Here is a 72,089-nt window from a genome sequence, read left to right on the forward strand (position 1 = left end):
GTATGTCAAAGGATCGAAATGCCTTTTTGGGGTACAGAGGATTTCATTTTTGGGATTTATTTTGTCTCCGTCAACTATTGAAATGGACCCGGCCAAGGTACAGGCCATTTATGATTGGGTTCAGCCCACTTCTTTGAAGGCCCTCCAGAAGTTTTTGGGTTTTGCTAATTTTTATCGGAAATTTATAGCAAAATTTTCTAGTATTGCCAAGCCATTGACTGATCTGACTAAGAAGGGTGCTGATGTGTTGAATTGGTCTCCGGAGGCTGTTTCTTCCTTTCAGGAGCTGAAGCGAAGATTCACTTCTGCCCCGGTTTTGCGGCAACCTGATGTCTCACTCCCGTTCCAGGTAGAGGTGGACGCTTCTGAGATTGGTGCAGGAGCTGTTTTGTCCCAAAAGGATCCTGTAACATCTAAAATGAATCCCTGTGCTTTCTTTTCCCGAAAGTTCTCTCCATCTGAACGTAACTATGATGTGGGGAATCGGGAACTGTTAGCCATGAAATGGGCATTTGAGGAGTGGAGACATTGGTTGGAGGGAGCTAAACATCAAGTCGTGGTCCTCACTGACCACAAGAATTTGATTTACCTGGAGTCAGCCAAACGCTTGAACCCTAGACAGGCTAGGTGGGCCTTGTTTTTTACACGTTTTGTTTTTGTGGTCCCTTTTCTTCCTGGCACTAAGAATGTCAAGGCTGACGCTCTCTCTAGGAGCTTCTTTGCTGATTCTCCTGTGGTGACCAAGCCTGCTACCATCTTAGGCGAAGGGGTAGTTCTTTCTGCCATCTCGCCCGATTTGAGACGTGCTCTGGAAGAGTTCCAGGAGGACAAACCTGAGCGTTGTCCCAGTGGAAAGTTGTATGTTCCTGACCAGTGGAAGAAGAGAGTGATGTCTGAAGTTCATTGCTTTGCATTGGCTGGTCATCCAGGTATTTTTGGTACTAGAGATCTGGTGAGTCGGTCTTTTTGGTGGCCCGCCTTGTCTCGTGATGTCAAGAATTTTGTGCAGTCCTGTGGGACTTGCTCCCGTTCTAAACCTTGTTCTCGCTCTAGTGGGTTGTTGATGCCTTTGCCGGTCCCCAGGAGGCCATGGACTCATATTTCAATGGATTTCATCTCTGATATACCTGTCTCTCAGAGAATGACTGTTATTTGGGTGATTTGTGATAGGTTCTCTAAGATGGTTCATCTTGTACCACTCCCTAAGTTGCCATATTCCTCTGAGTTGGTGCCCCTGTTTTTGCAACAGGTGGTTCGCTTGCACGGGATTCCTGAGAACATTGTATCTGACAGAGGAGTTCAATTTGTTTCCAGATTTTGGAGGACTTTCTGTTCCAAGCTGGGAATTCATATGTCCTTCTCCTCTGCTTTTCACCCTCAGACCAATGGGCAGACGGAGAGAACAAACCAGACCTTGGAGTCGTATTTGAGATGTTTTATTTCCGCTGATCAGGATGATTGGGTTTCATTTTTGCCCTTGGCCGAATTTGCTTTAAATAATAGAGCTAGTTCTGCCACTTTGATGTCACCTATTTTTTGTAACTTTGGGTTTCATCCTCGATTTGCTTCCGGGCAGGTGGAGCCTTCTGCCTGCCCAGGTGTTGACACTGTGGTGGAGAGAATGCACCAGATCTGGGACCAAGTGGTGGATAAGTTGTCTCTCTCCCAGGAAAAGGCCCAGCGGTTTTCCAACCGACATAGGACCATTGGTCCCCAATTTAAGGTTGGTGATATGGTTTGGTTATCATCAAAAAACATCGCTATGAACGTGGCTTCTCCTAAGTTTAAACCTAGATTTATTGGACCTTACAAGATTTTGGAGATTATTAATCCGGTCTCTTTTCGTTTGGCTCTTCCTGTCACATTTAAAATCCATAATGTGTTTCATAAGTCCTTGTTGAAGAGGTTTGTTGAACCAGTTGTTCCTGGGGTGGCACCTCCGGACCCTGTATTGGTTGAAGGTAACATGGAATATGAGGTAGAGAAGATACTGGATTCCCGTCTGGCTAGATGGAGACTCCAGTATTTGGTTAAGTGGAAGGGTTATGGTCAGGAGGATAATTCCTGGGTCTCTGCCTCTGATATTCATGCCAAAAGATTGGTGCGTGCCTTTCATCGGGCTCACCCTGATCGCCCTGGTGGCGTGGATGAGGGTTCGGTGACCCCTCCTCAAGGGGGAGGTACTGTTGTGAGTTCATTTTCCCCTTCACCATTGAGGTCTGATGAACTCCCTCTTCTGGTGAAGGAAGGTAGTGAGGCTGATTACCAAGCACCTGAGTAGGATGATGATGACTGGGTAACTGGAATTGCTGACTGGATATAAGGCAGCCGACGCCCTTCTGCCTTGCTGGTGATCTCTCTGAGGGATTCTAGGAGACCAGTCTGATTCTTGCTCCTCAAGCGCTGTTTTCTGCTCTGCTTTTTGCATTTGTGTTTTGGTTTTGTTTTGCCTTGTTTTTCTGGATTTCTGCCATTCCCTGCTGGGGTGAGCTGAATTCCTTTTTGCTCTGTCTTCAGAAAATACCTGTGTACTGATATAGTCTTTTTGAAACCTAGCGCCTTCAGGGCTTTTTTCCCTATCAGTCTGTTGGCTCTTGTTATGATAGGGTTTTGGCGGACTGCAGACAGCAGCTTTTCTATCCTGTCCTATTTAGTTAGCTTGGGCCCCATCATTTGCTCACCCTATCTTTCTGTGTTAGTGTTTTTTCATCTTGCTTCACCGTCATTATATGTTGGGGGCTGCCTATTGCTTTGGGGTCTGCTCTGGGGCAGTTTAGATTTCCCTTTCTGTCTTTAGGCTATTTAGTTCTCCGGCTGTGATCGAGGGGTCTAGGGCACTGTAGGAACCCCCCACGGCTACTGCTAGTTGTTGTTGATAGGTTCAGGGGTCTGCAATCCGATAGCTGCCAACTTCTCTGGTTTTCTGGACTTAGCTAGTATCTCTGTTTTTTCCTCCTACGGTGACTCATTCATAACAGATAGCGCTGTCTGTGAGTACGTGAATGTGGAAGACCCGTTGACCAGAGGAGGCTTTCCCCCTGACAATGCGGAGACGGTGACCCGTTTGCGCAGCCCTGTGCCCGCGGTGACAGGTCAGAGCCCCTGAGTGTGACTGAGAGCCTTATCAGAGGGCACAGCATTGTTCCTAGTTTTAGTATACCGTTAAATTACTTTTACTCTGTAAGTTTAACCCCCCCCCCCCACTGCTTCTCCCTGTGAGGAGATACTGTCCCCTGTAAATAAACCCTTTAACTTTTGGTCTGTCTCTGATCCGTGGTGACATCCTCAGCACCTGCACGTTATTACATAGCAGAGTTGGATCAGATAGAGCAGCAATGACTGGGATAGCAGAGTTGGATCAGCTGGACCAGCAATGACTGGTGTAGCAGAGATGGATCAGCTGAACCAGCAATGACTGATGTAGCAATGTTGGATAAGATGGTACAGCAATGACTGGTGTAGCAGAGATGGATCAGCTGAACCAGCAATGACTGATGTAGCAGAGTTGGATAAAATGGTACAGCAATGATTGGTGTAGCAGAGTTGGATCAGCTGGACCAGCAATGACTGGTGAAGCAGAGCTGGATCATCTGAAACAGCAATGACTGGTGTAGTACAGCTGCATAAGCAGAGCCAGCAATAACTGATGTAGTTCTCTGCTACACAAGTCATCACTGGTCCAGCACTGCCACACAGTCATTTTTACAGATCCGGCTTTAAACAACATATGCCTTCTCTGATTTAGCTCTGCTACAATGGTCATTGCTAATCCAGCTTTGCTACACCGGCAGCCTCTGATCCAGCTTTGCTTCAGCTTCTTTTCTACAGTCACTCCTGCTGTCTGTCCTTTAAGGATCCACCTCACCAGGTGAGACACAGCAGACTACATTACACACCTATTATGTTGCCTTTCTTGGACCAAAGGTGGTAGGGATGTAACATTGGAAATCTCTGGACACATTGGTTTATTCTTTCTTTGCTAGGGGTTTTATATTGCAAGTTCACTAGAAGGCTCAGCTCTCAAATCACGTTCAAACAATAAATTGCAGGTAATAAATGGTTGACAACAGTGCAAAGACGGTGGGTAATCATCACAACTGGAGATTTCAAAGCAATAACAATCTGTAGTAAGATGACAAATCTGAAAATGCCTCATTTCTTAATGCTTTCTGATAATCAGGTCCTCGATACACAAGGTACCATCTCAAGTGAGTGTGGTTCCTCTGCGTTAACTTGGCTTACTGGACAAGCTGTTCTCTTCAGAACCTGCCCATTTGTCTCTCTAAATTAAAATCACCAAATTATGTCAGACTTATGCGTGCTTCAATCCCTAGTTGAAGGGGTCTTCAGACATACTGGGTGGGGGGTGAGAGACCACTAAGCTGCCTTGACTGTCTTGCCTTGAGCACACCTGATCTGTTTCTTTTCACCACCAACACCGCTTCTTCCAGTAGCCTGATCAACTGCTTATATGTAGTGATGAGCGAGTATACTCATTGCTCGGGTGGTCTCCGAGTATTTTGGCATGCTCGGAGATTTAGTTGCATGATTTGCGACTGCTAGACAGCTTGAATACATGTGTGGAATGCCTGTTTGTTAGGGAATTCCCACATGTAGTCAGCCTATCTACAAGTCGTAAATCATGCAGCTGAGACGACGAAAACTAAATCTCCGAGCACGCCAGAATACTCGGAGATCACCCTAGCAAAGATGCTACTTGCCCATCACGACGTGTATGCTGATCGGTAGTCATTTACTAGCCAGTTTGCGCAAGCTTCAGATGCTCACTTAACGATCTGTTCAGGATGCTGAGTCTGTCATTGACCTCACCAGCATAGGTCCTGCCGAAAATGACGGTCTTTTGGGCAGCACGAGAGATAGTTTCACTCGACGAACAAGCGCTTTGCTGGCTCTCTGAGCTATCAAAAGTCTGTTTTCACGGCAAGATTATCTTGAAATGATCATTCTTAGTAACCCTCGTCCACTTTACGGACTCTCACACAGTGCATTGACTGCACACGATAGGAGCACGCAAACTGCATTGTTCTGGTCCTCCCCAAGTCTCTTCATTCTGGAGTCACCTCTCCAGTTATGGCGTCCTCTTCTGTAAGTCACAGAGACAAAGTTTTAAACTTCTGACTTGGGCTTTGAGAGACCTGTTTTTTTATCGATGTTAGTGGTGACTTTATATGTTATAGAGGGGAGGGAGCAATAATTTTATATACAGTATTGTTATATAATGATAAGTCATTACTGAAAATTATAGACCAGGTTACATGATGTGTTCTCCATTAATAAAAGTGCAGGCTGCTGACAGCATTCTCCTAAGTTTCATGGATCAATTGTAGCTCCAAAGTGGTTTAAGGACATTAAAGGTTTAAGAAGTTGGGGTCAAAGTAGCATGATAATTGGACGTTAATGGTTAAGGCAGGAGGTGAGATAGAAGGGACTCAATGAACTGCCCCACTCTTACCAGGAATCATGCTGAAAAGTACAGATGAAATGTACAAGACGAAAGTGAGTCATCCTGTCTTCAGGGTCGGAAGATACCGGGGTTGACAGACAGAAAGCATTAAGATAATGGCAGGTGGATGGAGGGAAGATGCTTGATCTTGAATATTTCGGTCACACTTCACAGCAGGAAAACCTTATCATCAATAAATATTTCACTGCAGCGAAAAGCCAACGGAATGTTTTCTGCACAATTGCATCTGATTTTTGATTCTTCCTTTCGTAATAAAAGTTATTACGTCAATTTGAAAAAATAATCAGAAAGGAAAAAGTAATATTGGCAAGTAAGGCGTCTGAGCTTTTCCAATTTGTGTTTGACTTGAAGTAATATTGAAAGCCTCAGCAGATTATATCCATTATTAATAAAATGCGTATAAAGAAAATATTACATTTCACATTACGCCACTAATTCAATTCTAAGTGGAAATATTCATATTACGGAAGATGTCTTCAACTCCGAGTGGAAGTGCTTACGGTAATGGTAATATCTTTTGCACATTTACATGTTTTTTGTTAGCATTTGCTTGACTTCTTGTTGGTAAAAAAGTGTCTGAACCGTTTTGCTTTTGTCTTGGACTAGTGAACTGACCGAGCTTTGGTTATTCAACCTTTGATGAAGTTTTGATGCTTGCAGGTCAATAATGTGGTGCTGACTTAGTTCTTTAAAAGGGTTGTCCACTAGATGGACAAACCCGTCTCAATCCCTATGGATTGAGAAGTGGTTGTCCGAGTAGTGGACAACTCCTTTAAGTTATCCTTCTTTCTGGGAGATAGGAAAAACAATTCAATCAAAGTGTAGACGATAGTGATGTACAGGTTGAATTTGCAGGAAAAGCATAATGTCAAATGTTAGTAATAACAGGAGTAAGCGGATTGGGGTATATTTTGGTTTCCTTACATATCATAGATCTGGGTAATGATATAATTTTTTTTTACATTGTGATTTTTTTATTTTAGTTTTTAAATTCCCAATTTTATTTATTTTCAAAACTATAACAAAACATTGTAAAGTAATTTATATGTCTGTCTTTTTGAGGCAAGCACAATAGCATGACCCACCACACGTTTGTGCCCACTTCAAAATGGCAGACACTGCCACAAAGTGACTCAATTTGCCTCATTAAAGACATACAAAGCCATCCGCAACCTGTCTCCTCCATACATCTGTGACCTGCACGCAACTTCCGATCCTCACAAGATCTCCTTCTCAACTCCCCTCTTATTTCCTCTTCCCATAATCACATACAAGATTTCTCCTGCGCATCCCCCCTACCCTGGATCTCTCTACCCCAACATGTCAGACTCTCGCTTACCATGGAAACCTTTAAAAGGAACCTAGAGACCTACCTCTTCCGTCAAGCCTACAACTTGCAGTAATGACCAAACTGCTACACGACCAGCTCCACCCTCACCTACTGTATCCTCACCCATACCATGGAAACCTACAAAAGGAACCTGAAGACCTACCTCTTCCGACAAGCCTATAACTTGCAGTAACCACCGATCCACCAAACCGTTGCACGACCAGCTCTACGCTCGCCTACTGTATCCTCACCCATCCCTTGTACATTGTGAGCCTTCGCAGGCAGGGTCCTCTCTCATCCTGTACCAGTCGTGACTTGTATTGTTAAGATTACTGTACTTGTTTATTTTTATTATGTATACCCCTCATCATATGTATAGCGCCATGGAATAAATGGCACTATAATAACAAATAACATTAATAATAATTAGAGTGACTGGCCATAATGAAATTTCCTCCCGAGTCATGTTTTTAAGGGCCCAAATGCAAAGTGAATGTAATGGTGTTTTTCACTACTTTAAGAGTGATTATTAATGGGCCAGAGTGGGGTTGTAAAAAAATATCCTGGAATTAACTCCACGATAAGTGCCACAGCTTCTTTGCACTCGGTACAGTATCCACCGCTGGTCATAGAGCATGTTCATCCAGAGCAATCATCACATGACTAATCAGTGGCCACATCCATCATATGCATCATATGCTGCCTGAGCTGGATTTTTCCTCAGTCAATTAATGGCTACTGATTGGGGGCAGCAGTCACGTTGTTCCAGAGGGATGTTGATTCCTTGATATCGACAGAGAATATAATAGTGAGTATGAAGCACTAATCTGAGAGCCAAATATAGGACTTTTTTATTGCCCCACTATCAGACCATTCACAATAACTAATAAAGTAGAGGAAACCCCTTTAATAGCTTAGTAGTTGCCCCCAGTTTACATAATGAATATTATATATATAGCTTGAAAAGAAATCCCCTTCTGCAGGAAGGCGCTGGCTGTGGCACCTGCGCTGCAGCATAATCGCATATGTACTGTGTATATAATAAATATGTTTCATGCTATCCTGATATTAAAAAAAAATTGAAAACGACACCTGCCTGTACAGTAGCAGCTATCGGTGATCCAATTAGCTGCTACTGTGCATGCGCTGGCGTAGCCATCTTGCTTGAGAAAAAATTTATTTTCCTCCTCCAAGATGGAACCGTCGGCGCCCGTCCAGTAGCAGCTATCGGTGATTGCCAATAGCTGCTATTGCGCAGGTGCCAGCGGCGCCTTTTTGGAGGGGGGACTTTTTTTAACTCTAGCAAGATAGCTAGGAAATTGGAGGATTTTTTTTTCTGTATCACCGATAGCTGTTACTGCACAGGCGGCGTGGGAGCCATTTTAAAATGTATTTTTTTTTTTAATATCAGGATAACCTCAAACATATTAATTATATACACATTACATATGCGATTATGCTGTAGCGCAGATGCCACGGCCGGTGCCTGCCTGCAGAAGTTTTTTTTTCAGTATGTACATATAAAATTCATTATGTAAACTAGGGGCAGGTCAGTGAGGAATCAGTGACATGTCAGAAGCCATGCACATGAATACCCCCCACAGGCCGCCCACAGCCCTGCCTACAGGCCACCCCAGACCATGAGCATATAATTTACTCAAAACTGAAAGTAAAGATTAAACAACATCCACAAGACAAATTTAATCAACCAAGGTATCAATGTAATCAGTATAACTGAGCCGATCTGACACAGTCTGTAGGTTACTGTGCACAATCCTGCTGACAGGGTCCCTTTGAACCAGACAGTTATATCATGCAAAATAGTTAATAAATAACATTTACCACATGTCTACTTTACAACCGAATAATTTATAAAACATCATTTTTTTGTTAGGGAGTTAGAAGGGTTTAAAGTTGATCAAAAAACCCACCTCAAGTGACTCCATTTTGGAAATAATAACCCTTTAGGAATTTGTCTACAGATGTAGTGGCAATTTTCACTCCATGGGTGTTTTCCAGAAACAGGCAACAGTGGATGTTGCTGAGTGAAAATTGCAAACTGCCGTTGTAGTGACCAATATGTTGTAGTGACCAGTACGTTGCAGTCACCAGTACATTATGCCCAGCTCATGCTTCTGCAGACATGCACCTGTAAATTAGGTGGGCTCTTATCACTACAGAAATACTAAACATGTGGGCGCTAAATGTGGTTTAAGCACAATGGAGCTCAAAAGGGAGAAGGGCATTTGGATTTGGGAGAGCAGAATTCACTGGATTTCTTTTAGGAGAGTGAGGAGCCATTTCACTTTTCCAGAGCCTTTTGTGCTACCAGTAAGATGGAAGCCTCCTATATTTCCATTGACAGATGACGAAGTTGAGTGGGGACTTGCTTTTTTGTGGATTGAATTGAATGTTTTATTAGAAACATTTTACATAACATGAATGATGTTTATCCTGTGCTTTACGCTGATCACTTACATCAGGGTTTCGATCTAAATCTCCGAATGACGTGATTCAAATGAAACCCCAAATGGGCCCATTCACTGTTATGATGGAGCAAAGCTACTTTGGACTCCATCTGGCCTCTGTTTTACGGTGTCCTTCTTTTCAGTGGTGCACAAAATTATGGCCGACCGTGCTTTATGCACACTTAAAAAGACGGACACCACTGGCGCAGGGTCCAGATGGCATCCACAGTTCCTCCATGTGCCTCATTATAGGGAATCTTCTGACAGGGTTTCCATCTGAAACTTGTATTTCAAAAATTTACATGGAAAGCCCGGTGAAAGCACTCAGAGCAGAGCGCAGGATAAATGTGCACCGAGCCTTACTGCAATCTTTTGGAGACAGAATGATCAAATCATGTAAAGAACTGGTTTTATTTAAAAAGTGATAAGACAGATTTTTTCTTTGGATGGGGATGATTAATGCAATACCAAATGTATATAATTGTTTATGTTTGGCTGCTGTCACACACTAAAAGATGTTTTCCTGCAAACTTAAGTTTTAAAATCAGCACATTTTGAAAGCTATAATTTTTCTATATTTCTGCCAACAGAGTCATGTGAGGGCTTGTTTAACATCTTTATTGGTAGCATTTTTGGGCATAAAACATTTTTTGATTGCTTTTATTTAGATTTTTGGGAGGCAGAATGAACAAAAACCAGCAATTCAGGATTTTTTTTTTATGCTGTTCACCATATGTTTTTTTTGCCACGTTTATTACAGAGTTCACTAAAGGGGTTAAATAATATGACAATTTTATAGTGCTGATCATTCTGGATGGGGCGATAGCAAATACTTGTATGTGTATTTTTTGTACATAAATACCTATTTATTGGTTCAGTATTTTTTTCATTGTTTTGTTTATTTAATGTTTTTTTTAAACTTATATTTTTTTACCTTTTTACTTGGTCTCACTGTACTTTTATCACTTTGATTTCTGGTTTACGAGTAATGCTTTGCAATGTTAAAGAGCCTTGAAAATGAGAATTGTCTAGGGCAGGGTTCCCCAACTCCAGTCCTCAAGGCCCACCAACAGGTCATGTTTTCAGGATTTCTTTTGTGTTAGGCATCAGGTTCCTGCAGCTGCACAGCAGTCTCCCATTGCCCTCCGACCTCTCCGGGACCTGCACAGCAATCTCAGTGATCCAGACGCCCTGCTCAGACCTGTTCTCTGGGTCTGGTTGTTGCTGCCACCTCTGGACCAGTAATAGTAGCGCAGCCTGCTCTGCAGCAAGCCACTCAAGAGGCTAAGTCCTCTCGCCGAGCTACTGGGCATGCTCACGAGACGATCTCCCAGTGGAGATCGGGAGTCACGTGCTCAGGTCCTTCTCCTGATCTGATTGGTCCATCTCAGAGATCTGTAAGGTCCCGGAAGCGCACAGCTAGAAAAGGCCCGCATAGCCCGCTCGGCTATGCGCTAGTATAGACTCTATTTGCTACCTGTGTGAATGATGACGGATGCATGTGCCTGCGAATGACTCATTAAGACTCCCCTCCCTCTGATATTACGTGTGTGGATAGGGACTTAGTATTAGAGTCAGCGTCAGTCAGTGGCATGATACACGCCACAGTGCATATCTTCACCTAACTAGCGTCTGACAGTGCGCCTCCTCTGGGCACTGACGTATAGCGGCTGAGTCAGTCACCGCGCTGTAATCAGCAGCATCTGTGGGCGTCCGCGGTAGTGACGCCGCACGCACGGTAGGTCTAGACGGACCCTGACCCTCTGCTTTGGGTTCAGCTCCTGTGACCATATACCGTGCGTGCAGTTCTCTGAGACCTGTGAGTCCAACAGGCTCAGTACTTACATTTATGTTCCAAGCGTCTCTGTGGAGATAACAGAGTACGCTCTGTGCATTCCGGGTGACGTTCAACCCGTGTGCGATATACCGCCATATTGTGCGTCTGCCATTATCTAGCAGCGGTGTAACATCTACTGCACGGTGGACCCCGGGCGGCAAACGCACTTATTATAATTTATTTATTAGTGCGTCCCTAACACTTTGTATTGCACAGGTGAAGCAATTATCACCTGAGCAATACAAAGGAAATCCTGAAAGCATAATCTGTTGGTGGGCCTTGAGGACTGGAGTTGGGGAACCCTGGTCTAGGGTACAAAAGCATATTGTGCCAACAGGTCGGGGAAAGGTAAAGTGTAACTATCGATTCAAGAGAACTTGCAGCAGAATGTCTGTATCTGCCTTTAGCTCCTCTCCCCTCATGAGAATTTTCTAAGCACCAACTGTCATCTGCTACCTCAATAATTTGAAATTTGAAAATCTGTCTGCACTGAAGACAGATTTTTGCCTTTGAATTAAGAGGGAAAGATCAATCCGAGAGGAGAATGAAACAGAATTCTCTGATAAGATATATTACAAAATTGATTATTTTCATGTTTACTATTGATTTATGAAAAAAATGAAAATGATGGTTAAACTTTAAGTCTATTTTTGATAAAGACTGTGCAGCTGCTTTTGAAGATGAATCTATCGTGTAATACACAGTCTACAGAAATCTGTACAAATTATAGAAATAACTTAGAGAAGCATCTAACGTGTAGCTTCAGGGTACATGTATTTTCTCATTTTTACACATCTATGGTAGGTATATTATTTCCTTTATCCAGTGTCATTAAAATAAAGTAACTGCCCACATAGTCATTTACCGAAACCACAAATACTAAAGTGATGTGATTTAGTTTCCTGCTATCTTGAAAGTGTGATAATTGGGCACTTTGAAGAAAGCATTCACTCCTGCAATACAAACATTTATTCATTCGCGCCTTTTTTATCTATCTTGAAAATCTTTTTTGAGAAAAGTAATTTTACAGACAATTTCTGTTTCCTTTATATTTTCGGAAATTATGCTGTTTCCTACATTTTTAGCATATAATAAAGATCTTCTCAATGTGCGCCAATAGTCCAGAATTTGAGTTTTATCAGTGTTGACTCTGTGCACGGATGTGTGTATAATGTGGATTTCAGCCTTCAATATAATCATTTGACATTGTGGGAAACTTGGGACCTATGTAAGGGGGTGGCAGGGCCCCTCAGTTGCGTCCTCTTCTCCTTCCTTATGACCCCCCGTGCACTTTATATAAATGTTATATGTTTATTATAGTAATGTGCTTTTGTGATATTACGCTACGTACCGTCATGTGATACACCTGCAATGTATGGTGTAATGTGGGGCGCTTCCCTTTAACTACTGTTGGTAATATGTAAATATTATGTTGAAGTTTATGTGTCACTGTTATAGAGTAGGCTATGAACATAAGGATGAGTGACCTCATGGAGATCAACATCCAACACTGCGGAGACACCATCACATGTTTCTCAACGCAGTGATCTAGAGCAATGCCCCCATCCCTTATGGGAAATATGCAAAAGCATGTAAATCAACAGCCGCGGAGACACCATCACATGTTTCTCAACGCAAGCAATGACTAGCCAGGTCTTTCCCCGGGAAGGAACAACCACGGGAAGGGCAGTCTCCAATGAAGGAAACCACCTATGCCAAAACATGGTATCCATCCACAGACAGCTGTTTCGGGGTATTGCCCCTCATCAGTGTGGAGTAGGAAACTGGCTAGTAGGAGCAATGCCTAGTGAAAGGCTATGAACATAAGGATGAGTGACCTCATGGAGATCAACATCCAACACTGCGGAGACACCATCACATGTTTCTCAACGCAGTGATCTAGAGCAATGCCCCCATCCCTTATGGGAAATATGCAAAAGCATGTAAATCAACAGCTGCGGAGACACCATCACATGTTTCTCAACGCAAGCAATGACTAGCCAGGTCTTTCCCCGGGAAGGAACAACCACGGGAAAGGCAGTCTCCAATGAAGGAAACCACCTATGCCAAAACATGGTATCCATCCACAGACAGCTGTTTCGGGGTATTGCCCCTCATCAGTGTGGAGTAGGGGAAACTCCCTCCCGGGGAAAGACCTGGCTAGTCATTGCTTGCGTTGAGAAACATGTGATGGTGTCTCCGCGGCTGTTGATTTACATGCTTTTGCATATTTCCCATAAGGGATGGGGGCATTGCTCTAGATCACTGCGTTGAGAAACATGTGATGGTGTCTCCGCAGTGTTGGATGTTGATCTCCATGAGGTCACTCATCCTTATGTTCATAGCCTTTCACTAGGCATTGCTCCTACTAGCCAGTTTCCTACTCCACACTGATGAGGGGCAATACCCCGAAACAGCTGTCTGTGGATGGATACCATGTTTTGGCATAGGTGGTTTCCTTCATTGAGACTGCCCTTCCCGTGGTTGTTCCTTCCTGGGGAAAGACCTGGCTAGTCATTGCTTGCGTTGAGAAACATGTGATGGTGTCTCCGCCGCTGTTGATTTACATGTTTTTGCATATTTCCCATAAGGGATGGGGGCATTGCTCTAGATCACTGCGTTGAGAAACATGTGATGGTGTCTCCGCAGTGTTGGATGTTGTTCTCCATGAGGTCACTCATCCTTATGTTCATAGCCTTTCACTAGGCATTGCTCCTACTAGCCAGTTTCCTACTCCACACTGATGAGGGGCAATACCCCGAAACAGCTGTCTGTGGATGGATACCATGTTTTGGCATAGGTGGTTTCCTTCATTGGAGACTGCCCTTCCCGTGGTTGTTCCTTCCCGGGGAAAGACCTGGCTAGTCATTGCTTGCGTTGAGAAACATGTGATGGTGTCTCCGCGGCTGTTGATTTACATGCTTTTGCATATTTCCCATAAGGGATGGGGGCATTGCTCTAGATCACTGCGTTGAGAAACATGTGATGGTGTCTCCGCAGTGTTGGATGTTGATCTCCATGAGGTCACTCATCATTATGTTCATAGCCTTTCACTAGGCATTGCTCCTACTAGCCAGTTTCCTACTCCACACTGAGGAGGGGCAATACTCCGAAACAGCTGTCTGTGGATGGATACCATGTTTTGGCATAGGTGGTTTCCTTCATTGGAGACTGTCCTTCCCGGGGAAAGACCTGGCTAGTCATTGCTTGCGTTGAGAAACATGTGATGGTGTCTCCGCGGCTGTTGATTTACATGCTTTTGCATATTTCCCATAAGGGATGGGGGCATTGCTCTAGATCACTGCTTTGAGAAACATGTGATGGTGTCTCTGCAGTGTTGGATGTTGATCTCCATGAGGTCACTCATCCTTATGTTCATAGCCTTTCACTAGGCATTGCTCCTACTAGCCAGTTTCCTACTCCACACTGATGAGGGGCAATACCCTGAAACAGCTGTCTGTGGATGGATACCATGTTTTGGCATAGGTGGTTTCCTTCATTGGAGACTGCCCTTCCCGTGGTTGTTCCTTCCCGGGGAAAGACCTGGCTAGTCATTGCTTGTGTTGAGAAACATGTGATGGTGTCTCCGCGGCTGTTGATTTACATGCTTTTGCATATTTCCCATAAGGGATGGGGGCATTGCTCTAGATCACTGCGTTGAGAAACATGTGATGGTGTCTCCGCAGTGTTGGATGTTGATCTCCATGAGGTCACTCATCCTTATGTTCATAGCCTTTCACTAGGCATTGCTCCTACTAGCCAGTTTCCTACTCCACACTGATGAGGGGCAATACCCCGAAACAGCTGTCTGTGGATGGATACCATGTTTTGGCATAGGTGGTTTCCTTCATTGGAGACTGCCCTTCCCGTGGTTGTTCCTTCCCGGGGAAAGACCTGGCTAGTCATTGCTTGCGTTGAGAAACATGTGATCGTGTCTCCGCGGCTGTTGATTTACATGTTATAGAGTAGGGACAGACAACAGTTAATATTATGGGCTGGGTCAGCAGCAGAGCGGTAATAGGAAACTGCTGCTGCCAGCTCAGTGAGCCTGGGTATGTTGATCAGAGTGGGAGAAGAGGGTTGCATTGACAATCCAACACAATGGGCAGCACTTTGAACACATTTTATAAGTGGTCATAAACTTGCAAATAACTCATGAAAGAATAAAGTTACATTAAAATCAAGCACACCATTGTTTTTCTTGTGAAATTCTCAATAAGTTGGATGTGTCACATGACCCTCTTCCCATTGGAAAAAATAAAGTTGGATCCAAAATGGCTGACTTCAAAATGGCCGCCATGGTCACCACCCATCTTGAAAAGTTTCCCCCTCCCATATACTAACAGGAAGCTGATATCACCAACCATTCCCATTTTATTTAGGTGTATCCACATTAATGGCCCACCCTGTATATATAGAACCCCAAAGTGCTAGAAGAGCAGAATCTCCCCTTCAAGTGACCCCATTTTGGAAATCATAGTCCTTTGGGAATTTATCTACAGGTATAGTAATGATTTTCTCTGTGTGTGGTTTTCGAGAAAGAAGCAGCAGTGGATGTTGTTGAGTAAAAATTGTAAATTATAGTGCCCGTACAGTTTATTGAACAGTACATTATGCCCAGCCCGTGCTCCTGAAGACAAGCACCCGTAAATTAGGCGGGCTATCCTCGCTACAGAAATGTCAAACATGTGGATGCGAATTGTGATTTAGGCACACTGGGGCTCAGAAGAGAGGGGGAGAATTTGGCTTTGGGAGTGCTGAATTCCCTTGATTTCTTTTGCCGGGTGAGGAGCCATTTCACTTTTCCAGAGCCTTTGGAATGTGGAAGCCCCCTATATTTCCGTTATCAGATGATGGACCTGAGTGGGGACTTCCTTTTTCATGGATAGAGTTGAAGCTTTTATTGGGAACATTTTACAGAACATTTTGGCTCACATTTATCCTGCGCTCTATGCTTGTTAGGTGATATGATGAAAACGCGTAGCTTTTTGCCTAGTTTTTTATTTTTTTTACGATGTTCACTGAAGGGGTTAAGTAGTGTTACAGTTTTACAGTCTGGTCATTACAGATGTGGCGATAGCAAATATGTGTACACTTTTGTTTATTTTTTACGTAAAATTACTTATTTATGGGTACAATATACATATATGTTTTATATAATTTTTTTAATTATTATTTTTTGATTTTTAAAAAATATTTTTGCTTTTTTTTACTTTTTTTTTTTTAACTTTCCTACTTAGTTCCTCCATGGGACTTTCACTTATTGCAGTCTGATTGCTGTTATAAAAAATGGTTTATAAACTGTCAGTGCTGCACTGATATACAAGCTTGTTAGCCCATACTCTGAGCATGGTCTAACAAGCTTGCTAACCTGGTGATCCAGGGGTTGTCTTGATGACTTCGGGTCACCATGGCAATGATTGAGCCCTCGTGATATCATCGTTGGGGCGCCTATTGGAGGGGAGAGCCCACTCCCTCTTCTCTCTGATTACCCAGCGGCGATTGTGTGCGCAAAGCTTCTGGGAACACAAAATCACCAAGACATATTCATAAATCCAAGGTCGGGAAGTCCTTCCCAACCAGGACTTATGGATACATGTAAGAAGGGCTGCCACTAGGAATTTTGGGGCTCCATACTGGCAAAATTTTCAGTACCCCCCTTGAAACTCTGCCCAGGCTCCACCCTTGCCCCGCCTCCACCCCTCAAACATTCCACACTCCCACCACCCTTTCTTGGATAAACTCCACCTCTGCACCATGTCCTCACCAATCACACATTAAGAGTTCCCATCACCAGATCACATACATAGCCACAGCGTCGGACTGGAGCACCTTGGGCCCACCAGAGAAAATCACTCTTGGGGCCCACTATGTAGCTACATAGAAATAAATACAAGACCACCAATTGTGTGGTAAAATGCACTAATATCAGGGTATAATTTGAGGTAGTACACATCTTAATGATGTAGCAGGGGTTGGGGTAGCCCCCTCATAGAATATAAAGTAGCCCCCTCATAGAATATAATGTAGCCTCCCTCATGGAATATAATGCAGCTCCCCGCATAGAATATAATGCAGCCCCCCACAAAATGTAATGCAACCCCCTCATAAGGTATAATGCAGCCCCCCATAAAATATAATGTAGCACCCTCATATGGCATTATGCAGCCCCCCTGATATAGTATAATGCTTCCCCTCCACAGAATATAATGTAGCCCCCTCAGAGTATAATGCAACCCCCTCATAAGGCAGCCCCCCATAGAATATACTGTAGCCCCCTCATATGGAATAATGCAGCTCCCCTCATAAAGTATGATGTAGCCCCCTGATAGTATAATGCAGCCCCCACACAGAATATAATGCACCCCATACCATAATGAATCCCCATAGTATAATGCACCCCATAGTGTATAATGCAGCCCCATAGTATAATGCAGCCCAATACTATAACACACCCCATAGTATAATGCAGCCCCATAACAGTATAATGCAGGCCTATAGCAGTATAATGCAGCCCCATAGTGTATAATGCACCCCCATAGTGGTATAATGCAGCCCCATAGTAGTATTGTGCACTCCATAGCATAATGCAGCCCCATAGCAGTATAGTGCACCTCAATAGTGCATAATGCACCCCCATAGTGTACAATGCAGCCCCATAGTGTATAATGCACCCCATAGCAAAATGCAGCCCCATAGTGTATAAGGCAGCCTCATAGTGTATAATGCATCCCATAGTATAATGCAGCCCCATAGTATATGCAACCCCATAGTAGTATTATGCACCCCATATCATAATGAATCTCCATAGTATAATGCAGCCCCATAGCAGTATAATGCACCCCCATAGTATAATGCAGCCCCATAGCAGTATAATGCAGGCCTATAGCAGTATAATGCAACCCCATAGTGGTATAATGCACCCCAGAGTACAATGCGGCCACATAGTATAATGCAGCCCCATCGTAGTATTATGCACTCCATAGTATAATGCACCCCCATAATGTATAGTGCAGCAACAAAGTGTATAATGTAGCCCCATAGTATAAAGCACCCCCATAGTGTATAATGTATCCCTATAGTTTATAATGCAGCCTCATGGTATAATACACACCCATAGTATAATGCACCCCCATAGTGTTGTCATGATCCATGCTGGATCATGACAGATAAAATGCACTAGTAACCTTTTTTTTCCTTAAGCTGTGGTGCTTAAAGATAGTTTTGCCCCCAGTGGCCATTAGGGTCATTGCACTGTGGTGGTTTCAGTTCTAGTTTTGCCCCGGTGGCCGTTAGGGTCATTGCGCTCTGGTTTCTTTAGTTTAGTGCATGTGATTATAAAGCAGGTGTGATTGCTCTGGCTCTGCTGTAAAAGAGTGTCAGGTGTTGCAATCACTGTTGGTGATAGTGGTCATTTCCAACCATCCTTGGTGGAGGAAGGAGCTAGAGAGAGTTCCTTGCAGCACAGTCAGAGTCCTGGTGTGGAAGGAGTCACAGAGGGGATTTCCTTGCAGCTCTGACAGAGCTTGGTGGCAGCTATTCAGGAGGAAAGCTGCATTCTGGTGGTGGACTCTGTTGCTGGGAGCAAGAGCAACAGAGCAAAGCTAAGTGTTGTTTCCCTGTTTGTATTTTTCCCTGGTGTGTATTAGTACAGCGGTGGGGCCAGTGCCTGCACCACCCTGCTCCCTAGCAAGGGATAGGTGTAGGGTGTGCTAGGGTGACAGATTCCGGCTCGGCGACAGGTGAGGAGCCTGTATAGGGAACGTTAGGAGTGTTAGGGACACTGACCCAGGTGAGTGCAGGAGGTCTCCATGTCCCCGTTCCCTATCGCAGGGCCCACCGTTGTACCTGTTTCCCCTTCCCCCGTGTCTTGTTGTTTCAGTTACCGGCCTGCGGGTCGTGTCACAAAGGACTGGTCCACGTGACAAGTGTATTATGCAACCCCATAGTATAATGCATGCCCATAGTATAAATCCCCCCCATAGTATAATACACCCCATAGTATAATGCACCCCATAGTATAATGCACCTTCATAGTTTAATGTACCCCATAGTATAATGTACCCCCATAGTATAATGCAGCCCCATACCGCAGCTTTACAAAAAATAAAAAAGTTTCTCCTTACCTGGCCAAGATCCAGCGATGTTCTCCACTCCCATAGTGTATAATCCAGCTCCATAGTATAGTGCACCCCATAGTATAATGCAGCCCCATACCGTGGCTGCAAAAAAATAAAAACGTTTCTCCTTGCCTGGCCGAGATCCAGTGATGTTCTCCGCTCAATGCATCTGAGGCCGGTAATTGGATGTTAACTGTTGCCGTGTGGGAGGAATCACCCATACGGCAACAAATTTTACCTGCCCGTGCATCTGAGGATGCATGAGCAGTTACTCAGCCGGCAGAATCCTGCCGCTTGGGCCTGGTGAGCAGAAAAGAGGGGGCGCACTGCAGACCCCATCTGCTTATTGGGCCTCATATGCTAGTAAGGGCAGTAATGCCCTGATGGCGGCCCTGCATATAAGGTCATGAATATTTGTATCACATTAAAGGGTTTACTTGGGAGTAGGATAAAAAGTCTTGGCACCCCAACTCAGCAGCTCTTTGAAGGGGTTGCAAGTGCAAGACACTGACATGTCACCTTCATTGTGGAGATCATCTCACCCCCCTCTTCTGCAAAATGACCCCTACATATTTCTTAGAGTATATCAACAACACTTTCCAATACAAGTTAATGATTGATTTTTGCTCTTCTCCACTTAGAAGTATACATATATAAATAAAATACATAGGTACAGTCTTGGCCGAAAGTTTTGGCACCTTTGAAGTTGTTCCAGAAAATGAAGTATTTCTCTCAGAAAATTATTGCAATTACACATGTTTTGTTATACACATGTTTATTTCCTTTGTGTTTAAAGGAGCAACACAAAAAAGCAGAGAAAAAAGGCAAATTGGACATAATTTTATACAAAACCTCAAAAATGGGCCGGGCAAAATTGTTGGCACCCTCAACTTAATATTTGGTTGCATACCCATTGGAATAAAGAACTGCAATTAATTGCTACCTATAATCATCAACAAGCTTCTTACACCTCTCATCTGGAATACTGGACCACTCTTCTTTTGCAAACTACTCCAGGTCTTTCATGAGTGAAGGCGCCTTCTCCCAACAGCAATTTTAAGATCTCTCCACAGGTGTTCAATAGGAATTTGATCCAGACTAATTTCTGAGCACTTTAGAACTCTACTGTTAGGAACGGCGGAACGCACTAAATATTAAATAATAGGGAGTGCATTCGCCGCCCCGGGGTCCACTGTGCAGTAGGTGTTAAAACCGCTGCTAGACAATGGCAGACGCGCTATATGGCGGTATAATGCGCACAGGTTCAACGTCACCCGATGTGCGCAGAGCGGACTCTGTTAACTCACAGAGGCGCAGTAACATAAACACCGAGCCTGTTAGACTCACAGGTCTCAGCGAAATTACACGCACGGTATCAGGTCACAGGACAGGGTCCAGGACAGGGGACGGTGTCCATCTAGACCTACCGTGCATGCGGCGTCGCTACTGCAGATGCCGGTAAGTGCTGCTGAATGCAGCGCGGCGGCAGACACAGCCACTATGCGATAGTGCCGTGAGAGATGTGACACCACCGGACGCTAGTGTAGAGGTGCGGTGTGCACAGTGGTCTAAGGTTTGCCACTGACTGGCGCTGACTCTTTCTATGGTTCTCTATCCATATGCGTAATATCAGAGGGAGGGGAATCTTAATAAGTCAGTCACCAGAATCATACAGTGCCTTGTGAAAGTATTCGGTCCCCTGGAACTTTTCAATCTTTTCCCACATATCATGCTTCAAACATAAAGATACCAAATGTAAATTTTTGGTGAAGAATCAACAACAAGTGGAACACAATTGTGAAGTTGAACGAAATTTATTGGCTATTTTAAATTTTTGTGGAAAGTCAAAAATTGCAATATTATTCGGCCCCTTTAACGTAATACTTTGTTGCGCCACCTTTTGCTGCGATTACAGCTGCAAGTCACTTGGGGTATATCGCTATCAGTTCTGTACATCGAGAGACTGAAATTCTTGCCCATTCTTCCTAGGCAAACAGCTCGAGCTCAGTGAGGTTTGATGGAGATCATTTGTGAACAGCAGTTTTCAGCTCTTTCCACAGATTCTCGATAGGATTCAGGTCTGGACTTTGACTTGGCCATTCTAACACCTGGATACGTTTATTTGCGAACCATTCCATTGTAGATTGTGTTATGTTTGTGATCATTTTCTTGTTGGAAGAGAAATCTCCGTCCCAGTCTCAGGTCTTTTGCAGACTCCAACAGGTTTTCTTCAAGAATGGTCCTGTATTTGGCTCCATCCATCTTCCCTTCAATTTTAACCATCTTCCCTGTCCTTGCTGAAGAAAAGCAGGCCCAAACCATGATACTGCCACCACCATGTTTGACAGTGGGGATGGTGTGTTCAGGGTGATGAGCTGTGTTGCTTTTACGCCAAACATTTCGTTTGGCATTGTTGCCAAAAAGTTCGATTTTGGTTTCATCTGACCAGAGCACCTTCTTCCACATGTTTGGTGTGTCTCCCAGGTGGCTTGTTGCAAACTTTAAACTACACTTTTTATGGATATCTTTGAGAAATGGCTTTCTTATTGCCACTCTTCCACAAAGGCCAGATTTGTGCAGTGTACAACTGATTGTTGTCCTATGGACAGACTGTCCCATCTCAGCTATAGATCTCTGCAGTTCATCCAGAGTGATCATGGGCCTCTTGGCTGCATCTCTGATCAGTCTTCTCCTTGTTTGAGATGAAAGTTCAGAGGGACGGCCGGGTCTTGGTAGATTTGCGGTGGTATGATGCTCCTTCCATTTCAATATGATCACTTGCACAGTGCTCCTTGGGATGTTTAAAGTTTTGGAAATCAGTTTGTTTCCAAATCTGGCTTTAAACTCCTCCACAACAGTATCACGGACCTGCCTGTTGTGTTCTTTTGTCTTCATGATGCTCTCTGTGCTTCAAACAGAACCCTGAGCCCATCACAGAGCAGGTGCATTTATACGGAGACTTGATTACACACAGGTGGATTATATTTATCATCATTGGTCATTTAGGACAACATTGGATCATTCAGAGACCCACAATGAACTTCTGGAGTGAGTTTGCTGCACTGAAAGTAAAGGGGCCGAATAATATTGCACGCCCCACTTTTCAGTTTTTGACTTTCCACAAAAATTTAAAATAACCAATAAATTTCTTTCAACTTCCCAATTGTGTTCCACTTGTTGATTCTTCACCAAAAATTTACATTTGGTATCTTTATGTTTGAAGCATGATATGTGGGAAAAGGTAGAAAAGTTCCAGGGGGCCGAATACTTTTGCGAGGCACTGTACATCCATCACCATTCACACATCTAGCAAGAAGAGTCTATACTAGCGCATGGCCGAGCGGCTATGTGGGCCTTTTATAGCCGTGCGCTGCCGGGACCTTCCAGATCTCTGAGATGGACCAATCAGATCAGGAGAAGGACCTGAGCATGTGACTCCCGATCTCCAATGGGAGATCGTCTCGTGAGTATGCCCAGTAGCGGGACGAGAGGACTTAGCCTCTCGAGTGGCTTGCTGTAGGGCAGCCTGTGCTGCTATTCCTGACCCAGAGGTGGCAGCAACAACCAGTCCAACGGAGCTGGTCTGAGCAGAGCGTCTGGGATGCCGAGATTGCTGTGCAGGCTCCTGAGCAGTCGCAGGAGAATGGGAGACTACTGGATGCAAGGCTCTAGATTCCCGCTGTGCAGCTGCAGGAACCCGACGCCTAACATCTACAGTGCTTTGTTTCCATGCATTTCTGGAAGCATCTTTGGGGTCATTGTACTGTTGGAAGACCCATGAGCAAGGAGGCAAACCCAGCTTTCTGACACTTGGCACTACATTGTGATCCAAAATCCTTTGGTAATCTTCAAATTTCACACAGTCAAGACACCCAGTGCCAGAGGCAGCAAAACAATCTGAAACATCTTTGAACCTCCACCATATTTGATTGTAGGTACTATGTTCTTTTCTTTGTAGGCCTCTTTCCATTTTTGGTAAACAGTAGAATAGTGTGCTTTACCAAATAGTTTTATCTTGGTCTCATCTATCCACAAGATGCTTTCCCAGAAGGATTTTGGCTTACTCGTGTACATTGTGGCAAATTGCAGTCTAGCTTTTTTATATCTTTGTCAGCTTTGGAATCCTCCTGGGTCTCCTGCCTGTCATGAACTCATTTTCTGCTCCACCAGTTGAGAGTTCCCCTTCCGTTCTCCCTCTGGTGGTGACAGGAGGTAGTGCGGTTGGTTTAAGTGGTAGTGATCTGCCACCTGATGAGGAAGATAACGATTGGATCTCTGGAGTATCAGACTGGATATAAGACAGCCGACGCCCTATCCGAATGCTGGTGATTTAGTCTGCTTCTCAGGTCCTGGACTTCAGCTCTCTTCCAGTCTTCTCAAGTTAAGTTTGCTTTTTGCTAATGTTCACACTTGCGCTTGTTGGTCAATTCAGTTTGTTGTGTAATCAGCCTGCCCCTGCTGGGGCTATGCTGAAATTCCACTCCTATTAATCAGTATTTGCCAATCTGCTTTTTGTCCCTTATTAGATTGGCCTCTTTTTTGCTCTGTCTCAGAAAATTTCAGAGTGCTGATATAGGTTTAGAAGTCTAGTGACTTCAGGGTTAATCTTGCTATCAGAAGTGTTGGACAATATTTTGGTAGGTTGTTTTTGGCAGATTGCAGACAGTGTCTTTCCTTTTCTGTCCTTTTTAGTTAGCCGGGCCCCATCGTTTGCTCAGCCTATTTTCCTGCCTTTGCTTGTATTTTCATCTTGTTTCACTGTCAATACATGTGGGGGGCTGTCTTTCCTTTGGGGTCTGCTCTGGGGCAGTTAGTTTTCCTCTTTTCCTGCTTTAGGCTTATGTAGTTCTCCGGTTGTGACGAGGCGTCTAGGACTAACGTAGGAATGCTCCACGACTGCTGTTAGTTGTGCGGTTAAGATCAGGGATCTGCAATCTGCATAGTTACCAACTTCTCTGGTTTTCTGAGACTTAGCTTGTTGTCTTGTTTTTCCTCCTCGGTTTCCCATTCATAACACCTGCCATAGCATTTCATTTAATTTACATGTTTCATGGGTAGGTCACATTGACACTGATGCCCCCTGAGCTTACAGGACAGCTTGAATTTGTTTGCAACTTGGTTGGGGGTACTTATTCACCATCCTGACTATCCTGCATTGGAATGTTTCATCAATTTTTCTGTCTGTCCACATCTAGGGAGATTAGCTACTGCCCCATGGGTTGTAAACTTCTTGATTATGTTGCACACCATGGAGAAAGGAACACCAAGATCTCTGGAGATGGACTTGCAACCTTGGGATTCTTGATACTGTTCAACAACTTTAGTTCTCAGGTCCTCAGACAGTTTTCTTCTCCTCTTTCTGTTCTCCATGCTTAGTGTCGCACACACAGACACACAATGCAACGATTGAGTCAACTTCTCCCCTTTTTATCTGGTTTCAGGTGTGATTTCTATATTGCCCACACCTGTTCCTTGCCTCAGGTGAGTTTGAACGAACATCACATGCTTGAAACAAAGTTGTTTACCAACAATTTTTGAAAGGCTCCAACAATTTTGTCCAGACCATTTTTGGGGTGTTGTGTGACATTATGTCAAAATTTCCTTTTTTTCTTGTGTTTTTCCAATACATATAAAGGAAATAAACATGTACTTTATATAACAAAACATGTATCATTGCGATACGTTTCTGGGAAAAATAGTTCATTTTGTGGAACAATTTAAAGGATGCCAACACTTTTGGCCATGACTGTACATGAAATAGATGTTTATCTAAAGTCTGTTACATTGTATAATAAATTTTTCATAATTATTCATTAATGCACTAAAAATGTTAATAGCCATGTCAATTATAATTCAAGGGATTGTTTAAATAGGACCTGTCACTTACTCAAAAAAATTTAGTTATGTAAAATTTCCTGAGAACCCCTGACTCTGACGCTCTTTTCCATCTCGTGCTGCGTCATTCCATTGCAAAGATATTGACATTTGTATCTTCTGGACTGCAGTATGTGAAATCTCTACTTGTAGGACAAGTAGGCATTTCTTCAGAATCTTCAGTGGGATGTGTGCTTTCACTCCTCCTTTCCAGAAGCTGCTAATCACAGCTCAGCAGCATCTCAGACTGCTATATCAGCTGCTGAGCTATGAGTGGCAGCATCTGGTTTCAAGAGGTGAGAGAGCACGTCCCCAAAGAGGACTGAGAAGAAACACTTACTGTATTTTCCCTACAAGCAGAGATTTCACATACTGCTCTCCAGTAGAAACAAATGTGAATATCTCTGCAACGGAACGACGCAGCACAAAAAGGAAATGAACATCAGAGTCAGGGGAGCCCAGGGATTTTACTCCTTTTTTAGCAAGTGAAAGATCCTATGATCCTACCAATGCAACATGGCGCTTAGGTCAGATCATTTCACATGCAAATTAGAAACAGATCTTATGTATAATTTGTCGATAAGCTCAATATACACATGTACGTGTAATAGCAAAAGAAGGACAACTTTTTAAACAGCAAAATAAATACAATTTTTACTTTTTTATTTAGGTAAATTTTTCCCCATTAGAATAGAAAGCAATAAAAAACATAACATAACAGAACATCTCTATAGTTATATAGATATATGTGCCTATGAGACTGATATACTGTACATTACACTTTAAAATTGATAGAATTTTGACATTTACAGAAAATGTTTTACTAGCCAAGACCGGGACACACGGCGAGACATTCATTGACTGAGACAGAAGATAAAGGACTTAAATTGTCCTTGAGGTTTTTCTCTGTCTTTAAGAAACACTACAGAAAAAGCACAAACATTTCGAATTATCTCAAAAATTCCTCAATTAATCTCCTTTCGTTTGCTCTTGTAATGTCTCACACTGAAATTAAAACTTCAAAATATAGAAAGAAATCTCTGAGTGTCTGAGGATTTCAGTCATGCCCCACCTCCTCCGTCTCACTGTCCTGTGGGTGGCCGTAAGACAACTGGCTGCAGCAGAATCCTCTCCCCTCTGTGGAGCCATTATGAGCAGTGAGACTAAGGGCCCCGTCAGACATAGCGACTCACCAGCGATCCTGACAACAATATGAACTTGTCAGGATCGATGGTGTGTCGCTACATGATCGCTGGTGAGCTGCCAAAGAGGCAGATCTCAGCAGCGATCAGGACAGCAACAGGCGGGTAACAAGCGCCGCGCAGCGCTTAGAAACCCGATGTTTACCTTGGTAAGTGTGAGATCGCTGTGTGTGACGGGGTTTTAGGAGCGCTCCACCGCAACATGATATAAAGGGTGATTCACTAAACAAATTCAAGGATACCTTTCTTAATAAATTCAATTCACTCCTGAACATTAAATACCAAGAGGAAAAAGCTGTGGAATTATATAAATCACAAGATCAACCAACATGGTAATGGTAAGCAAATGATGAAAAAATTGAATCAACATTTTTAAACCATCTGTAGGGAAGTTGACTGACCTATGGACCTGTCTGCAGCAAGACGGTAAATGCAAAATGTAAAAGTACTTGACATGGACTGCTGTATATGTATGTGGGGAGACAGCTAGAGACAATGGAGGAAGGTAAAGTACTGGGTTTGGCCACTAGGGGGAGACCAAGGACAGCAGAAAAAGGAGACGGTGCAGTACTAAAGTTTGGCCACAAGATGGAGGCAGGGAGTAGTGAGGAAAGGACTAACAACAGCTAATGCTTAAGAAACTGCAGAGTCATGGTGGGCGGAGTTACAGGAGCTCTAGAGGGGGAATTCCCAGGGAGGGGAACATAAGAAGGCAGGGAGAGAGTTCCAGAAGCCAGCCAGTTCAGAAGGAGAAGCTCAGAAGAAGAGGAGACGAGTAGGGAGAGACGGACAGAGACGAAATTCCGGGAGGGACTGAGGAGAGAGACGGTCAGGGGGTGGCCCTGACAGGAGAGCCGCAGGACAGAGAAAGCCCGGGGGTACCAGACGGACGGACCAGGACAGGGGAAGCACTGCGGCCGCGGGCCTAATGGCAGCCACAGTGAAAGAACCACGAGTGATGTCACTGTAAGAGGAAAGAGAAGAAAAGTGAAAGGTACCCGGGCCTGTGCGTAGAAACTGTCGTGCTGCTGTGTGGTGCTGTGGTCGTCGAGAGGACGGACAATAAAGAGGACCTGTTGAGCACACATCAGTTTCTGTTTCCAGTCAGTTCGCCGGCGAAAAAGGGACCACCCCCCCAGTTGGCACACATACCTACACATCTCCCAGATGTGCTTGATGGGAGACAAGTCCAGGGATGCTGCAGGTCATGCAGGCTGTTCACAGTAGCACAAGCAACATGTGACCTAGAGTTGTGTTGAAAAATTGTTCCTGCGTCACTTTGGAGAAATGGCCCAACCACTGGTTCATTGATCCATTCTGTATTGCAATTGAAATACCAAGCCTAAGGCGTCAAGCTATGTCTTCACATATCATCAGCAGGTGTTTGCACCACATTGGGCTACAAGCCAGACATCCAATTATGGATGTTCAACTGACCTTACACCACCACTTTCACAAACTAAAAAGGGGAAGAGCAAGACAGCAAAGGAGACTGGGATGGATGTCTACCTTCTTGAATTATGAGTCCCACGTTTGTCTTAGATGTAATGAGCGCATGAAATTGGTCTGGAAACCACATGGGCAATGCCATGAAGTGGACTTCACAAAGGAACATCCCACCAATCCTGCTCCTGGGGTTGCACCTCTCAAGTCTTCATTTCATGAACACTAACAGCTTGGCATTATATCGGTCTTGGAATTAGTACAGCCATTTCTCAAAAGTGTTTTAGGAGCCATTTTTCAACACAAGGCCAGGTTGCATGTTGTTCGCGTTACTGTGAGCAGCCTGCATGGACTAAGGATACTTCCATGGCCTTCAGCATCTTCAGACCTGTCTCTACATTGGTGACATCATTGGTCGACAATTGCAAAGGGAGCTGCCAGCAGCTGATCTTGATAATTTCCCTGCCCAAATGCATTTGGCAGAACATTCCTCAGACAACCATTCCTCACTGACAGTAGCAAAGGCTGTAAGTGTGGGAATTCCTATATACGTGGCCTCATATTTGATACTGAATAAATAGAGATTTTTTGAAAATTTTGTTTACAGTTTTTCCTCATTTGCATACCATTAACATGTCTATCAATCCTGCGATTTCCATAATTCCACAACTTTTCCATTTTGATGTTGCAATTTCAATTTTGAAGAATTTATAATTTTACAGGTTAAGGATTCTAGATTCTGTGATGGGATGTTGATCCAGAGAACTAGTCTGATTTCCAGATGTGGAGTCGGAAAGGAATTTTTCCTCTGATATGGAGCAATTAGTATCTGCCTCATGAGGTTTTTACCTTCCACAAGATCCACATTTTATTCACGTGATGGACTTGTGTCTTCTTTAACCTTAAAACTATGAAGCAACAGGAAAAACATATTGGCTATTCTATGGCTAATCTGATCACCAACCAAAGATTAAACTGATCAACAGGAAATTATTCCCTGTGCACTCTTAAAAAAAAAACATTAATCAATAAGTGTGTACACCCCTTTAGGAATGAATAAGTAGGTATTACCAAATTACCCAAGGGCTAAATAGACCCTAATTAAGGGATGCATTAAAAAGCTACTTTTATTGTTAAACTAAAAAGTGATAGTTAAATTTAAAATTACACCAGTTGGTCTGTGTTATTTTTATGATATTCAATGTCTAGGACCTGTATAGGTCATTAATTAATCTGATTACATTGCTCCATCTGTGCTATCTCCCCTATGACTGTAGTTCATAGATTAGAATTGTTAGTTTGCTAGGATATACACAGATTTTCCTAGTGCTGCCTAACAACGTAGAGCAACCCCAACAAGTTTCGCTATGACTGGCTTCCTCAGGGGGCTGAGGCTATAAGCCAGTCATGGCATCTGTTAATTAGGCCCTCTTAAAAAAGGCTCCTAAAGTTATGTCTAAGAATATTATGTCTTCCTTCAATCATCAACCATTACAATGGGGATGGGATTCATAAAGATTTATGTCTTATTCATTAAACTTGGCCAAAGGTTTGCTGGAGTAAGATTCAATAAATTCATATTAAGAAGAATGCCTCTTCATGTATTTGGTGTGTGCAGAATAAAAAACTCTACTCCAGCTCTGAACTAGAGTAGATTTCTGCTTTACTTTACAGCAATTTCTGTCTTCGCTTATAATAAATGTATTGGGCCACAGTTAATTCTAAAACTTTCATAATATACCAATCGCTTTAAAAAAAAAAGGGGGGACAGTGTTGGCGTAAAAATGGCAAAAGTCGCATCAATCCTGCAAAAAAAAAAAATTGCAACTTTTATTCACCAGGTTTATGGTGTAAAACGTTAATGAATTCTGCAATTTTGTAAGCTGCGAAATCATTGACTTTCATTCTAGGTAGTCCGTCGGGGTGGACTAGACAACCCAACACATTGTGGACGAGCACTGGCCACATGGTCACCACTGGGACCAAAGTGACTTGATTGAGTAAAAGATGGAGCTGAAATGCAATACCAGATACAGAAATGGATAAAAATGTCGATGTCCTCTTTGATAATAAGAGTAATAATACAAATTTTTGTGACTACCCTTCTACTGGTTACCTTTGAGGTGGATTACATTGTGTTGGAAGAACGCAGCCTACACCTGGAGGAACATAATTACACCAGTACACTTATTAGATAGGACTTCAAATAGCACAATTTTTTGGTCAGTATCAGATAATCTCCAGACTTCCGCCATACAGAGGTACAGAATCTCATGCTTTATCTTGAATCAAATAGGGTTGGAGGAATAGTAGTGGACGGTAAGTGTTCAAGAGCATGACAGTCGTCAACGAAGAAGACCAAGTCCTGCAGAACAGACAAAAATAATATTACCTATTCATTGCATGGTAAATTAATTTATAATTGTATAGAAAATGTGATTATTCATTATTTATGACATTTATTGAGGGCTAATTCCATTCTTATCTTTGCTCGTAATCATGATGCAATACTCAAAATACTAAAATAGAATTGAGAATATAAACATCTGGTTAGAATAAATGGGAGCCTTCTGCCCAATGTCCATATGTCCTAATAGGTTTTGAGGCTTTCTAAGGCTTCTTTCATACTAAGTTATCAACTCAATTACGCAGTTTAAAAAAAGGCATGAATGTGCAGCATATATTTATTCCCCCAAAATATAGTGTTCTGAAGCTCCACTCCTCATTTCTTTGAGGAGTTTCAGAAAAATATATGCCCTCCCTTACGCTTTCACAAATTTTGTTAATATCTCCAATGTTTCACGATTTGAATTTGAATATTCTCAAGCAGGATCATATGAAACAAACAATGACAGTCATTGTTTTCCATTGTGGGTATGGCTTCAGAAACGTATTGTGGCACCTGTTATTATTGGGCAAAGTTTTGGTTGTACTTAGATGAATGGATAATTGTACAAAACTTGGATGTACCTGGTCCTCCAAAACAGCTCTCCTGCTGGATGGGATCCTGAGTAGAGATGAGCAGACATGTGGATGTTCGGTTTCGTCGGGTTCAACCAAACTTTAGGCCAAAGTTGAATTCGGGTAGCAGTGCTATACCCGAATTTGAACTAGAACCCGAACCGCACAGAAGTCATCATGGACCTGAACTTTCCTGCTGTAAAATGGTCTCTCTCTTTTCTCGGAACTCTGAACAGTACAAAGGATTTCCGGTAGAAGTCCGTGTTCGGAGTTCAGCACCAGACACTAGATGACCAGTATGAACCCTGAATTTTACAGTTCGGGTTCGCGCATCTCTAATACTGAGTGCAGGGCCAGTCTCTCCTAAAAAGAAATGCACACCCCCAGTGAACACACCCATTTGTACTGAAGAGAATTTAACTCATTATGTGCTAATACTTTGATTGCTAATATCTTTGCAAAATTAAAAACAAACAAAAATAGTTTTCTTCCGCTCTGCATTGTCTGCATAGTTCAACCATTCTACATGAAAAATTTGGCGAAAGGTCAAGAAGAAAAGTAATAAGACATATTCTGTGTCTGGAAGTTCCATGTAGAGTATACCTATGCTTAGTGTTCACGATTGGAGATTATCGAATCCGTCAAGATTCATATTCGCAAAATTGCACGGATTTTACCTGGAAATATGATTTGCAGTAACTTAGTTTGGTGTAAAGTGGTTATCCCTTATTATGCTCTTGAGTCTCACCAGACTCCAGAACATAATAAATGTGAGATAGGGAGTTTTTCTCACGGTGCAAGCAGGGATCTCACAGAGGTTACGGCAGTTCTGACGGCTGGGAACACAGCCTCAGTGACCAGAGGCATCCTCGATGACGTCACCACCGGTCTCTGAGACTGCACTTGCAGCAGTTCATTCACCAGTGGTTCTCAGCCTGGACGGTCGCATCTTGGCACCATCCAGGTTGAAAACTTATTTTCCCCCAGACATGGATTACAGCGTGGGACAGAGCGATAGACAGGTATGGTATATTGGTTTTTTTGTTATATTACAGGAGAACGAGGGCTTCGGTGGAATAGGCGTTAGGTGAGTTTAACTGTGCTTGCTATTTTTAACCCCTTCACCCCCAAGGGTGGTTTGCACGTTCATGACCGGGCCAATTTTTACAATTCTGACCACTGTACCTTTATGAGGTCATAACTCTGGAACGCTTCCATGGATCCTGATGATTCTGACATTGTTTTCTCGTGACATATTGTACTTCATGTTAGTGGTAAAATTTCATTCAAATAACTTGCGTTTATTTGTGAGAAAAACGGAAATTTGGCGAAAATTTTGAAAATTTTGCAATTTTCCAACTTTGAATTTTTATGCCCTTAAATCACAGAGATATGGCACACAAAAAACTTGATAACTAACATTTCCCACATGTTTACTTTAGATCAGCACAATTTTGGAACCAAAATATTTTTTTGTTAGGAAGTTATAAGGGTTAAAAGTTGACCAGCGATTTCTCATTTTTACAACACCATTTTATTTTTAGGACCACATCACATTTGAAGCCACTTTGAGGGGTCTATATGATAGAAAATACCCAAAATTGACACCATTCTAAAAACTGCACCCCTTAAAGTGCTCAAAACCACATTCAAGAAGTTTATTAACCCTTTAGGTGCATCACAGGAATTTTTTTGAATATTTAAAAAAAATGAACATCTAACTTTTTTTCATAAAAAAAATACTTCAGGTTCAATTTTTTTTATTTTACCAAGGGTAACAGGAGAAATTGGACTGCAAAAGTTATTGTGCAATTTGTCCTGAGTACGAAGATACCTGATATGTGGGGGGGACCACTGTTTCGGTGCATGGCAGAGCTCAGAATGGAAGGAGCGCCGTTTTACTTTTTCAATGCAAAATTGGCTGGAATTCAGATTGGACGCCATGTCACGTTTGGAGAGTCCCTGATGTACCTAAACAGTGGAAACCCCCTACAAGTGACCCCATTTTGGAAACTAGACCCCCCAAGGAACTTATCTAGATATGTGGTGAGAACTTTGAACCCACAAGGGCTTTACAGAAGTTTATAACGTACAGCGGTACAATTAAAAAATCATATTTTTTCCACAAAAATGATCTTTTCACCCCAATTTGTATTTTCCCAAGGGTAACAGGACCCTAAAAGTTATTGTGCAATTTGTCCTGAGTACGCTGATACCCCACATGTGGGGGTAAACCACTATTTGGGCGCATGGCAGAGCTCGGAAGGGAAGCAGCGCCATTTGACGTTTTTGGCTGGAATTGAGATCGGACACCATGTCGCGTTTGGAAAACCCCTGATGTACCAAAACAGTGGAAACCCCCCACAAATGACACCATTTTGGAAACTAGACCCCCTAAGGAACTTATCTAGATGTGTGGTGAGAACTTTGAACCCCCATGGGCTTCACAGAAGTTTATAACATAAAGCCATACAATTAAAAAATCATATTTTTTCCACAAAAATGATCTTTTCACCCTCAATTCTTATTTTTCCAAGGGTAACAGGACCATAAAAGTTATTGTGCAATTTGTCCTGAGTACGCTGATACCCCACATGTGGGGGTAAACCACTATTTGGGCGCATGGCAGAGCTCGGAAGGGAAGCAGCGCCATTTGACGTTTTTGGCTGGAATTGAGATCGGACACCATGTCGCGTTTGGAAAACTCCTGATGTACCAAAACAGTGGAAACCCCCCACAAATGACACCATTTTGTAAACTAGACCCCCCAAGGAACTTATCTAGATGTGTGGTGAGCACTTTGAACCCCCCAGTGCTTCACAGAAGTTTATAACGCCCGGGCGTGAAAATAAAAAATTCGTATTTTTTCCACAAACATGATCTTTTAGTCACCATTTTTTTATTTTCCCAAGGGTACCAGGAGAAATTGGACCCCAAAAGTTGTTGTCCAATTTGTCCTGAGTATGCTGATACCCCATATGTGGGAGAAAACTACTGTATGGGCACACGTCGGGGCTCGGAAGGGAAGTAGTGACGTTTTGAATTGCAGACTTTGATGGAATGGTCTGCGGGTGTCATGTTGCCTTTGGAGAGCCCCTAATGTACCTAAACAGTGGAAACCCCCCACAAATGACCCCATTTTGAAAACTAGACCCACTAAGGAACTTATCTAGATGTGAGGTGAGCACTTTGAACCCCCAAGGGCTTCACAGAAGTTTATAATGCCAGGGCATGAAAATAAAAAAATTGTATTTTTTCCAGAAACATGATCAATTAGTCCCCAATTTTTTCATTTTCCCAAGGGTAACAGGATAAATTGGACCCCAAAAGTTGTTGTCCAATTTGGCCTGAGTACGCTGACACCCCATATGTGGGAGAAAACTACTGTATGGACACACGTCGGGGCTCGGAAGGGAAGCAGTGACGTTTTGGAATGCAGACTTTGATGGAATGGTCTGCGGGTGTCATGTGCGTTTGGAGAGCCCCTGATGTACCTAAACTATTGAAACTCCCCACAAGTGACCCCATTTTGGACACTAGACCCCCCACGGAACTTATCTAGATGTGTAGTGAGCACTTTGAACCCCCAAGTGCTTCTCAGAAGTTTATAACACTCGGACGTGAAAATAAAAAAATAATTTTTTTCCACAAAAATGATATTTTTGCCCCCAATTTTTTATTTTCCTAAGGGTAACAGGAGAAATTGAACCCCAAAAATTGTTTTGCAATTTGTCCTGAGTAGGCTGATACCCTACATGTGGGGGTAAAACACTGTTTGGGCGCATGGCAGAGCTTGGAAGGGAAGGAGCACCATTTGACTTTTTCAACTCAGAATTGGCTGGAATTGAGATCAGACGCCATGTTGCATTTGGAGAGCCCCTGATGTGCCCAAACAGTGGAATCCCCCCAATTATAACTCCAACCCTAACCCCAACACACCCCTAATCTGAGCCCTAACCCTAGCCCTAACCCTAGCCCTAACCCTAGCCCTAGCCCTAACCCTAGCCCTAACCCTAATGGGAAAATGGAGATAAATACGTTTTTTTTAATTTTATTATTTTTCCCTAACTAAGGAGGTGATATCGGGGGGTTTGATTTACTATTTATGGCGGTTTTTATGTTTGGCGGCTGTAGCACGCTAAAAGACGCTTTTTATTGTAAAAATAGTTTTTGCATCACCACATATTGAGAGCTATAATTTTTCCGTATTTTGACCCACCGAGTCATGTTAGGTCATATTTTTTGCGGGACGAGTTGACGCTTTTATTGGTACCATTTTCGGGCACATGACATTTTTTGATCGCTTTTTATTCCTATTTTTGGGACACAGAATGAACAAAAACCAGCGTTTCATGAATTTCTTTTGGGGGGGTGCGTTTACACCGTTCCGCGTGCGGTAAAATTGATAAAGCGGTTTTATTCTTCGGGTCAGTACGGTTACAGCGATACCTCATTTAGGTCGTTTTTTTATGTTTTTGTCGGTTTTATGCAATGAAAACTATTTTATATAAAAAATAATTATTTTTGCATCGCTTTATTCTGCGAGCTATAACTTTTTTATTTTTTCGCTGATGATGCTGTGTCGCAGCTCGTTTTTTGCGGGACAAGATGACATTTTCAGCGGTACCATGGATATTTATATGCGTCTTTTTGATTGCGCGTTATTACACTTTTTGTTTGGCGGTATGATAATAAATCATTATTTTTTGCTTTGTTTTTTATTTTTATTTTTTAAGGGGTTCGCTAAAGGGGTTAACTAATGGGACAGTTTTATAGGGCGGGTCATTACGGACGCGGCGATACCTAATATGTGTACTTTTATTGTTTTTTTTTATTATTTCCAAAAAATGGATTTATTGGGGGAATATTTTTTTTTTTTTCTAATTTATTTGGCGATTTTTTTTTAATTATTTTAACACTTTTTTTTATTTTTTTTTTTACTTTATTAAATAGTCCCAGGTGGGACATCACTGTCCTGTGACAGATCGCTGATCTGTCACATCACAGATCACTGTGACAGATCAGCGATCTGACACAGGCACTGCAGAAGGCTTCCTCATGCCTGCGCTTTGCAGGCACTGAGGAAGCCAGCTTCCTCAGGCCCCCGAAGGCCCCCGTCGCCATCTTGGATTCGGGGGCCTGGAGGAAAGGAGCCCCGCGCAGCAGAGCTGCACATTGCGCTGCCGTGGGGGGCTCAGGGAAGCAAGGAGGGAGCCCCCTCCCTGCCGATGCTTCCCTTTAACCCCCGGTACACCGCGATCATGTTTGATCACGGTGTGCAAGGGGTTAACGTGTCGGGGGCGGTCCGTGACCACCCCTGACACATTGTGCCGGGTGTCAGCTGTGATAATCAGCTGACACCCGGCCGCGATCAGCGGCGCTCACCACGTGGGCGCCACTGATCGCGCCGACGTACTATCCCGTCCATGGGCATAGGGGCCCAGGTCCCATGGACGGGATAGTAAGTCGGATGGCAGAAAGGGGTTAAATAAAAAAGTAAAAGTGTGTTTTGTTTAATTTCTAATAAAAGGATTTTATTCTGGCTATGTCTTTATCTACCATATAATATAGGATGAGTAATGGATAGGTGTTTTATAGACGCCTCTCCATTACTAAGCCGTGGGCTTGATGTCACCGGACAATACAAAGGTGACATCAACCCCACAAATATGAACCCTACTTGCCACCGCTACACGGCAAGTGGGAAGAGCCAGGCAAAGTGCCAGAATTGGCACATCTAATAGAAGTGCCTTTTCTGGGTGGCTGTGGGTTGCTATTTTTAGGCTGGGGGGGCAATATCTATGGCCCTTTACCAGCCTGAGAATCCTAGCCCCCCAGCTGTCTGCTTTAGCAAAGTTGGTTGTCAAAAATGGGGGGACCCCATGTCGTTTTTTTTTTTTTAGTTATTTATTTAAATAATTTAAAAATACGGCATGGGGACCCTTCTATTCTTGATAACCAGCCTTGCTGAAGCTGACAGCTAAGGGTTGGAGCCCCCAGCTATGAGCTTTGCCTAGCTGGTTATCAAAAACACAGGGGAACCCATGCCAATTTTTTTTTAAATTATTTATTTACAGCACAGGAGCTGCTAATGAATACACCCATCAGCCATTCCTGCTCTCGCTGTTATTAGCGGCAGCAGGTGCTGGATAATGGGAGCTGTAGTCCTATCCACTGACACCAGTGATCAGAGGTAAACTTTATACCAACAATCACAGCTGAATGCTCATGCTGTATTTTGACAGCGTGGGAACCGCGGCTCTCTGACCGGTGGAGATGATTTCACCTCCGATCAGAAGCAGTGTTTGCCGCTCTGTCATGCTCAAGTAAGCCGCAGCAGAAGTAAGGAGGAGGACGTCATCGCTAGAAGATGGGAGGCGCCGGACTGGACCGCGACACCCATCGGACCGGACCAGACCCCCAGGTGAGTATAATCGAACTTATCTTTCAGGTTACAATGGGGGCTTATCTGCAGCATTACAGAATGCTGAAGATAAGCCCCTGATGGTGGTGGCTGCATCTCATAGGTCAAAACTAAGGTGACAGATTACCTTTAACCTCTTAAGTCACTTGACGCCTTGGCCAAAAATTCCTTTATTTGGGAGAAAAATAAAGAAAAATGAAATTCTCCGCGATTTTTGGGGGTTTTGTTTTTTTACAGTCACTGTGCAGTAAATATGTTATATTAACGTTATTACATGGGTCAGTGTGATTAAAGCAATACAAAATGTCCATAGTTTTGGTTTTACTACTTTCACATAATAATAACTCTTAAATTAGCTTTAGGTCAGTCTTTAAAGGAAATCCATCAGCAGGTTTTTGCTATATAATCTGACAGCAGCATGATATAGGGGCAGTGTTAAATATTAATAATACGTTAATTTCGTATAAGACTCAGTTCTGTACATTGCTTTAGCTGACACGACATAGGCTATTTTTGTAAGCTTGGCTCATGGTACAGGACAACTCCATATATACCGAGATCACGTGCTTTAAGAGACGTATATAATTCATGGCTCACTGTAGAGGTGGCTCTCACTCCTTCCCTATCACCATGAAACACATTTGAGGATGTCATCTCTGCACGGCCATAGCTGAACAGCTGGTATGTAACTTTGCTATTTGAGAAGCCGAACAGAGCCAGACGCCATTTTACCATTTGCCATCCCAGAGAAAGAAGGTGACAAGCTTTTGCTATGAACTAATGGACAATCTCTCACCTATTTTTATGTTTTTCTGTAATAATCTTTTCTTTGATGGAAGAATCCAAATAAACCACTATATTTTTATCTGGTAACTAGTCCTGAGTATTTTACAAGGTTACGCATTATTTTACAGGCAGAGAGCCTGATTCCTGTGATGTGTCACTTAGTTTACTGGATGTAGCAGTTGTGACACAATCACTGTTATCTCTTTTGCAGATCTAGCAGTTCTCTGAATGCTGAGCCCTGTATAACCCTGCCCACACCAGTGATTGGCAGCTTTCTGTTTACATTATATATCAGTGGTCAGGGCGGGGCTATAGAGAGCAGGAGGACTACATGGCATGAGACACCTAGTCTTATTGTGATAATCTCCTGCTGATAAAACACTGATTTTAATGAAACAGTAAAAGACAGGCTAGTAAGTGATACATAGCTGGAATCTGGGTTTCAGCTCCTTCATCATTCTGCTGTCAGATTACATAGAAAAAAACTTGCTGGAATATTGCCTTTAAGACAAATGACTTTTTATATTCTTTTCAATTTAGGAGAAAAGTGACAATTTTTTATGATTTTGAGCATTCGTAATAAATGATACATTTTGGACTTTTATTTTAGATTTTTTAGTTATTGGATATGAAAAGAGGGGCGATTTCCTTTTTTTTCTCTGAGTAACTTTTTTTAAGCTCTTTTTTTCCTCTTTTTTTGATGATAAAAAAGTGACAACTTGAACAATAAACTGCAATCCTTAAGAATAGAATAAGCGTTTTGTAATTTTCCCAATCTCTCTGCCTGTAGCTCCCCACCTTTCTCTGACCACTTAGATGCAGATTCTTTACATTGTATAGAAAATATACATCTCATTCTCCAGTCCTTATAAATAATGAAAAAGAAATCCATCACTATTCCCACAAGGGTAAAATCAGTTTATTTAGACGAGATGTTCAAGGCTCCATTTTGGCCGTGTATGGAAGAGACGCTGCTTTAGGGACAAGACGTCAGCACCTGTTCGGGGACCAACCCTTCCTTAAGCACTGTGCTCCATGCATTATTTATGAGGATTGGAGGATGATATCCATGTTGGTAATTTTCTATAGAATATAAAGAAGCATTGAAGAGAAAAATATTGTGTGCCGCTACTTATCGTTGGATATTGGCGAATGACTGGGAGAGAGACGATCAGCGGTACCTGATCGACGAGGTGTAATATATAAGGGTCAAGGGTGTTAATCCCTTAGATACCGTTGTCAATGATGTCAGTGGCACCTAAAGGGTTAAGCAGAGGCAATCAGAGCCATCTCTGACTTAACACTAGTCAGAACAGGCCATTTTCTGTCATTAATGGTGGGAAGTGTTGGCACTAGTGATGAGCGAACATGCTCGGATAAGGTGTTATCCGAGCATGCTCGGGTGCTGACCGAGTGACTTCGGCGTGCTCGATTAACGTGTTCAAGCCCCCGCACCTGCATGTCTCACGGCTGTTTGACAGCTGCAACACATGCAGGGATTGTCTAACAAACAGGGAATCCCTATATGTGTTGTGACTGCAGACACGCAGCTGCGGGGACTCCAACATATTTTTCGAGCACACCGAAGACACAACATGCTCGGATAACACGTTATCCCAGCATGTTCGCTCATCTCTAGTTGGCACCTGTTGGCCAACACTTTCGTCCATGACTGTATATGAAGGCTCTTTTTTTTTTGCAGGGTGAGATGTACTTTAACCCCTTCCTGACATGAGACGTACTATCCCGTCCACGGTACCCGGGCCCGTATGACCGGGGACGGGATAGTACGTCTACCGCGATCAGCGGCGCCCACGTGGTGAGCGCCGCTGATCGCGGCCGGGTGTCAGCTGATTATCACAGCTGACACCCGGCACAATGTGTCAGGGGCGGTCACGGACCGCCCCCGACACGTTAACCCCTTGCACACCGCGATCAAACATGATCGCGGTGTACCGGGGGTTAAAGGGAAGCATCGGCAGGGAGGGGGCTCCCTCCGTGCTTCCCTGAGCCCCCCACGGCAGCGCAATGTGCAGCGCTGCTGCGGGGGGCTCCTTTCCTCCAGGCCCCCGGATCCAAGATGGCGACGGGGGCCTTCGGGGGCCTGGGGAAGCTGGCTTCCTCAGTGCCTGCAAAGCGCAGGCATGAGGAAGCCTTGTGCACTGCCTGTGACAGATTGCTGATCTGTCACAGTGATCTGTGATGTGACAGATCAGCGATCTGTCACAGGACAGTGATGTCCCACCTGGGACTATGTAATAAAGTAAAAAAAAAATTAAAAAAAGTGTAAAAATAAATTAAAAAAAATCGCCAAATAAATTAGTAAAAAAAAAAAAAATATTCCCCAATAAATTCATTTTTTGAAAATAATAAAAAAAACAAAACAATAAAAGTACACATATTAGGTATCGCCGCGTCCGTAACGACCTGCCCTATAAAACTGTCCCAATAGTTAACCCCTTTAGCGAACCCCTTAAAAAACAAAAATAAAAAACGAAGCAAAAAATAATGATTTATTATCATACCGCCAAACAAAAAGTGCAATAACGCGCGATCAAAAAGACGCATATAAATATCCATGGTACCGCTGAAAACGTCATCTTGTCCCGCAAAAAACAAGCCACCATACAGCATCATCAGTGAAAAAATAAAAAAGTTATAACTCGCAGAATAAAGCGATGCAAAAATAATTATTTTTTATATAAAATAGTTTTCATTGCATAAAACCGACAAAAACATAAAAAAACGACCTAAATGAGGTATCGCTGTAACCGTACTGACCCGAAGAATAAAACCGCTTTATCAATTTTACCGCACGCGGAACGGTGTAAACGCACCCCCCCCAAAAGAAATTCATGAAACGCTGGTTTTTGTTCATTCTGCGTCCCAAAAATCGGAATAAAAAGCGATCAAAAAATTTCACGTGCCCGAAAATGGTACCAATAAAAACGTCAACTCGTCCCGCAAAAAATAAGACCTCACATGACTCGGTGGGTCAAAATACGGAAAAATTATAGCTCTCAATATGTGGTGATGCAAAAACTATTTTTACAATAAAAAGCGTCTTTTAGCGTGCGACAGCCGCCAAACATAAAAACCGCCATAAATAGTAAATCAAACCCCCCATTATCACCCCCTTAGTTAGGGAAAAATAATAAAATAAAAAAAATGTATTTATTTCCATTTTTCCATTAGGGTTAGGGCTAGGGTTAGGGCTAGGGGTGTGTTGGGGTAGGGTTAGGGTAGGGTTAGGGTTAGGGCTAGGGCTAGGGTTAGGGCTAGGGTTAGGGCTAGGGTTAGGGCTAGGGCTAGGGTTAGGGCTAGGGTTAGGGCTAGGGTTAGGGGCGTGTTGGGGTTCGGGTTGGAGTTAGAATTGGGGGTTTCCACTGTTTGGGCACATCAGGGGCTCTCCAAATGCAACATGGCGTCTGATCTCAATTCCAGCCAATTCTGAGTTGAAAAAGTCAAATGGTGCTCCTTCCCTTCCAAGCTCTGCTATGCGCCCAAACAGTGTTTTACCCCCACATGTAGGGTATCAGCCTACTCAGGACAAATTGCAAAACAATTTTTGGGGTCCAATTTCTCCTGTTACCCTTAGGAAAATAAAAAATTGGGGGCAAAAATATCATTTTTGTGGAAAAAAATGATTTTTTTATTTTCACGTCCGAGCGTTATAAACTTCTGTGAAGCACTTGGGGGTTCAAAGTGCTCACCACACATCTAGAAAAGTTCCGTGGGGGGTCTAGTGTCCAAAATGGGGTCACTTGTGGGGAGTTTCAATAGTTTAGGTACATCAGGGGCTCTCCAAACGCACATGACACCCGCAGACCATTCCATCAAAGTCTGCATTCCAAAACGTCACTGCTTCCCTTCCGAGCCCCGACGTGTGTCCATACAGTAGTTTTCTCCCACATATGGGAAATCAGCGTACTCAGGACAAATTGGACAACAACTTTTGGGGTCCAATTTCTCCTGGTACCCTTGGGAAAATAAAAAAATGGTGACTAAAAGATCATGTTTGTGGAAAAAATACGAATTTTTTATTTTCACGCCCGGGCGTTATAAACTTCTGTGAAGCACTGGGGGGGTCAAAGTGCTCACCACACATCTAGATAAGTTCCTTGGGGGGTCTAGTTTACAAAATGGTGTCATTTGTGGGGGGTTTCCACTGTTTAGGTACATTAGGGGCTCTCCAAAGGCAACATGACACCCGCAGACCATTCCATCAAAGTCTGCATTCCAAAACGTCACTACTTCCCTTCCGAGCCCCGACGTGTGCCCATACAGTAGTTTTCTCCCACATATGGGGTATCAGCATACTCAGGACAAATTGGACAACAACTTTTGGGGTCCAATTTCTCCTGGTACCCTTGGGAAAATAAAAAAATGGTGACTAAAAGATCATGTTTGTGGAAAAAATATGAATTTTTTATTTTCACGCCCGGGCGTTGTAAACTTCTGTGAAGCACTGGGGGGGGTCAAAGTGCTCACCACACATCTAGATAAGTTCCTTAGGGGGTCTAGTTTCCAAAATGGTGTCATTTGTGGGGGGTTTCCACTGTTTTGGTACATCAGGGGTTTTCCAAACGCGACATGGTGTCCGATCTCAATTCCAGCCAAAAACGTCAAGTGGCGCTGCTTCCCTTCCGAGCTCTGCCATGCGCCCAAATAGTGGTTTACCCCCACATGTGGGGTATCAGCGTACTCAGGACAAATTGCACAATAACTTTTAGGGTCCTGTTACCCTTGGGAAAATAAGAATTGAGGGTGAAAAGATCATTTTTGTGGAAAAAAATATGATTTTTTAATTGTATGGCTTTATGTTATAAACTTCTGTGAAGCCCATGGGGGTTCAAAGTTCTCACCACACATCTAGATAAGTTCCTTAGGGGGTCTATTTTCCAAAATGGTGTCATTTGTGGGGGGTTTCCACTGTTTTGGTACATCAGGGGTTTTCCAAACGCGACATGGTGTCCGATCTCAATTCCAGCCAAAAACGTCAAGTGGCGCTGCTTCCCTTCCGAGCTCTGCCATGCGCCCAAATAGTGGTTTACCCCCACATGTGGGGTATCAGCGTACTCAGGACAAATTGCACAATAACTTTTAGGGTCCTGTTACCCTTGGGAAAATAAGAATTGAGGGTGAAAAGATCATTTTTGTGGAAAAAAATATGATTTTTTAATTGTATGGCTTTATGTTATAAACTTCTGTGAAGCCCATGGGGGTTCAAAGTTCTCACCACACATCTAGATAAGTTCCTTAGGGGGTCTATTTTCCAAAATGGTGTCATTTGTGGGGGGTTTCCACTGTTTTGGTACATCAGGGGTTTTCCAAACGCGACATGGTGTCCAATCTCAATTCCAGCCAAAAACGTCAAATGGCGCTGCTTCCCTTCCGAGCTCTGCCATGCGCCCAAATAGTGGTTTACCCCCACATGTGGGGTATCAGCGTACTCAGGACAAATTGCACAATAGCTTTTAGGGTCCTGTTACCCTTGGGAAAATAAAAATTGGGGTGAAAAGATCATTTTTGTGGAAAAAAAATGATTTTTTAATTGTACCGCTGTACGTTATAAACTTCTGTAAAGCCCTTGTGGGTTCAAAGTTCTCACCACATATCTAGATAAGTTCCTTGGGGGGTCTAGTTTCCAAAATGGGGTCACTTGTAGGGGGTTTCCACTGTTTAGGTACATCAGGGACTCTCCAAACGTGACATGGCGTCCAATCTGAATTCCAGCCAATTTTGCATTGAAAAAGTCAAACTGCGCTCCTTCCATTCTGAGCTCTGCCATGCGCCGAAACAGTCGTTCCCCCCCACATATCAGGTATCTGCGTACTCAGGACAAATTGCACAATAACTTTTGCAGTTCAATTTCTCCTGTTACCCTTGGTAAAATAAAAAAAATTGAACCTGAAGTATTTTTTTTATGAAAAAAAGTTAGATGTTCATTTTTTTTTAAATATTCAAAAAATTTCACGTGACGCACCTAAAGGGTTAATAAACTTCTTGAATGTGGTTTTGAGCACCTTAAGGGGTGCAGTTTTTAGAATGGTGTCACTTTTGGGTATTTTCTATCATATAGACCCCTCAAAGTGGCTTCAAATGTGATGTGGTCCTAAAAATAAAATGGTGTTGTAAAAATGAGAAATCGCTGGTCAACTTTTAACCCTTATAACTTCCTAACAAAAAAAAATTTTGGTTCCAAAATTGTGCTGATGTAAAGTAATCATGTGGGAAATGTTAGTTATCAAGTTTTTTGTGTGCTGTATCTCTGTGATTTAAGGGCATAAAAATTCAAAGTTGGAAAATTGCGAAATTTTCAAAATTTTCGCCAAATTTCCGTTTTTCTCACAAATAAACGCAAGTTATTTGAATGAAATTTTACCACTAACATGAAGTACAATATGTCACGAGAAAACAATGTCAGAATCACCGGGATCCATGGAAGCGTTCGAGAGTTATGACCTCATAAAGGTACAGTGGTCAGAATTGTAAAAATTGGCCCGGTCATGAACGTGCAAACCACCCTTGGGGGTGAAGGGGTTAAACAGCACCACTGAATTTATGATACAATATTGGCATTAGTCTAATACAAAAAAGTAATTCTGACTATTTTGGTGGAATTTCAGTTCTACGGCATTCTCTGTGCATTTTAACCCCTTAAGCCCCAAGGGTGGTTTGCACGTTAATGACCAGGCCGATTTTTACAATTCTGACCACTGTCCCTTTATGAGGTAATAACTCTGAAACGCTTCCATGGATACCGGTGATTCTGACATTGTTTTCTCGTGACATATTGTACGTCATGTTAGTTGTAAAATTTCATTCAAATAACTTGCGTTTATTTGTGAAAAAAATGGAAATTTGGTGAAAATTTTGAAAATTTCACAATTTTTCAACTTTGAATTTTTATGCCCTTAAATCACAGAGATATAGCACACAAAAAACTGAATAAGTAACATTTCCCACATGTTTACTTTACATCAGCACAATTTTGAAACCAAAATTTTTTTTTGTTAGGAAGTTATAAGGGTTAAAAGTTGACCAGCGATTTCTCATTTTTGCAACACCATTTTATTTTTACGGACCACATCACATTTGAAGCCACTTTGAGGGGTCTATATGATAGAAAATACCCAAAAGTGACACCATTCTAAAAACTGCACCCCTTAAAGTGCTCAAAACCACATTCAAGAAGTTTATTAACCCTTTAGGTGCGTCACAGGAATTTTTTGAATATTTAAAAAAAAATTAACATTTAACTTTTTTTCACAAAAATAATACTTCAGGTTCAATTTTTTTTAATTTACCAAGGGTAACAGGAGAAATTGGACTGCAAAAGTTATTGTGCAATTTGTCCTGAGTACGCCGATACCTGATATGTGTGGGGGAACCACTGTTTCGGCGCATGGCAGACCTCAGCAGGGAAAGAGCGCCATTTGACTTTTCAATGCAAAATTGGCTGGAATTCAGATCGGACGCCATGTCGTGTTTGGAGAGCCCCTGATGTACCTAAACAGCGTGACCCCCATTTTGGAAACTAGACCCCCCAAGGAAGTTGTATGTACTGTATGGGCACACGTCAGGGCTCGGAAGGGAAGTAGTGACGTTTTGGAATGCAGACTTTGATGGATTGGTCTGCGGGTGTCATGTGCGTTTGGAGAGCCCCTGATGTACCTAAACTATTGAAACTCCCCACAAGTGACCCCATTTTGGAAACTAGACCCCCCACGGAACTTATCTAGATGTGTGGTGAGCACTTTGAACCCCCAAGTGCTTCACAGAAGTTTATAACGCCTGGGCGAGAAAAAAAAAAATCATTTTTTTCCACAAAAATGATATTTTTCCCCCAATTTTTTATTTTCCTAAGGGTAACAGGAGAAATTGGACCCCAAAAGTTGTTTTCCAATTTGTCCTGAGTAGGCTGATACCCTATATGTGGGGGTAAAACACTGTTTGGGCGCATGGCAGAGCTTGGAAGGGAAGGAGCACCATTTTACTTTTTCAATGCAGAATTGGCTGGAATTGAGATCAGACGCCATGTTGCATTTGGAGAGCACCTGATGTGCCCAAACAGTGGAAACCCCCAATTATAACTCCAACCCTAACCCCAACACACCCCTAACCCTAATCTGAGCCCTAACCCTAGCCCTAACCCTAGCCCTAGCCCTAACCCTAGCCCTAACCCTAATGGGAAAATGGAAATAAATACTTTTTTAAATTTTATTATTTTTCCCTAACTAAGGGGGTGATAACGGGGGGTTTGATTTACTATTTATGGTGGTTTTTATGTTTGGCGACTGTCACACGCTAAAAGACGCTTTTTATTGTAAAAATAGTTTTTGCATCACCACATATTGAGAGCTATAATTTTTCCGTATTTTGACCCACCGAGTCATGTGAGGTCTTATTCTTTGCGGGACCAGTTGACGTTTTTATCGGTATCATTTTCGGGCATGTGACATTTTTTGATCGCTTTTTATTCCGATTTTTGGGACGCAGAATGAACAAAAACCAGCGTTTCATGAATTTCTTTTGGGGGGGGTGCGTTTACACCGTTCCGCGTGCGGTAAAATTGATAAAGCGCTTTTATTCTTCGCGTCGGTACGGTTACAGCGATACCTCATTTAGGTCGTTTTTTTATGTTTTGTCGTTTTTTTGCAATGAAAACAATTTTATATAAAAAATAATTATTTTTGCATCGCTTTATTCTGCGAGCTATAACTTTTTTATTTTTTTGCGGATGATGCTGTATGGCGGCTCGTTTTGTTGCGGGACAAGATGACGTTTTCAGCGGTACCATGGATATTTATATGTGTCTTTTTGATCGCGCGTTATTGCACTTTTTGTTCGGTGGTATGATAATAAATCATTATTTTTTGCTTCGTTTTTTATTTTTATTTTTTAAGGGGTTCGCTAAAGGGGTTAACTAATGGGACAGTTTTATAGGGCGGGTCGCTACGGACGTGGCGATACCAAATATGTTTACTTTTATTTTTTTTTTTTTATTTTCAAAAAATGAATTTATTGGGGAATATTTTTTTTTTTTTTACTAATTTATTTAGCGATTTTTTTAAAATTATTTTTACACGTTTTTTTTTTTTTTTTTTTTACTTTATTACATAGTCCCAGGTGGGACATCACTGTCCTGTGACAGATCGCTGATCTGTCACATCACAGATCACTGTGACAGATCAGCAATCTGTCACAGGCAGTTCTGCAGACCTCCTCATGCCTGCGCTTTGCAGGCAGTGAGGAAGTCAGCTCCCTACAGGCCCCCGAAGGCCCCTGTCGCCATCTTGGATCCGGGGGCCTGTAGGGAAAGAGCCCCCCGCAGCAGCGCTGCACATTGCGCTGCCGTGGGGGCTCAGGGAAGCACGGAGGGAGCCCCCTCCCTGCCGATGCTTCCCTTTAACCCCCGGTACACCGCGATCGTGTTTGATCGCGGTGTACAAGGCGTTAACGTGTCGGGGGCGGTCTATGACCGCCCCTGACACATTGTGACGGGTGTCAGCTGTGATAATCAGCTGACACCCGGCCGCGATCAGCGGCGCTCACCACGTGGGCGCCGCTGATCGCATTAGACGTACTATCCCGTCCTTGGGAATTAAGTCCCAGGGCACATGGACGGGATAGTACGTCTAATGGCAGAAAGGGGTTAAATGACAAATGAACTTTATGTGACAAGTCAGCACAACTACGGCGACTCCAAATTTCTGTAGTTTCTTTTACGGTTTACTACTTTTCTAAAAAAAAGTGTATTTTATACTCCACATCCATAACTTTTTTCTATGTCGACGAAACTGTGTGAAGGATTGTGGTTGTTGGGGCAAATTGTACTCTATGTGGTAGCATTTTGGGTACAAACAACTTTTTGTGACCAAAAAACAGCAATTCTGACATTTATAGCAATTATTTATAATGTTAGTTTTTTCCTTTTTTTTTAGTTGACAAATGGAAACAGGGCGTTATTTATTCATTTTTTTATACCTATTATATATATTTTTTTTAGATGGAGTATTTCTAATCTCTGAGTTTTATTCCCACCTATCGACCCGTTAGATCTTTGCACCACGTTCTTAGTGGCTCAACCAGTGAATATTAGAAAAATCCCCAAGTTGTAAATTCTTCAGCAAACACGCTTTGCAGTTTTGATTGTATACAAAAAACGTACATAAACAACTTAAATGCCTAAATATACAAAAAAACAACATACTCGCTTGCAGACTGTGTTCATGATAGTGTATAGATTTCTCACTCTCTTCTTTAAGGCGGTCACTCTTGGAAATCTTCCACAGTAAGGAGCGGAGATGAAAGAGCGCAGTTTTGTCATGACACAAGAATTCTGGAACACAACCATTCATTGTTGTCATTCAAGATTATATTTATCTATGATATATTTATTCAATTAATCAAAAATGTTTTGAAAATATTAACTAATGGCAGAAATCTTCTTCTTTTGGCTTCTTTGTGAGTAAAGGGGGTCTTACGGAAAATGCTAAAATCAGTCAAACTCTCTGGCATGTCCTCTAAGCCATGTTGAGGAGAAAAGTCATATGCTATGTAGAACTTCAACATGCCTGATCCATATTCAGTAGATGCAGTAGAAGCTGGCAGTAGATGTATCTGGCAGCAGCTTATTTCCTTCTCCTCAATCAGAAATGATAGTTCTTGTGCTTGGTTGAAAAAAATAGCAGGAAGACAAAAGAGCCGAGAGGTGAAGGCCACTTTCACACACTCGTAAAAAACTGACCATACTCTATTCGGAATACCCAACATGATTGCAGGGTCTGTCGTCCTGAGCAAACTGCTTCATAGTGTTAGGGCTCACTTGGGAAGGTGAATTCACTAAACCACAGGTCAGGGTGAACCTATGAACTGAAGGCTGTTGCACAGCAGGCTGGACTTGCTGGATGGTACATTGAAAAGCAAGGACTAGGAAAGTAGGCAAATGAGTGGAACAGGACCCACCAGATGACTTAGAACCAGTGGTGTAAAAAGCGCAGGAACTGAAGAAGTATAACCACCCCAGGAAAAGCAGTAGTTTTTTTGGTTTGAACCAGTCCAAAAGAAAGTTCGTAAAGCTTTCAGCAGACAAAGGGTTAAACAGCGAACAATAAATAGAAGAATGGACAGCAGAGTTGAAGACGTAAACTTGATTATGGAGAAGATATACTATTTTGCAGAAGCGATAGTAATGTGGGCAGTCTCTGGAGAGGAGTTCTTAATGCTTACAGCAGATGAAAGGTGAATCAAGAAGGAAATTGGCAAATGTATATTGTAGAAGGAAACGGGAGTTTTATGAGATGATACCAGCTGAGTAAAGGGGGGGAAAAAACTCGAAGGCAAAAGGTGAGAAACACAAGTTTTACATAATAATCAGACATACATGTATATCCAAATATATAACCGGCAAACTTGTCCACACGGCCAGGTGGGACACACCCCTAGGCCAAAACATCAAAAACCGACTAAGATAATGATCTCTAGGTAAGTAATTCTAGCATACAATAAATAACCAATAAATTCTAAAGGTAGCGTATAACACAAAAATTCATCAAGAGAAAGGGGTTTTATGCAAATGAAAATAAATTTTATTACACATAAATCATAAATGACAGACAAAATATTGGTGATCAGGTAAGAAAATGACAATAGCTAAAAGAAAGCCGGTGCAAAGAGATATAGAAAGGTTATAACGCAGCGGAAAAGGACTAAACCAATATATGTAGAATGCAGCAAAGATATTGATAAGCCAGGAAGCCAATGAATCTAATTAGTGGTATTGATCTATGGTATTGATCCAAAATCTCAATACTTACATGGATGTCCAGATACAATGTGGGCAGAGATTCTTTGCATCGTCCCTGTTTTAAAAGACATTAAAAAAGTTTTAAGAAGTTAGGTTCTGTAGTTCTCCCGACGGTCGCCCCAGAATCTTCCGGTTACTTACAGATGGTAAAATCTTCTGTAATGTTAGAAAAGATTCAGTGATTTCTTGGCTCAAAGTCACAACTCTTGAATAGCAGGTCAGGGGAGAAGAGGAGGTGAAAAGAAAGAATATATTAAAGACTAAGAAACTTAGGAAAAGCTTCATCACTGCTTGCAGTTTGTCAGCACGAGCAGCTAATGGCTCCGGCCGAGGTTTGTAAATCAATGGACTCATAGCCGAGCAGTCAACACCAATTTATATGAACAGCTGAATCAAGGGGAGGAAAAAAAGCTGCAGGCTCCCAGCCAAGGGGAGATGAAAGTGGACGTTACCAGCAATGTCAGAGAGCGATGCTTCATAACCCTTCTGAGAAGGAGATGAATGACGAAGAAAAAATGATTTTATAGGCCGGTCCATGGATACAGGAATTTCAACGGAATTACAAAAATATGTGTTTGTGCAAAATTGGAGAAGTTTGGTCAAGAGATCACCAATTGGTCAATACTAAGAGTTGAGCAAGTTGGTTCAATTTGCCTTGAATTTTATAAAAAGTTCAAATTCACTTCGTGTGAGTAAAAAGTTTGTGAAGGAGGCTAAAAAATAAAAAAAAATCCTTCACTCACCTCTCCGCCTCTCCATGATTGGCTCCCTCTGGCTCTGGCCACGTCGGATCTTCATGGCAAATGATGACCTCTTCCGCTTCTTTCTTCGTTCCTTGTACGGAGTAGTCTTTGGGCATTACATGACATGTCGTGACTCGTGACGTCACAAGGCTAGTCAGCGCTGGAGATCCCGAAAATCTGATGGGACCTGTGAAGAAGACTGAAGACCTGCTGTGAGTGTGGAAACAGACTGGAACTGGGAGGCCTTGGAAAGGAGCTGCCGGGAGGAGGTGAAGGACCGGAAAAAGTACCGTACCTAGTATATCTTTTTTTAAAAAATTTTCTCCTTTTCTAGTTCTTTTGAATGGCAGTATTCACTGAGGGCAAATTGCAAAAAAATTTATATTTGTGCAAACCTTTATTTTTTTTTAAATTTGAGATGAACGCAATTATATTGGAACTGATTCATTCACCTCTGGTTTCTGGACTTTCAGAATACTTGGTCTTCTTTGTTAGTTAAAGTGATGAATAGACAGTAAAAATGGTGTGCTCTTTTCCCACAAAAAAAATCACTCCAAAATGCCACTAAAGAGGTTTATCTAGGACTATTTTTTTTACTCTGGGTCTAAAAACGGACAGGTAGGTACAGTAGTTGCTAACTACCTGCTTGTTCTATCTGGCGTTGGCACAGAGTTATTACTGACCGCATCTGCTGGCAATTCTGCTGCTTTTCCTCTTTTGGGCTGCTCTGTCGACGGGGCGTGACTGTCGATGTCATGCTGATTGACAGCCAGCTACCTGCAATTAGGCAGTGGGGAGTCGGCTGTCAATCAGCATGATGTCAACAGAGCAGAGGGGAAAAGAAGAAGCTGGTAAGTTGACGTGACGTCAGCGGAAGCCTCTGAATCATCGGCGGGAGCAGTCTGTGACCACTCTGTGCCAACCGAGTTTGGCACTGGGCACAGAAGGCAACTAGTTCGCAATTACTTGCCTATTAGTTCTTAGACATATTGGAAAAAAGTGAAATAGTCCAGTATAACCACTTTAAGAGTCTCCCTTCTGTTTAGCTTGTTTCTATTGCCTGTTCTCAAGTTTAATCTGTCTCTAGAGGTGGAGGCACCTGGGAAGAGTCCAGGAAGTGGTGGCGGCCTGGTGGGGCTTTGTCTCTGCTCCTATGTTTGTTAAACATGCTATCTAGCTAATCTAGCAATTCATGCTGAGAAGAGATTAAAAGGAAGTCCCTACACCTATAGTTCTAGCTTAATGATGAAGAGGTACTACCTACTTAAAAAGACTGGAGGGCAAATTACAGAACAGGAGGATTTGGACATTTACTAGATATACAGCCCTGGCAAAAATTAAGAGACCACCACATCCAAACCCTGTCATGGGCAGCCCATTCTCCAGACCTGAAAATGCAATAAATATATGTATATACCAATGGCGCTCAAGCGTACACCCACAAAACACAAAGCAGCAAGTAATAAGACAACACACCACTCAAGTTGTCTCCATAAAATAATAATAATAAATAAACCTGATAGAAACTTGCGCTAATTAATCCCTGAAGAAGGAATCAGTGAATTCCGCAACGCGTAGGATTTGCCATTGCTTTCTGGCCCCATCAGCGCCCCATAGGGCTTTCTTGCCTGTCACGTGATCTATCACGTGACTGTGACGTCACGCAAGGTCCTTCAGCTTTTTTGGACCTTGCAGGCCTGCTTTTGCAAGCGGCGGTTGGTACTCTTACAGCCTGCCGATATACACCTCCAGCTGCGCGCCAGTCACCAGCCGGGACAGCGGCATGCTAGGAGGTAGCACCCTTTAGCTCCAGTAACTATATACCTGTGTCGGGGAGTATTAATGGGAAAGGACCTGGAAATCCACCCTGCATTCTGAAGACCCTTTTCCCTGCCTCGCCAGTTTTTAGCTTCAGTAAAGGTAATAGATTTCTTCATAAGATATCTTTATTTAACCAAGACACATTTAATTAGCGCAAGTTTCTATCAGGTTTATTTATCATTCTCCAGACCTGAACCCCATTCAAAACCTCTGGAATGTAATCAAGAGGATGATGGATAGTTACAAGAATGCATCAAACAAAGAAGAACTGCTTAAATTTTTAGCGCCAGAAGCAGTGTGAAAGACTGGTGGAAAGCATGCCAAGACGCATGAAAGCTGTTTTTAAAAATCTTGGTTATTCCACAAAATATTGATTTCTGAACTCTTCCTGAGTTAAAACATTAGTATTGTTGTTTCTAAATGATTATTAACTTGTTTTCTTTGCATTATTTGAAGTCTGAAAGCACTGGGTTTTCTTAATTTTCACCATTTTTCTTTGTCAGAAAAAAAAATACAAAATTTATTGCTTGGATATTCGGAAACATGTTGTCAGACATTTATAGACTAAAAGAACAATTTACATTTTACTCAAAAATATACCTATAAAGAGAAAAATTAGACAAATTGAACATTTTAAAGTGGTCTCTTAATTTTTGCCAGAGCTGTAGTATCCTACTTTGTGCATCAAAAGTAGCTTTAACGTGTTATGGGGGATGAGGGCAGCCAAACCCTGCTTTTATTTGTGGGAAATGAAAAGGTAAACTTTATGGCTATGTCCCCACGATCATGAACTAGCAGCAATTTATTTTTGCTGTGTCCAAATTCCACATGTGTACAGTGAACAATGAGGATTTACCACATCTTATGACTGGCTATGGGTGAGACTACGCAGCGGAGGCTAGCGTCTCCTTTGCAGATAATTAACATGCTGCGGCTTGTAAACCCACACTACAGGTGAGTTTACGCAGCATTAAAAAGAAGCACAGTGGGCATGACATTTCTATAAATCCCATCCACTGTGCTTCTAATGTAGAGCGCATTATTTTGGATGCAGCGCAGATGAACTGCGATGATCTCACTAAGGTCAGTTCACGGGCCTACTCTTGCTGCAGTGAGTCATTCTCCCCTGCTCTTCAGCATGAGCATTCTCCTCAAGCCACTGCTCATGCTGATGAGGAAATGTCACACAGATAGATTATGGCATGGGACACTATGGATTCTTTTAAGTTTGGACAGGCGAGGGATATTGTTGTCTTTTTTTTAAATTACTTTACAGGGGACAATGGCTTCAGGTGATTAGGTTTTAAGGTGAGTATAATGTGCCTTTTTATTTTATTCTTCATTTTATACTCGATGTAGACAGTGGGGGCTGAATACAACTCTGAGCATTGTTCCCTGCTCGCGATGGATTCTTTCAACTTCGGACAGGTGAGGGATATTGTTTTTTATTTTTATTATTTTACAGGGGACAGCTGCTTCAGGAGATTAGGTTCTAAGGTGGGTGTAATGTGCTTTTTAAATTTTTTTCTTAACTTTACACTTGACATAGACAGTGGGGGCTGTTATGAATGGGTCACCAAGGACAAAAAAAAAAACAAGCTAAGTCACAGAAAACCAGAGAGGTTGGTAACTATGCAGATTGCAGATCCCTGATCCTAACCACACAACTAGCAGCAGCCGTTGAGCGTACCTATGATGGTCCTAGACGTTTCATCACAGCCGGAGGACTAAATAAGCCTGAAGCAAGAAAAGGGGAAAACTAACTGCCCCAGAGCAGACCCCAAAGGAAAGACAGCCCCCACACATGTATTGATGGTGAAATAAGATGAAAGCACAAACACAGGCAGGAAAATAGGCTGAGCAAACGATGGGGCCCAAACTAACTAGAAAGGATAGGAAAGGAAAAACACTGTCTGCAATCTGCAAAAAACCCTACAAAAATAATGTCCAACACTTCTGATAGCAAAATTAACCCTGAAGTCACTAGACTTCTCCCACTATGTCAGCACTCTGAAATATTCTGAGACAGAGCAAAAAGAGACCAATCTAATAAGGGACAAAAAGCAAATTGGCATATACAGATAAATAAGCGTGGAAATTTAGCGCAGCCCCAGCCGGGGCAGGCTGACCACACAAAAAACTGAATAGACCAACAAATTCAAGTGTGAACATTAGCAGAAAAACTTAGCTTTAGATGACTGGAACAGAGCTGAAAACAAAGACTTGACAAGCCAGAAGGAATCACCAGCACCAGACTAGGGCGTCGGCTGTTTTAAATCCAGTCTGAGATTCCTGAGGTCCAATCGTCATCCTCATTATCAGGTGGCAGATGTCTACTGATTAAATCAGCCTCACTACCTCCAGTTACCACCAGAAAGAGCCTGGAAGGAGAACTCACAACTGGTGGACCGGAAAATGAACTCACAACAGGGGGCTGAATACAACTCTCAGCATTGTTCCCTGCTTGCGATGATCTCAGCATGAGCAGGGGACATTGATGAGAGCTGCCTCCAGCAGCCGGTGCTGGGCATCAGTGTGAACAGTACCACTGCGTCCCAGGCACCGGTACGTGTCCCACTGATGACTAACTGATGTTAGCAGTGTGTCATCAGTGTGCACGTATGCAGGATGTTTTGTGGCCCGTGCTGTTGATAAAAAATGGACATGTCAGTGTGTTTTTCCCACAGACACATGGTCCATGTAAAGGAGGAGGAGTGGAGCAACAATCCACAGGCCACAATCAACGACCTGATCAACTCTATGCAAAGATGTGTTGCACTGAGTGAGGCAAATGGTGGTCATTCTATCCCCCTGGAATGCCCCAATACTTTAAAACTGCACATTTTAGAGTGGCCTTTTATTGTGACCAGCCTAAGAGTCCTGTTTCACATAGCAATGCACCAGCGATCCCAACAACGATACGACCTGGTAGGGATCGCTGGTGCGTCGCTAGTAAGATGTCAAACAGGCAGATCTCTTCAACGACGTACCAGCGATCCTGACAACGATACGACCTGGTAAGGATCACTGGTGCGTTGTCACACAGCAGCTATTTTGAACGATTCCAGCCTGCATCCCTGAGTTCTGCGTCACCAACGAGGTCGTTCATCGGCATCAAACACAGCGATGCATGCTGGCCAGCGGGACACCAACGATGAAAAAATGGCCAAGGACATTCGAGCATAATCAGCGATATCCAACGGGGGGGGACAGTTGCCACTATGCGTCACATGTAGTGATCTCGCTATGTGAGATGGGGCCTTTAGGCACATCTGTGCAATAATCATGTGTCTAATCAGCATCTGGATATGTCACACCTATGAGGTGTATGGATTATCTCAGCAAAGGAGAAGAGCTCACTAACACAGATTAGGAGAAGAGCTCACTAACACAGATTAGGAGAAGAGCTCACTAACACAGATTAGGAGAAGAGTTCTCTAACACAGATTGAGAGAAAAGCTCACTAACACAAATTAGGAGAAGAGCTCACTAACACAGATTAGAAGAAGAGCTCACTAACACAGATTAGGAGAAGAGCTCACTAACACAGATTAGGAGAAGAGTTCTCTAACACAGATTGAGAGAAAAGCTCACTAACACAGATAAGGAGAAGAGCTCACTAACACAGATTAGAAGAAGAGCTCACTAACACAGATTAGGAGAAGAGCTCACTAACACAGATTAGGAGAAGAGCTCACTAACACAGATTAGGAGAAGAGCTCACTAACACAGATTAAGAGAAGCGCATGAAGGTCAGCACAAACTTCCAATAAATAAAATTCAAAAAATTTTAATTAACTAGCTCAGATTAGAAGTGCTCACTAACACAGATTAGGAGAAGAGCTCACTAACACAGATTAAGAGAAGAGCTCACTAACACAGATTAAGAGAAGAGCTCACTAACACAGATTAGGAGAAAAGCTCACTAACACAGATTAGGTGAAACGCTCACTAACAGAATAGAAGAGCTCACTAACACAGATTAGCAGAAGAGCTCACTAACACAGATTAGGAGAAGAGCTCACTAACATAGATTAGGAGAAGAGCTCACTAACATAGATTAGGAGAAGCGCTCACTAACACAGATTAGGAGAAGAGCTCACTAACACAGATTAGGAGAAGAGCTCACTAACACAGATTAGGAGAAGAGCTCACTAACACATATTAGGAGAAGAGCTCACTAACACATATTAGGAGAAGAGCTCACTAACAGAGATTAGGAGAAGCGCTCACTAACACAGATTAGGAGAAGAGCTCATGGGTCGCCCGCCAGGGCCGTGGGGTACTCGGTACTGGGCCGGTATCTCAGAGGGAAGTGTCACAGTAGCGGTGACCCGGTCCATGGCCCTGGGCATCCATGAAAAAGGGGTTAAGTAATGGGGATAAAGTTATTGAGATGATTCGTGACGCCACCTGTGGTTTCTGGTCAGTTTCACCAGCGCTGCAGGGTTGCTTCTCTGGGACAGATGGTGTGATGCAGCAATGATGTTGTAGCCCTCCACAGGTAGGGCTGTAGTCCCAGGGCAGAGTAGATGAGGTTGGTGTAGATGAGGAGATAGTGAGGAGAAGGAGATTGTGCAGTGTTAGGCACAGAGATGTAGCAGTGCTGAGTGGGTTGGCGCAGGAAGAAGGCAATGAGACAGATGAATGCAGTTCCAGTTCTTTTACTCACGTTCTTGGCACAGACAGGTGCCCGCTTCAATACTGCGGTCTCCAGATCAGGGGCTCAGCCAACTCCCAGGCAGAAGGAATTAACCTTTCCAGCTCTCCCTTTCGTGTGCCTGTTCTGAACGTCTCCTCACTAGCGCTTATACTGAAGTACTTGTAGTTGTGTGTTAAACCCAAGTTCCACCTTTCAGATGTTCCTTTGAACTATACTTGCATGACAAGTGACTGTAACCTGCTTCGGGGACTCCATCCGTCATGTCCCGGCTCACACATAGGTTGCCACTGTGACTTCGAGCCTTTGTTGTGGGAATAGAGTGGTCACAGCTCCTATTCTTCCGGTGTCTGCTGCTGGAACATTAGTTTCACAAACAGCCTCGGGGACTGGACCCTGGCCATGCGCTTCAAACTTGAGGAAGGGTTCTGCTCTGACCCTAGTCCTTAGTTCTCTTCTCCTTACGTTCCGTGCTAAACTTTCTTTCTTCTGGAGAATCAGGCTTTCTATTTCTCTTTCCTGTGCCAGCAGCTCCAGGTCACAGGAGTCGGCTGCAGCACTTCCTTCACTCCATCCCTCTCTGGGGATCTTCACTCACAAACTGACCTAGTCCTAATATTCTCCCCTTGTGCAGTCTAAGCTCCACCCACCTCCCAGCACTCTTCGTGTTCCAAGCAAGGAGCCACCAAAGGTGCTTTGCTACACTACTATGTTGTGTGGGATGCAGGTGTTTGAGGCTGGTCAGGTGTTACCATCTTACCTGGGGAGTGGGAAACTACACATCAGGAGGAGGTGCAGTACCTCTGTGGCGAGTGAATCCTCAGGTGCGCCACACTCACTAACACAGATTAGGAGAAGTGCTCACTAACACAGATTATGAGAAGAGCTGACTAACACAGATTAGGAGAAGAGCTGACTAACACAGATTAGGTGAAGAGCTCACTAACACAGATTAGGAGAAGAGCTCACTAACACAGATTAGGAGAAGAGCTCACTAGCACAGATTAGGAGAAGAGCTCACTAACAAAGATTAGGAGAAGAGCTCACTAACAGATTAGGAGAAGCGCTCACTAACACATATTAGGAGAAGAGCTCACTAACACAGATTAGGAGAAGAGCTCACTAACACATATTAAGAGAAGCGCTCACTAACACAGATTAGGAGAAGAGCTCACTAACACAGATTAGGAGAAGAGCTCACTAACACAGATTGGGAGAAGAGCTCACTAACACAGATTAGGAGAAGAGCTCACTAATACATATTAGGAGAAGAGCTCACTAACACAGATTAGGAGAAGAGCTCACTAACACAGATTAGGAGAAGAGCTCACTAACACATATTAGGAGAAGAGCTCACTAACACAAATTAGAAGAGTTCACTAACACAGATTAGAAGCGCTCACTAACACAGATTAGGAGAAGAGCTCACTAACACAGATTAGGAGAAGAGCTCACTAACACATATTAGGAGAAGAGCTCACTAACACAGATTAGGAGAAGAGCTCACTAACACATATTAGGAGAAGAGCTCACTAACACAGATTAGAAGAGCTCACTAACACAGAATAGCAGAAGAGCTCACTAACACATATTAGGAGAAGAGCTCACTAACACAGATTAGGAGAAGCGCTCACTAACACAGATTAGGAGAAGAGCTCACTATCACAGGTTAGGAGAAGCGTTCACTAACACAGATTAGGAGAAGAGCTCACTAACACATATTACCAGAAGAGCTCACTAACACATATTAGGAGAAGAGCTCACTAACACAGATTAGGAGAAGAGCTCACTAACACATATTAGAAGAGGTCACTAACACAGATTAGGAGAAGAGCTCATGGGTCGCCCGCCAGGGCCGTGGGGTACTCGGTACTGGGCCGGTATCTCAGAGGGAAGTGTCACAGTAGCGGTGACCCGGTCCATGGCCCTGGGCATCCATGAAAAAGGGGTTAAGTAATGGGGATAAAGTTATTGAGATGATTCGTGACGCCACCTGTGGTTTCTGGTCAGTTTCACCAGCGCTGCAGGGTTGCTTCTCTGGGACAGATGGTGTGATGCAGCAATGATGTTGTAGCCCTCCACAGGTAGGGCTGTAGTCCCAGGGCAGAGTAGATGAGGTTGGTGTAGATGAGGAGATAGTGAGGAGAAGGAGATTGTGCAGTGTTAGGCACAGAGATGTAGCAGTGCTGAGTGGGTTGGCGCAGGAAGAAGGCAATGAGACAGATGAATGCAGTTCCAGTTCTTTTACTCACGTTCTTGGCACAGACAGGTGCCCGCTTCAATACTGCAGTCTCCAGATCAGGGGCTCAGCCAACTCCCAGGCAGAAGGAATTAACCTTTCCAGCTCTCCCTTTCGTGTGCCTGTTCTGAACGTCTCCTCACTAGCGCTTATACTGAAGTACTTGTAGTTGTGTGTTAAACCCAAGTTCCACCTTTCAGATGTTCCTTTGAACTATACTTGCATGACAAGTGACTGTAACCTGCTTCGGGGACTCCATCCGTCATGTCCCGGCTCACACATAGGTTGCCACTGTGACTTCGAGCCTTTGTTGTGGGAATAGAGTGGTCACAGCTCCTATTCTTCCGGTGTCTGCTGCTGGAACATTAGTTTCACAAACAGCCTCGGGGACTGGACCCTGGCCATGCGCTTCAAACTTGAGGAAGGGTTCTGCTCTGACCCTAGTCCTTAGTTCTCTTCTCCTTACGTTCCGTGCTAAACTTTCTTTCTTCTGGAGAATCAGGCTTTCTATTTCTCTTTCCTGTGCCAGCAGCTCCAGGTCACAGGAGTCGGCTGCAGCACTTCCTTCACTCCATCCCTCTCTGGGGATCTTCACTCACAAACTGACCTAGTCCTAATATTCTCCCCTTGTGCAGTCTAAGCTCCACCCACCTCCCAGCACTCTTCGTGTTCCAAGCAAGGAGCCACCAAAGGTGCTTTGCTACACTACTATGTTGTGTGGGATGCAGGTGTTTGAGGCTGGTCAGGTGTTACCATCTTACCTGGGGAGTGGGAAACTACACATCAGGAGGAGGTGCAGTACCTCTGTGGCGAGTGAATCCTCAGGTGCGCCACACTCACTAACACAGATTAGGAGAAGTGCTCACTAACACAGATTATGAGAAGAGCTGACTAACACAGATTAGGAGAAGAGCTGACTAACACAGATTAGGTGAAGAGCTCACTAACACAGATTAGGAGAAGAGCTCACTAACACAGATTAGGAGAAGAGCTCACTAGCACAGATTAGGAGAAGAGCTCACTAACAAAGATTAGGAGAAGAGCTCACTAACAGATTAGGAGAAGCGCTCACTAACACATATTAGGAGAAGAGCTCACTAACACAGATTAGGAGAAGAGCTCACTAACACATATTAAGAGAAGCGCTCACTAACACAGATTAGGAGAAGAGCTCACTAACACAGATTAGGAGAAGAGCTCACTAACACAGATTAGGAGAAGAGCTCACTAACACAGATTAGGAGAAGAGCTCACTAACACATATTAGGAGAAGAGCTCACTAACACAGATTAGGAGAAGAGCTCACTAACACAGATTAGGAGAAGAGCTCACTAACACAGATTAGGAGAAGAGCTCACTAACACATATTAGGAGAAGAGCTCACTAACACAGATTAGGAGAAGAGCTCACTAACACAGATTAGAAGCGCTCACTAACACAGATTAGGAGAAGAGCTCACTAACACAGATTAGGAGAAGAGCTCACTAACACATATTAGGAGAAGAGCTCACTAACACAGATTAGGAGAAGAGCTCACTAACACATATTAGGAGAAGAGCTCACTAACACAGATTAGAAGAGCTCACTAACACAGAATAGCAGAAGAGCTCACTAACACATATTAGGAGAAGAGCTCACTAACACAGATTAGGAGAAGCGCTCACTAACACAGATTAGGAGAAGAGCTCACTATCACAGGTTAGGAGAAGCGTTCACTAACACAGATTAGGAGAAGAGCTCACTAACACATATTACCAGAAGAGCTCACTAACACATATTAGGAGAAGAGCTCACTAACACAGATTAGGAGAAGAGCTCACTAACACATATTAGAAGAGGTCACTAACACAGATTAGGAGAAGAGCTCACTAAAACAGATTAGAAGAGCTCACTAACACAGATTAGGAGAAGAGCTCACTAACACAGATTAGGAGAAGAGCTCACTAACACAGATTAGAAGAGCTCACTAACACAGATTAGAAGAGCTCACTAACACATATTAGGAGAAGAGCTCACTAACACAGATTAGGAGAAGAGCTCACTAACACAGAATAGCAGAAGAGCTCACTAACACATATTAGGAGTAGAGCCCACTAACACAGATTAGGAGAAGCGCTCACTAACACAGATTAGGAGAAGAGCTCACTAACACAGGTTAGGAGAAGCGTTCACTAACACAGATTAGGAGAAGAGATCACTAACACATATTACCGGAAGAGCTCACTAACACATATTAGGAGAAGAGCTCACTAACACAGATTAGGAGAAGAGCTCACTAACACATATTAGAAGAGCTCACTAACAGAGATTAGGAGAAGAGCTCACTAACAGAGATTAGAAGCGCTCACTAACACAGATTAGGAGAAGAGCTCACTAACACACATTAGAAGAGCTCACAAACACAGATTAGAAGGGCTCACTAACACAGATTAAGAGAAGAGCTCACTAGCACAGATTAGGAGAAGAACTCACTAACAGATTAGGAGCAGCACTCACTAACACAGATTAGGAGAAGCGCTCACTAACACAGATTAGGAGAAGAACTCACTAACACATATTAGGAGAAGAGCTCACTAACGCAGATTAGGAGAAGAGCTCACTAACACATATTAGGAGAAGAGCTCACTAACACAGATTAGGAGAAGAGCTCACTAACACAGATTAGGAGAAGAGCTCACTAACACAGATTAGGAGAAGCGCTCACTATCACAGATTAGAAGAGCTCAATAACACAGATTAGGAGAAGAGCTCACTAACAGAGATTAGGAGTAGCGCTCACTAACACATATTAGGAGAAGAGCTCACTAACACATATTAGGAGTAGAGCTCAGTAACACAGATTAGGAGAAGAGCTCACTAACAGAGATTAGAAACGCTCACTAACACAGATTAGGAGAAGAGCTCACTAAAGGCCCTGTTTCACATAACGATGTCCCAGCGATCCCACCAACGTTCTGATGTGGATGGGATCGCTGGGACATCGCTAGGCTGATCGCTGGTGACCTGTCACATAGACAGACTCACCAGCGATGAGGACCAGCGAGCAAGCTGGTATCCAGGGTAAATAGCGTGTAACTAAAAGCCGCACGGCTCTTAGAAATTCGCTGTTTACCTTAGATACCAGCGTGCAGCGTCGCTGATCGTTGCTCTCCCACTGCCACACGCAGCGATGCATGCTGGCCAGCAGGAGACCAACGATCAAAAAATGGCCCAGGACGATCAGCGATACCCGGCGGGGGCCGGTCGCTGATGTGTGTCACACACAGTGATGTCACTGGCGAGATCGCTGTGATGTCACAAAACCAGCGATCTCGCTGTGTGTGACAGGGCCTTAACACAGATTTAGACAAATTTGTGAACAATATTTGAGAGAAAAATGCCTGTTGTGTACATAGAAAAAGTCTTAGATCTTTAAGTTCAGCTCATGAAAAATGGGAGCAAAAACAGAATTGTTGTGTTTATATTTTTGTTCAGTGTGTAATTTTAGCATATTTCAGTTTGCAATCATAATACTTTCATAGCAAAAAGTTGTATTTCTGTATAAAACTAAGTGATAAACGACATGGGCTCCATCAATGGCTTAAAAGGATTATCCACCATATGGGACATTTTATTTTCTTAAGTAAATTCATATATTTTTGTCTAAAAATTATATTTTTGTAATTGTGTTTCATTAAAAATGTTGCATCATTATTTTTTTCATAGCCTCTTGTGTTGCACCATCTAAGACAGTCTGCGGAATGAGTTAATTGAAAATCTGTCAGTGAGTTCACTCTGAGGGTTCTATGGGAAAATTTGGAATTTTTTTATCCGTCTTTTTCTGAGCTCCACTCAGCTGATTTATGACCTCATCACAGTTGAATGTGCAGGAAATGAAAAACTTGTAAAAGGCAAACGGTGCAAAATTTATAATGAAACCAAATTCCAATACTGATTTTTAGCTCCAAATACATTTAAGTAAAAAAACAAACAAACAAGCAAACCCCCCCAAATCTTTAACCTTTAGAAGCCAGCATTTGCAAGCCCGAAATAATTTACCCATAAGACATCGTGACTCATGGATTTATAATTCCAGGTTTTTTATTTTTCAATTTTGGGTGAAAATGCCCACTGTGTTGACCCCTTGAGTGATCGAGAACAGTCCGTGCATTGGCAAGTTGTTTATTACTTATAGCAGTGTGATCTTTTCCCGGATTTTACAGACAGGACTCCAGTATGGAATTGATTCCAAATGAAAAAAAAAAAAAATAAAAAAAATAAAAATAATACACAAAACCGAAATGTGCTTCTGTCTGGCACGCATGAAAGCCTGCATTATGCGATGAGAAATTTCTCTGAGAACCATAATTTTACGTTAAACCAGTAGCCCAGAAACAGAGATGCATTCTTGTAATCTGAAAGGACATTTTGTTTGGAGAGAAATTCCTAGCATACATCTGAGGGGACACAAGGTACGGCGGCGCGCCGCTAGTTCCCGCTCAATAATGCAGTAATTATCCTGCTCCCATTCACTGGAGCTCCAAATGAGGAGGATGAAAATATATATTATTGTAATAAATAACCGCTAATGAATTCAGGTCACGACTGTTTTGGACAGCGGTTCACAAGAATCCTTCTGTTCTCCTGCCGCCGAGACAAGTCCATACATAAAATCAATCCTCCCAGTTGAAAATCTAGACGGTATAAATGGGTCTTTTTAGCATAAGCTTGTTTTTGTTTTTTTATTTTTTTCATGTCAAAAAGGTAAACTTTGTGGAGCACCACATACAGGATCCGGAGAGATTGGGGGTCAACTATAAGATCTAACTATGCAAGGTAGGATCCTACATGACTGTGGACCTGGTGTGGTGAAGAAGGGGCGGACATGTCATTGGTGCTACCGATGCAGCTGATAAGGACCCAAAAGATAAAGGGGGCTATGACCACCTCCAAATCAGGTGGAATTGTGGATTATGATGCGTTATTGGACTGCAAAGAGCCCATATATTGTTCTTGCCCGGGGGCCTCTTCTGTCTGTGTCCAGTCCTGACATCATGTGTAAGACTCTGTTCACATGATGCCATTTCAAAATCATACTATATACCCCATTGTCAACAACAGACCCCCATTGACTTATAATCATAGATAGATACATGACCTTACTTTCATATACACATGTGACTAGAGATGAGTGGATCTGGCCAAAATTTGTAGTCACCAAGTCGTGTGGTTTTCCTGGGAAAATTTGTTTCAAATCGAATTCCCTAACCTTTCCATATTCAGCTCTGAGCGAGGGTCGCCAGTCACATCTTGAGCCCCCTTGAATAGTGATATCCAGCTGGCGCCAGTCCCACATTAGTGACACCTAGAGCCCCTATAACCAGTATAATGACAGCCAAATGGCAACAATGCAGTCCGGCTAGATTCAGGGGCGGTGTTAGACAAAGTGGGGCCCTGGGCAAAAGTTTAAAGTGGGGCCCCAAATGCTCACATAGTGCACCATCACACAGTAACATTTAGGTTTTATTTACAGCGCGATAAACAATATTGAAGTCGTTCGGCTCTTGTTTCTCGGCCTCTTTACACCGGCTGACATAGAATGATGGTTCCAGAACGATCACTAATAAATCAATGTATCCCCCATACATGTAATGTTATCGAGAACACATCCGCAGCTTACACCGGCGATGTGCTGCTGAGAACAATGATTTTTGTTCCACCATAAACAATCCAATCACCTCATGAGTGAGCAGCATTTTGGTAGTTCGCTGGGCAATTGCCAACATTCTTACACCTATGAACTCTCTTCCGCGCTGCCGGTGTTTATAAATGAGTATGCTACATACACACCGTATGTGACACACACATTGCATGTTACACACATATGTATGTATTATATAATATATATTATTACATATAAGCAAAAAGACCCGATCAGCACCTCCTAATGTGAACGCGTGCATGCTGCGAAAACTGCATAATATAGACAAAGAAGAACACAGCAGCATATGTGCATGAATCTAGGCCATGTGAAAACACAGAAAAGCATCAAAAACAGTCAATTTAGATTAAACTTCTCAAAATTCCCCCCCCAATTTTTTTTTACTTACAGTAATAGATGAAGAGTGAAGGTTCTTAGTGCAAAAATTGGCCAATTCATGTAAGCCCATCAACCACGGCAAGGTGACCTCCCTCTGATGGGTCCCTGTTCTACAATATAAGCCACTTCAGGGCTACGAGCCTACAATTTTGGGCAATCATGTCACTACTGGGCTAAGCCTACAATTTATGTGCAGGTAGAGCTGATTGTGGCACCTGCAAGGCCAATGGGAGGAGTGCAAGATCAGACTGGAGGCAGCCAGCATCCAGTAATTAAATAAGCAAAAAGTCCCGATCAGCACCTCCTAATCTGAACACGTGCAAGCTGAGTCCCTGCTCTACAATATAAGCCATCAGAGGGAGGTCACCTTGCTATGGTTGATTTGCTTACATGAACTGGCCAATTTGTGCACCTAGAACCTTAACTTTTTATCTAATACTGTGAGTAAAAAAAATATTTTGAAAAAATATTTTGGAAAATTTTGAGAAGTTTAATCTAAATTGAACGTTTTTAATGTTTTTCTGTGTTTTCACAAGGCCTAGATTCATGCATATGTGCTGCTGTGTTCTTTTTTGTCTATATAGTCCAACTCACGGCGGTATACAGAGGTAAAAAAAAGACAACACCGTCCCTTTAAATCTTCAGTTGGTTTATTGTATTGTGGCATAAACCATCAGGAAGGGAAAATAAAGGAAGTCTTTCTGCCTAAAGCAGAAAACAACAAAGAAAACAAAACACTGCAACAGAGTCCATACGTATGAGGGTGCACCCCACTCTGGAGCAATACAGGTTCAGTCTTTCCTCAGATCACCAAAAACCACTGGAGAACTGGAGACTCCTCTCTCCAGCCTAGCTGAACTCCAACTGCCTGTAGAGCTCAGTTACTTAAAACCCCAGACCATGTGACTCTTTCCATCATGTGACTGACCACATGATCATGACATCACACAGGTCCTGGCAGCACTGCAGGTGTAGATATAGTGGACCTCCTCCCACCCGCTCTATGGAGGTCCACATGAAACCAGGCCATTATGCAACTTTAACTTAACCCTCACAACACGTAGTGTACTGTAGGAAAATACTCCGGTTTCATATCAGTGACACCATTAAGCACAGTGACACATATCTCCCCTCTATTACCTTACCAGGGACTTTGTCACAATATATATATATATATATATATATATATATATATATATATACAGTGGGGAAAAAAAGTATTTAGTCAGTCAGCAATAGTGCAAGTTCCACCACTTAAAAAGATGAGAGGCGTCTGTAATTTACATCATAGGTAGACCTCAACTATGGGAGACAAACTGAGAAAAAAAAATCCAGAAAATCACATTGTCTGTTTTGTTTTCATTTTATTTGCATATTATGGTGGAAAATAAGTATTTGGTCAGAAACAAGCAATCAAGATTTCTAGCTCTCACAGACCTGTAACTTCTTCTTTAAGAGTCTCCTCTTTCCTCCACTCATTACCTGTAGTAATGGCACCTGTTTAAACTTGTTATCAGTATAAAAAGACACCTGTGCACACCCTCAAACAGTCTGACTCCAAACTCCACTATGGTGAAGACCAAAGAGCTGTCAAAGGACACCAGAAACAAAATTGTAGCCCTGCACCAGGCTGGGAAGACTGAATCTGCAATAGCCAACCAGCTTGGAGTGAAGAAATCAACTGTGGGAGCAATAATTAGAAAATGGAAGACATACAAGACCACTGATAATCTCCCTCGATCTGGTGCTCCACGCAAAATCCCACCCTGTGGGGTCAGAATGATCACAAGAACGGTGAGCAAAAATCCCAGAACCACGCGGGGGGACCTAGTGAATGAACTGCAGAGAGCTGGGACCAATGTAACAAGGCCTACCATAAGTAACACACTACGCCACCATGGACTCAGATCCTGCAGTGCCTGACGTGTCCCACTGCTTAAACCTGTACATGTCCGGGCCCGTCTGAAGTTTGCTAGAGAGCATTTGGATGATCCAGAGGAGTTTTAGGAGAATGTCCTATGGTCTGATGAAACCAAACTGGACCTGTTTGGTAGAAACACAACTTGTCGTGTTTGGAGGAAAAAGAATACTGAGTTGCATCCATCAAACACCATACCTACTGTAAAGCATGGTGGTGGAAACATCATGCTTTGGGGCTGTTTCTCTGCAAAGGGGCCAGGACGACTGATCCGGGTACATGAAAGAATGAATGGGGCCATGTATCGTGAGATTTTGAGTGCAAACCTCCTTCCATCAGCAAGGGCATTGAAGATGAAACGTGGCTGGGTCTTTCAACATGACAATGATCCAAAGCACACCACCAGGGCAACGAAGGAGTGGCTTCGTAAGAAGCATTTCAAGGTCCTGGAGTGGCCTAGCCAGTCTCCAGATCTCAACCCTATAGAAAACCTTTGTAGGGAGTTGAAAGTCTGTGTTGCCAAGCGAAAAGCCAAAAACATCACTGCTCTAGAGGAGATCTGCATGGAGGAATGGGCCAACATACCAACAACAGTGTGTGGCAACCTTGTGAAGACTTACAGAAAACGTTTGACCTCTGTCATTGCCAACAAAGGATATATCACAAAGTATTGAGATGAAATTTTGTTTCTGACCAAATACTTATTTTCCACCATAATATGCAAATAAAATGAAAACAAAACAGACAATGTGATTTTCGGGATTTTTTTTTCTCAGTTTGTCTCCCATAGTTGAGGTCTACCTATGATGTAAATTACAGACGCCTCTCATCTTTTTAAGTGGTGGAACTTGCACTATTGCTGACTGACTAAATACTTTTTTTCCTCACTGTATATATAACATGCACGCATATATACACAGAACACATGCACACATATGTATTAACAGAGCACATACATACAGATACATGCATACACATTTATAGATACAGATACATGCGTGCACAGGCACATACATAAATGCACACACATACATATGTACAGTTGTGGCCAAAAGTATTGACACCCCTGCAATTCTGTCAGATAATACTCATTTTGTTCCTGAAAATGATTGCAAACACAAATTCTTTGGTATTATTATCTTCATTTAATTTGTCTTAAATGAAAAAACACAAAAGAGAATGAAGCGAAAAGCAAAACATTGATCATTTCACACAAAACTCCAAAAATGGGCCAGACAAAAGTATTAGCACCCTCAGTCTAATACTTGGTTGCACAACCTTTAGCCAAAATAACTGCGACCAACCGCTTCTGGTAACCATCAATGAGTTTCTTACAATGCTCTGCTGGAATTTTAGACCATTCTTCTTTGGCAAACTGCTCCAGGTCCCTGATATTTGAAAGGTGCCTTCTCCAAACTGCCATTTTTAGATCTCTCCACAGGTGTTCTTTGGGATTCAGGTCTGGACTCCATGCTGGCCACCTTAGAAGTCTCCAGTGCTTTCTTTCAAACCATTTTCTAGTGCTTTTTGAAGTGTGTTTTGGGTCATTGTCCTGCTGGAAGACCCATGACCTCTGAGGGAGACCCAGCTTTCTCACACTGGGCCCTACATTATGCTGCAAAATTTGTTGGTAGTCTTCAGACTTCATAATGCCATGCACACAGTCAAGCAGTCCAGCGCCAGAGGCAGCAAAGCAACCCCAAAACATCAGGGAACCTCCGCTATGTTTGACTGTAGGGACCGTGTTCTTTTCTTTGAATGCCTCTTTTTTCTCCTGTAAACTCTATGTTGATGCCTTTGCTCAAAAAGCTCTACTTTTGTCTCATCTGACCAGAGAACATTCTTCCAAAACGTTTTAGGCTTTTTCAGGTAAGTTTTGGCAAACTCTAGCCTGGCTTTTTTATGTCTCGGGGTAAGAAGTGTGGTCTTCCTGGGTCTCCTACCATACAGTCCCTTTTCATTCAGACGCCGACGGATAGTACGGGTTGACACTGTTGTACCCTCAGACTGCAGGGCAGCTTGAACTTTTTTGGATGTTAGTCGAGGTTCTTTATCCAACATCCGCACAATCTTGCGTTGAAATCTCTTGTCAATTTTTCTTTTCCGTCCACATCTAGGGAGGTTAGCCACAGTGCCATGGGCTTTAAGCTTCTTAATGACACTGCGCACGGTAGACACAGGAACATTCAGGTCTTTGGAGATGGACTTGTAGCCTTGAGATTGCTCATGCTTCCTCACAATTTGGTTTCTCAAGTCCTCAGACAGTTCTTTGGTCTTCTTTCTTTTCTCCATGCTCAATGTGGTACACACAAGGGCACAGGACAGAGGTTGAGTCAACTTTAATCCATGTCAACTGGCTGCAAGTGTGATTTAGTTATTGCCAACACCTGTTAGGTGCCACAGGTAAGTTACAGGTGCTGTTAATTACACAAATTAGAGAAGCATCACATGATTTTTTGAACAGTGCCAATACTTTTGTCCTCCCTATTTTTTTATGTTTGGTGTGGAATTATATCCAATTTGGCTTAAGGACAATTCTTTTTGTGTTTTTTCATTTAAGACAAATTAAATGAAGATAATAATAGCAAAGAATTTGTGTTTGCAATCATTTTCAGGAAGAAACTGAGTATTATCTGACAGAATTGCAGGGGTGTCAATACTTTTGGCCACAACTGTATGAATACACATACGTACAGAGACATGCATACATAGGAACATATATATGGGACTGTCCACCATATCCAGGACAGTTGAGACTAGAAATGAGCTGATTGATTCACGAGACTTCAGTCCAGCATCTAGATCAGTGGTACCGGGCGACTGGATGGGAGGCCGTAAATCTCTTACTTTCCAGTGTACCTAACACGACTTTTGTTTAGCCAGAGCAACGTCATCTGTGCGTCCTCCCTCATCTCTAGTTGGGACCTGTAGATTTTATTTTTTGTTTCTTCATTCACAGTCGGAGTCGCCAGAACTTTCTCATCTTTATGTAGCTTCACTATACGACATCTGGTGTCTGTAAGGCAGTGTTCAAATGTTAATTTTGCTGTTCTGCTCTGACAATGGCACCTCCGTTCTTGTAATCCTCTAAATTCCCATTTCTATCTCCAAAAACAGCTCTGCAAGAAGATATTTGGCTCCTGTAACATGTTTCAACCAAAGGCTTTGGCAGAAGTTTTTTTGGTTTGTGTCATAAAAAAAATTCAGTTTGCATCAATTTTCTCCTCTACTGATTGTGAAATGATTTCCATTACAGTCTGTTCCATTGAGGCCAGTTGCATAAATGTGAGCGTCCAGACAGAACTCATGTTTCAGATTCCTCAGCAAAGCCAGAGCACAGCTCCATCACACCGTCTGATAATGATGCCCGCTGTCCTGCTGTGCCATTTCTCTGTCTTCTGTGGAGTTTTCATTTGCAAGGTTTATTTTAGCAGTGTGATTTAATTTTTATTCTCTTTTCATCACAGGGTTGAATATCTATATATGGCTGAGGACAAGTGTACATTTTTAAGGATGATAGGTTGTGCATGTAATGAATGGATAGATCAAATGTGTTCTAACTTGTACAGAGTTGCCCTGAATGAGGTGGCCTCCATCTATGATCACCAGCTCCCAAAGATTGTTTTGAATGCTTTCTTAAACATAAAGTTTGTCTGCAGAAAGCATGTGAGAATGTCTGAGGTTTGTTTTATTATATAGGGTCATTAAGTGCATCTGTTTTTCATGAATTATACAAAGTCATCAGATGCAAATTCATCTGTTATCAGTGGGATCTTGAGAACATGATAACTGAGCTGTGCTACAACATAGCTATCAGATCAACGAGAGTGTTTTACTAGATAGGGTCATTAGGTGCATCTGCACATTGTCGACAAACAGCATTAGCACTACTTCAGGATGGATCCATTAGCAATAAAGGGTAAAGTGAGCACTGTAGATTTATCATTTATAGTTATTTTCTGTTTATCAAGATGGAAGTGTAGGTAGAAAACACCAGGAATCGAGTAAGTCAGTTGTAGTGTCGGTGTCTCTGCCTGCTGCTCCTCTTCCCCAGCAGAGACACCGACTTACTCACCACCGTGACCCCTGACTTACTCACTTCCTGCTCTGGCTGTTGATGCCCGGGATGCACACACTGCGTGCAGTTCCCCAGGCACTATACTTAGGGTGCGTGTGCGGTCCCGTCCTCTTAAAAGGACAGTGTGCACCTTCCTAAGGTGACCCCAGTCAATGGCTGGTAGACACTCATTACTTAAGACACCTCCACCTGAAGAGTGGTGCCTCTGCAACATTGTAACTTTGTCCCTAAACACTCTTGTTATTTCTCAGGTCCCAGTGTTTGTATTCATGTATACCTGCCTGTCTATCAGCTATGCCCACCTGCATGTCCACTAGCTATCTCTTCCTGCCTGTCTAGCAGCCATGCCCACCTGCCTGTCTCTCAGCCATGCCTGCCTGTCTGTCAGTTGGCCCAGCCTGCACCTGCCTGTGTTCATCAACATCTATACATCGTCCGGTCCAGCCTGCATCTACCAGTGCTAATCAATACATCAGCCGGTCCTGCCTACACCTGTCAGTGCTCATCTGTACATCAGCCTCTTCAGTCACACCTGCTAGGCTCATCTGCACATCAGCCGGTCCAGCCGCACCTGCCAGTGCACATCTGTACATCAGCGGGTCAAGTCTGAATTTGTGGTTCCCGTATTCTTACAGTGCCTGCCTACATCTACTGTACCTTCTTTTGGGCTGTCCAAGCTATTTGTCCTTAGGGGGTCACCTACCATCTACCCGAGGTCAGTCCTGGTGTAGCACCTGATCCACCTCCTTTGTTGCTACTCAGATCACGGTATCATAAGTCGCTGTGTATCCGAGGTTGGATTAGGTGAA

The 72,089-nt window shown here is 42.9% G+C and overlaps 1 protein-coding gene across 1 annotated transcript; it reads right to left on the bottom strand.

Moving 5' to 3' along the window:
* Window positions 1-29,317: 29,317 nt before the first annotated feature.
* On the bottom strand, window positions 29,318-50,096 carry CYTL1 (cytokine like 1). The gene is made up of 4 exons (XM_073574754.1): window positions 49,884-50,096; window positions 49,753-49,797; window positions 48,147-48,275; window positions 29,318-30,124 (listed from the first exon to the last, which is right to left on the bottom strand). Exons 1-4 carry the CDS (start codon window positions 50,094-50,096, stop codon window positions 30,038-30,040), a joined length of 474 nt encoding a protein of 157 aa, XP_073430855.1. The 3' UTR covers window positions 29,318-30,037.
* Window positions 50,097-72,089: the final 21,993 nt, after the last annotated feature.

This window comes from Dendrobates tinctorius, unplaced genomic scaffold (assembly GCF_039654945.1).
Source record: "Dendrobates tinctorius isolate UK_male_01 unplaced genomic scaffold, ASM3965494v1 ptg000039l, whole genome shotgun sequence".
Classification (NCBI taxonomy): domain Eukaryota; kingdom Metazoa; phylum Chordata; class Amphibia; order Anura; family Dendrobatidae; genus Dendrobates; species Dendrobates tinctorius.

What these genes read in the sequence shown, in the direction of transcription:
- CYTL1 (XM_073574754.1), bottom strand. Translation starts at nt 50,096, where the DNA reads ATGAGTCCATTGATTTACAAACCTCGGCCGGAGCCATTAGCTGCTCGT. An exon ending in CATTGTATCTGGACATCCAT is followed by an intron (nt 48,276 to 49,752) that starts GTAAGTATTGAG and finishes GTTGTGTTCCAG; the next exon opens with AATTCTTGTGTCATGACAAA. An exon ending in TGAACACAGTCTGCAAGCGA is followed by an intron (nt 30,125 to 48,146) that starts GTATGTTGTTTT and finishes TCTGTTCTGCAG; the next exon opens with GACTTGGTCTTCTTCGTTGA.